This window comes from Apus apus, chromosome 1, assembly GCF_020740795.1.
Source record: "Apus apus isolate bApuApu2 chromosome 1, bApuApu2.pri.cur, whole genome shotgun sequence".
In the NCBI taxonomy this organism is placed as follows: Eukaryota; Metazoa; Chordata; class Aves; order Apodiformes; family Apodidae; genus Apus; species Apus apus.
In genome coordinates, this window is record NC_067282.1 from 119435204 (window position 1) to 119507292 (window position 72089).

Consider the following 72089-nt stretch of genomic DNA (forward strand, 5'->3'; position numbering starts at 1 on the left):
TTTCAGCTTGGTGGCACCAGGAAGCAGAGCTTAGGCCACAGCTTGAGCTGTTCTGCAAAAGCTTCTCTCTGTCCCTGTGTGATCTGTGAAGCTGCCAGCCCTTCTTAGCCATTTGGTCTGAGGCTGTCAGGCCTAATCAAGTTATGTTGGAACTGTAGAAGTAGATAGCCTCAGAGACCTGTGTGACTGTTCCTACTGGAACCCTGTAGAGTGGCACAAGCAACAGCTGTGTTGGGCTCCCAGCGTGACCACTCACTGCCTAAGAACTAGCTGGCTATTCCACACTTTCCCCAGCCGGTAGTTTAAAGACAGCATATGGAGACAAACATAATGCTGAGGTCAGGGAGATGCCAGGCTTTTTATTTGTGTTGCTCACAGAATGTCTTTTAATGTTCCTGCTCCCATCTTCATCCCAAGTGCACTGGTAAAATAAATGCAAAATAACCTTTAGCTCTTCAATATGGGTAGCACAGATTTCAGTAGTGTTATTCAGTAACTACTGTTGAGTTGAATTTGTTTTAGAAATTCTGTTGTATAACTAATCCTGAAGTCATGGTAGCCCATTGGCATAATTGTTTATATTGCTTCCAAGGGGTTTAGTAATACTGCCAAGTCGAAGTGCATGATCAGAGCATTTTTTATACATTCTTTACTTTTGTGTTTAAAAAGCAAGACAGCAAAGAAGCAAAGCCTGCATCTTCTCTGGTTTGTGCCATGAAGAATGTGTTTTCTATACCAGAAGAATGCTGTAAAGAGTTGCTGGATGTCAGCAAGCAGGTCTGTTCAGCAACAGTCTCTGCAAAGCCTCAGGATCCACCATGTCATTTCATTTGGATTAAACAAGAGAAGTAATTAGGCTCCCTCTGCAGAGCTGAAGAAGGCTCTGCATACACCACCAGAGTGCACAGAGAAGCCTCTGCCACCATGAGCAAAGGGTGATGGAGCATCAGCTGGTATCTGAACTCCAAAAGCAGAAGACTCAGAAGAGGATCTGGTGACTTAGCCTTTGGAGGGAACAGAAATCAAGAATCTTGGTATGCAGACTGCTCTGGGTTTCTGAAGAAAGAGTCAGACATCTTTTTGTTACTGCTATGCTCTGTACATATGGTACAAATGGTCTGTACAGTCTTTGTGAACAGAAGTATCTGGCTTGTATCTCAATTTCTGCCCCTTGCAGATGGTAACCTGCAAGGTAGAGTTTCAGTTTTTATATGATTGTGATGCAGGAGGCTTTGTGGCTGCTAACTCAGGATTGTTCCCTGTGCAGAGTGTATGCCCCTGGTTTGTGCACCAGTGACATTATAAAGCCTGAAATGTAAGGAAGAACTTTAATTAGTCTGCTGATCTTACTTCCTACTCTGGCCTTTTTTTTTTTTTTTTTTTTTTTTTTTTTTTAAATTAATCTGGATCATTGTTGCCCTTTGAAAATAAATTGCTGTGAGTGAGCTTTTGAAATAAATTCCTCGAGAATTAAAAAATGCATTGATGAGAGGCAAAGCTTGTACAGTGGAAGTGAGACTGTTATATTTTCATAACCTATTCAAGCCCTGTCTTTCAATTGGAATGGCCTGTTTTCTTTCATGAGATGTTGTACTACAGACCAGATTTTAGATAGTATTTTCCTATAACATTTATAGATATCAGTCCCCCTGTGGAAAAGAAAGAATAAAAAAAAAGATAAAGCAATCTGAATCTCTCTCCTCCTAGGCACAAGGCAAAATGGCACAGAAAGGCAAATTTTTATGGCTTTTTAATCTTGAAAGAATGATTACATACATTTGTTTAGTATGACATTTCTTTCCCCTCAATTGGATAGGAAGAGATTGATAATTGCCGATGCGGATGAGGGGAAAATACCTACTGAAAACTGGCAGTTTGGGAACTGCTACCAGGCTTGCAAAGTGGCAGCAATGTCTGAAAAGTGAACCTGAGGAGCTGAGTAACTACACATGCTGTTAGGTCTTCCCAAGCTCTGAGGTTGCAACAGCTCTGCTGTTATTACCATTTGAACCAGTTCAGGTATGACTATTTATCAAGCTGCCATCACAACCCTCAGATGATAACACTGACATGCCTACAGATGAAAGCAGCTCTGGTATTGGGAGTGAAAAGGCTTTGGCACCCAGCAACAAGAGAATTCACTGTTTGATATGTCCCTGCTGATACTGCGAGTACTTTGGCACATGCACAGGGACCTCTCATGGAGCAGGGAAGAGTGGAACTCGATGGAGCAGTATAAGAGGAACAGAACCATGTTTTTCATCTCTCCCATTTTCTTTTAACTTCAGTGAAAACTCCATTATTAATAAACTAAGTCACATAGTGTCTCAAATCTACACAGGTCTGCAATTTTCACCCTCTAAAGTGCCTAGCTAATTAACCAAGAATACAATGAGTTTTGCATCAACATCTTTGAAAGCCTTAGCTTGACACTGGTACATGATTTAACAGCCAGTAATAAATGTTGTTCCTTTTACCTGCATCTCATGCAGTACTTGAAGGAGTAAATATAGTGTGTCTTAAACATGATCAACCTTTGGGCTGTCTTTATTACTGAATAAACATGTGAAGTATCAGTTAGTCTTAAAGACCATGGATATGGAGAATATATCTATATTGGGAAGCTGAGGAGCAGTTCAGAACATTCACATCTGAGAGAAAGGCTCAGATGCTCTCCACCTCCATAGAACAGCAAGCCCTCAGGTTGCACTATTTCCCCACTGCAGATACGCACACAGGTGTACAGCCCAAATGGGACCTCCAATATGTATCAAAACTGAGGTGTGTGGCCCAGAATAGACCTACAACATGTTTGGAATGGGTGCATGATCTCAGTTACTGTGGGACAAAGTTCTAAACTGTGTCTTACCACATCCTAAGTGGCCAGTGTAGACACAGCCAGAGCTGAATCATCACAGGCGAGCCGAGCACAGTAACCAAAGTGGGATGTTAAAATGAACTTCAGTGGAAGACACTTCTATGAAGTTTTCTTTCATTTGGGTTGGGCTAAAAACCACTCAGACAATTAGTTGTTGCAGCTCAGCTTATATGGGAGACCTTCTGCAACCTGCCAAAGCTTGGAAATAAGAAAAGCTGAAGGGTGTAGCTAAAAGTATTGAAGACTGTGGTAAGCATGTATGTTTCTGAACTATGTCAGGTCTCACTTCTCTTATGCAATGTGGTCCTTGGTTATGTGACGCTTCTGTTGAGGGGTGTCTAGCAAGGTAGTCTAGCCAACTAACTGAAGGTAGCTGGATGCAGGAAATGCTGAATGGTAAAGGGAGTGATGTGATCTGGCCTGGCCATGGTGGCATGGTAGTTTCTAGGAGCTATCACAGATAGTAACAGTTTAGGTAAAAATCAAGGCTGGGTATAAAAAGGTGAATCATGCCACAGACATTCCTATTATCAGGGCTTAGGCTTGGCCATGCTGGTAAAAAGCTTGTCTTTCTTATATCATGTCTTCATTAACACTGAGAATTGTTTCCTGTAAACATCCCCTGAAATGTGGTAAACATTTTGATGATAAAATTCAGTGGCTGTTGCCATAGACCTAAAATACTTCATTTTGCTTTTCAAAGTGGATTAAATAGTTTCCACAGCCATACGACTGTGTCCACAGCAGCTTTTGGTAATGACTTCTTCCCCAAAGCAGGGCTCCAACTGGCTCTAAGTTAGCACTCAGGTAAAGCAAGAATGGTTAGGCAGACTATCCTTGTAATCAAAGTCATAGAGCATATGGAAATCAGCTGCTTCATGCTCAGGTTGGTTGAACCGAAATATTCAACATGAGAGTCCTCTGGAACAAGAAAGTCAGGATGCCAGTGATGAGACACCCTGTGAATCATGGCTGTTCACAACATACTGAGGGGCAGGCCAGCACAGTCCTACTGCTCTGCTGTTTCTGTGCTGCATTACTTGATGGAGATCTCCAAATAATTCCTCATTTATTAAAATGGAACCATGACACTAATTCAAGGCAAGTTTTTTTCACTGCCTGTCACTGCAACATCTCCTAGGGACTCCATTCAAATTAGGGGTGGTGGAAGGAAAAGTAGCAGCAGCAATTTTGAAGCTAGTGGTTAATGACTGTTTTCTTCCTGCAGTCAAACACTGTGCTAAAAGTTCTTGAAGTAATGCTGACATACAAAAAATAAAAGGTTACAAGTACATTATGTGGCAGATACACACAAGGATGATTCTATTTGGTTTGATATAAAAGCAATTTACAGACTGTTTTACTAAAAGAAAATTGTGTTAGAAATTAGAACAGAGACTCGATGCAAAAGACTAAGTTTTCCCAACTGCTATTTTTTCATCAAAAAAACCTGTACAAAGTGTATTCCATTCTTCATTAATCCTGCATGCAAAAAAGAAACATATGCTTGTATGTGGATTTTTTTATATTCAGGAATATGTTGACTAAAGAAAATTGATTATTGATTTAGAATTATTGAAGCATGAGCACTGATATTAAAGAGTTAGCATCTTTAATTTGAATAATAATTTGATTTTACAATATAACTAATATGTTTCTAAATATCAATAAAGAAGAAAAGAACTAAAAACATTAAGTTAATATTTGACTAAGGAGTTCTTTGGAAACTTTCAGGTCCTCTGGAAGCTGTTGTTTTACAGCTTCTGTTTAAAAAGTTTATACTCAAGAGTATTCACAACTCAAGGTTTTGAATAAGTTTAGGGGAGGAACACTAAACAGAAATAAGCAATTATAACAAGTAAATTCCAACTAGCATAGATGTTGCGAGCATTCATCCAAAAGATACATATCTCTTTAGGAACTGCAGAAGTGCTTATCTAAACAGTCTTGAATGCTTCTCACAGAACAGTAGCAACAAAAATAACACCAGCATGTGTTTCTAAATGAGCAAGCGTATCTTTTGAAGGACTGGAATTTAGGAGTTTTTTGGGTTTGTTGTTGTTGGTTTTTTGTTGGTTTGTTTTAAAAATTTTGGTTTTGTTTTTTTCATTAGTGATAATCATGCCCTAGAAGCAAACCAGAGCAAAAGTCACTTACCTCTTACATGGACTAGAAGAGAGCCAAGGCACAAAAGAAGGATACTTCTGAATTTCCCCATCATCTTCTATGCAACGCCTTAATTGCACTGGTTGCTTTTTTCCAGGCAGTAGATGTTACAACTGCAGTGCCAAGGTTTGAGGGAGATACTTGAGTCAGTGGCTCTGCCCAACGAGTTCCCTCACCATCACACTCAAGCACTGAGGAAGAGAGAGAAGTCCCAAAAAACCTCGTGTAGTACAAGACAAGTAACAAAAGCAGAGGCTCTCACCAGGGCAGAGCCAAGGGCAGCACCCTAGGTGCCACCCACCCTCTAAGAAATCTATTTATCACCCAGGCAGGGAGCTTGGAGATCCGGGGAACTGGCGGCAGCACCCAATGAAAATGGAGCCAGTGAGCCCAAACCCGCCTTCCTCCCTGAGGGAAAGCTAACCTGTTTGACATCCTCACCTTCAAAGCAGGGCGTGGTGCTGTGGAAGCTCAAGGGCTTGTGAGAGGAGACCTGCCTGCTCTGACAGGCACTTGGAAAAAATCTCTCAGGTATTTTTCTGTCCTCAAAGCACTGCTTCCCTGCTCAGTTTTTGGCTGAGCAGTAACTGCTAGTAAAGGCAATCCTGACAGAGTCCTAGCTGCTAACTCAAGCCACCGAGCGAAAGAAGTGGAGGCCAAGAATCTGCTTTGCAGAGTCTCGGGAGATTTGGCAAAACCCCCCCTAATTATATAAACATAAAATCTGATGTCTGACTACTGAACTGAAGCTTGCTCAGCTCCCCAGAAGATGCTTATCTTCACAAGGTAAACATTGTCTGTCATGCTTTTTTCCACTCATCTAGGTATGTTTTAAAATATAAATATCCATGCATATCCTGCATGGAGAGAGATTTCAGGTAGTGCCAAGTGTGAGAACACAAATCTTTGGAAAATGAACAAAAATCATGCATCCATCCATCCATAGACATACCTTAAAACAACTGATGTGGTTTATATCCAGTTTTGCTGTAGCCTCTCTCGCCTGTTGAACCAGACTGCTGCTGTCACACTGCTGCCTGGCACCAGCAAGGAGCTGCCTTTGGCTGGGGGGTGACCTGCAGGAGCTCTTGTCAGCACTGTTTTGGCTAGGACAGCAAATACTCTGCTGCCATCAGGGGCCCATCCATAGGCTTGTGCTGTTGCTGGGTGATCCAGTCTAATATGGGGCACAGGCTGGCTCCAAATACTTTTCTGTTGAGTTACCTGGAACATAGGATACAGTGTGTGCACTGAATTCCTGTTTTATGCTAACTAGAAGCAAGCTGATGTAACAATATAAACTGGACTGATAAAACCTGTTGATATTGGATCATCAAGAAGTTTGATGTTCAAGCAGGTCAGCTTCCCACCCCCCCCATCCCCAGTTCCAAATTTGAACCAGTAGAATGGTTTCTAGTGGCCTGGTTTGCTGTATAACACAGCTTAACTATTTTTATCTAGTAGTAGAAGCTCTAAAGCTCAATTTATGTATCATCAGTCTCCTTGTCACGGCCAACTGCTCAGTCTCGGAAGAGTTAAGGACATTCAGGTTTTAGAGGCAACTTTGTCAGCCTGTGAAAGCAAGAAATACATCATGACACAAGCAATCTTGTAAATCTACTGTTTTTTTCTAGAATGACGAAAGCAGGCACCCAGGTGCTAATCATCATATCGGTGATTAATTTGCCTCAAGGGAACAAGAAAGTTAGCAAGGCTATGTACTAGAACCATGAAATCCAAACAGCTCACAAACATTCTTTTGCTTTACTTCAAAACAGTTGTTCTTGTTGTTGAAGTTGTTCTTGTAAGTGAAGTCTTCCCAAAATATTTATTTTACCTACCTGATTATACTAGTTCATTGGGATACTGAAGATTCTTAAATTAAGTTTGAAGACAGTTTGTCCCTTTGTCTAGTTCCTCTGAAGCCAGCTACTGGCTCTGTCTAGCTAAATAAAAACAGTAAGAAGACACAGGGAGGTCAAACTGAAGGATTGGACCTAGCACAGGAGTAATGATGCCTGGAATACTTATCCCACTTCTGTCCTTGGGACATTGCAGGAACTTCCTAAATTCAGTTCCCTCTGTTGAAGACTTTCAAGTGATTGCCCAAGATATCGAAGAAAAAATATTATATATTAGAACCAAATACAAGGCCTTACACTTTACCATAAATTGCAGTTTTATTACTTCGAGAATTCCATTATTAATATTTTTCAAAATTCTACCAAATATTCACCTGACAAGGTGGATAACTTGCCTAATTTTTTTACTTCTTTTTTCAAGAAAAAAACCCTATATTTAAGAAATAGCAAGTGGGTAGAGAAATGGAGCCAGTGTGTCTGTCTGTTCTCTACACCATATACTTTTAGCCCATCAGATTGCTTTTAGATGCAAGCTAAAAGAGGAGGATGGTCACAGCTCATCACAGTTGCAGCCCATCCTTCCTATGGGCAGAGCTTAGACATTGCAATCTTTGGTGCGGGTGACCTACTGCATGAGTCTAGGGGAGAAGAAAGAACTAAATTATACTCTACTAGGATAACCCACTAATACCATACAGTATTCACCTTTTGTCATGAAACTGGAAGTATTTTAATCAAAATATTGAAACATCTGGTAATATTAGATATTAAATACAAGTCACATACACAAGTGAATCATTGATACAATTTCTTGGCAATGGAAGAAGACAATTACTACACGGTAGTTTAAATGTCACTGATTGATCACAACCAGATGGAGGAACATGCATTTTAGTATTTTATCCCTGTAGTTCTTAAAGTACTTTATATGTAGGGGTTTAAAAAAAAATATGTGGTTTTGCTCCATTCAAGTCCTTTGCTTATTCCTAAAAATCTCTTAACTTTGTTTCGAATATGCCTTTTATATGTGTGTAAAAGAGCAGAAAAAATTTAGTATCTTCAGTTGAGATTTGTTTCATCATCTTGTCAAGAGAAAAACACAGGGAATAGTAGTTTAAATAGTGGTCTAAGATAAATAGCAAGGCAAATACCAAAATGCACAATTGGAATAAAAATTCAGCCCAAGGTACACTGAACACTGAGTGCACTACCAAGAGTTTTCCTTAGCATTCAAAATTTGGCACAGATATTGAAATGAGCATGAATAGGAGCTACAGTAAGGAGCTGCCTAATTTTATGCTCAAGAAATACCTGCTTTTATTTCCATAGTCCACTGAATTCACTTGGATAAGTTTAGATAAGCATCTGAAATGGACATCACATTTGAAAGTGATCAAAACATTTTTGAAGCAGTCATTTTCACTGACAGGATTAATGAAACTGCCACCTCAGCTTCCTTGAAGAAGCTAAAGTGACACGATATTCTATAAGAAGATCCTGCTTTGCTTTCATCCTCCTATTACTGAAGGTAACTTGTCTTCCTTAAAGGAAGCAGGTAAGAGAAAAAAAAAAAAAAGAGAAGTGATGAGGGTGTGCCACAGGTACAGGATAAAGCTCTTCTTTGCTTTCCATTAAACTAAGTTATCTCACCAGGAGTGAACTTCCCAGTTAGGGCCTGGAAAGGACAGTTATTTTTCAGTTTACTGCACAGTCTCACCAAAACCTGTCTGGAAATTAGAATGTTAATTCCCAAATTGGGACCTGAAAGTCACTGACCAGCCCACAGACTATGATGCGCAGAAGCTGATCAGTGGGAGATAACCATAAAAACACTTATGTAGGACGATAATTGTAACCTGATCATGTTTCTCGACCTAATGAATCTAAAAACTAATGAATCGGTATATTTACTCAATGCAAGAGCGGCTGAGCGAGGAAGGCACAAGCCCAGAGAAGAGCAAGAAAACTGGTGAAGGGTTTGGAGGGCATGTCATATGAGGAGAGGCTGAGGGAACTGCAATTGTTTAGTCTGAAGAAAAGGCTCAGGGGAGATCTTATTGCTCTCAACAAGTACCTGAAGGGAGGCTGTAGAGAGGCTGGTGTTGGTCTCTTCTTCCAAGTAACTAGCGATAAGACTAGAGGAAAGGAGTTTAAGTTGTGCCAGGGGAGGTTTAAGTTGGATATTAAGAAAAATTTCATTACTGAAAAAGTGGTGAGACATTGGCATGGGCTGCTGAGGGAGGTGGAGTTGCCATCCTCAAAGTCTTCAAGAAGCGTTTAGATGTGGCATTTCAGGATATAGTTCAGTGGTTGTGGTAGTTTGATTATGGTTGGAGTCTACGATCTTGAAGGTCTCTTCCAACCTTAATGATTCTATAAGATCAAAGTCCCAGTGGTAGAGAGGCAAGTAGCAACTTAGTAATTAAGACCCTGATAAGTGAAAAATAAGCAAACTGCTACATTTTATCCACAGAGAAGCAAGAGAAACCCATAAATTGGCTATTTCTTGCTTACTACAAAAGAACAGCCTGAAATTTCAAGCCTTCTCTTAACCTTTTTTTCCTAGGTGGCAGCAGCCAGTCTTTATTCTTTCTCAACACAAACACTATAAAGTTTGCCCATACTAGGCCTTCTATTGCTGTGCATATTTTCAGTAGGTTCTGTGTTACCAACTCCAGATGCTCTTCTTTAAAATCCATGCCTGTCCTTCATAGAGATAGATGTCTTCTCTGCCCTACACACCAGTAAGAAACTTGTGAAAGCAGCTCACAGCTTTATTGCTACTAACCAACTTCTTTCTAAATTATTTATAAGGTCTGTAAGAAATAAATCTGAATTGCTGATTGAGTAAGAAGAGACTCACCTTGAAGACTGGTTCTCTGGTATAGCACTAAAATTTTTGTGCTTCTAGAGCTACTAAGAAGAAAAATAGATAAACAATTTCTTTTTTTTTAAATTTTATTTTTAGAAAAATCACAATGTTGATAGGAGATTTTAGTAAGTAATTTTTAGGTTTGCAAAAGCTGAAGTCAAGAACCCGGTTTGCTCAAAGCTCATTTGAACTTCCTCTGCCATTCTATCTGTAACAAACACTGGTTTATTTCTGTTTTCGCTACACTTGGCATTGTTATGAGATACCTGTTTATTCATGCAGGTAAGCAGTACATTTCATTTTTTTTGTCTATACATAGGTCAAAAGTTTATATAAAAATCAATTTTCCACCCTCAAACACACAAAGGTTTTAGCACTTCCATACTAAAAGCAGAAGTGGGGCAAAAAGAGGTTTACAAATTCATTCCATAACAAGCTAAGAAACATGTACAATAAATTCTTAAATGAATTATCCTTGGCATACATTCATATCTGAATGCACAGATATATTTACATGTTTAATATCCAAATTCATAATGACTTTTCAGATGTTTAATGAAATATCATCTTTCTGTTGAGCTTGCCAGGCTGCTGAAGCACATTAGGAAGGCACATTATAAAACTGCATGAAAATTTGAAACAATTAGAATGAAAGCCAGCAGAACTGGTCAGACTATTCCTTCCAGAAAGAACTAGTTACTATTTCAGACTTAGTCCTTTAATTGTTATGAGTTGCATAGTTTTCCACGTTTCTACAGATCCTTGAAACCCTCCTGTGGCTTTCAAGAGCCACAGCAAAGCTCGTAAGTGCTTTCTGTTGAGGATGCAATCATAGGTCCTCATCCCAATGGCAATCCTTCACAAGTCCAAAAGCATTCTTCATACATATGCTGTTTATACTGTTCAATGGATGCTTATGGAATGAAGCTGGGCTGTTCTGGTCAGCTGGATTGTTCTGGTGCTATTATGTATTTTTGAACTGTAGCACTGCTTCTGTCTTTAAGTGCATATTATTAGCCTTCTGAATTTAAAGTAAGACATTATAATAAGTTTTTGGTTATGGAAGCCTGAAGATGTTAATCCCCACTCCCCAGTGCTTCACCCACATCTGTTCAGACAACTGCCAAACAACAGTCTCCCCAGATGTACAAAATCCGATTATGGTTCCAATTTGCAAATCCAACTTTTCCACATCTGACCAGCTCAATGCTTGCTAAGCAGGAAGAGCCAGAAAGGATGAAGGGTCTGTGTGCACTAGCTTGGGTGTTCTGAATCTGTACCAGACAGATGCAATGAAAAAAAACACAGTAACAAAACTGATTTTTTTGTCTCTTGGATGCTCAAAACAAGCATCTCTTCCCTGGTGGGTGACCCAGGAGGCTACACAGATTGTAGGAACAGCACCCACACCCAGATCCATTACCCACACGCTGTGAGCCACTTGCTTTCAGGTGCCCACAGCATATACCAAGTTGTTTGGCTGGTACACTCACTGCATACAGGATATTAAAAAAATGTTTGCACTGCCTGAAAGCAATGGTGTGACAAAACATTAATTGCTTATTTTTTTTAGAGAGGTAAGGAAAAGTTAAACATACTGAATGCACTCGAGACACACCCATTTGTCAAAGGAGTACAGAAAAGAATGTAAAGGCACAACATACTTCTACACTCCTGTCATTAAGGCCATATACTGGTGTGCAACAATGCTTCACAGGACTAACCATACAGAAGTACTCAGTTCTACGTCACACCCCCAGAAGTGTTTCAAACAAGAACTGTTTTCTCATGTAACTTAAGACTCCTCTTTTTTTTTTAATGCTTTTGTTGTTTCCTTTTATGTTGTTTTTTTTTTTCCAGGCAGAATGCAGGCGCTCTATCCAGTTTCAATAGTCTGTTCTTCATCATGTTTTCTTTAATTTAGTTCTCCAGAAGTGTGCGCTGAACTAAAAAGTGAGAAACAACACCAGATTAGTACACTAAGTTAGTATACACTGCAAGTTGCACATTACTATGTAACAGTATATGTGGACAACAGACTTCTTCAGTCGGCCTTTGAAACTGGGATGAATCCAGGTAAGCAGAGGCTTGATTCTGTGTTGACAGCACCCTGCATACCAAGGGATATTACATCCTAGATTTCTCACCCAGATAACCACATCCTACTACATCCGTGTAGCCATCTGCACTTGCAGTACAATCCAACACATAGTTCCAGACTTACAGATTTGCAGATGGAAAACCAGAATGGAATACGGGCCTGTGTAGCTGGTGGGAAAAGTGCTTTATTGAAAGAAAGTGCCAGCCTAGGTTATCTGCATTCCAGGAAATAAAAAATAAGCCTACATAACTTTTTAAAAACATGAACCTGTTCTGCCCTGCCATCTGACCTGATTTAATGCAAGACTGCTTCTAACTAGAAGCCATGTAGCTACATCAACACTGTATTACCAAAAGCAAAGCTAATGTCTGCTGACTCCCAGAACTTAGATCATGAGTAGCAGCACCATGTTGATCATGGTTGCACAGCTTCTTGGCTCAAGACATGCTCATGCTTGCCTGCAAAATGCAACAGAGGTATGATATCTGGGATATAACACAGCATCAATATGGAGGCAAAAGTAAGCATTTACAATAACATCCCAGGTTTGACTTTATCAGTTAAAAATAAAGTATGCATCACCTGATGCATTTCACACCTGAATCTTGGCCAAATTTTTAGCATATCTTGATTCCACTTATATGTTAATTATCTCTGGGAGAGGTCTTTGAACAATACTGCTTGCTTCACTAATATGTAACTGAACTGAGGATACCTGCCTATCTCCAGTCCTGATTTCAATAGCCAGTCACAAGAAAATCTTTGAGAATTTTATATATTTAACAGTTTAAAGGAAACATCTTTATCAAGAAAATTATGAGTCAGATGGAAGTTTTTAGCAAACTGATAAACACTTGAAAGAAACGATACATTTTTAAATTAAATTATTTTTAAAAACACAGAACTAGTGCTGCAGGTTTTAGACTAAACTCACAGAAGAATATATTGCAAATTTATACTGCTTTGAGATTTTATTATTCAGTGTTTCAGACACTCAACAAACTTCAGCAGGAGGGTGTACTGCTTCTTCCTTTGTTGGCTAGTTACAAGGGCTAAAAGGCCAGGTTTTCACCTATGTGGTTTCCTCCAGATCTATCTATGCCTTTCCTGGAAATAATCACCTGTTCCATTAGCCAAATACCGTAGACAACCATACCTGGAAGGGTGAGGTTGTTAGGGTTTTTGTTGCTTTCAAAGAGATCCTTTTGCAGCTTTTGCCACTGTAGAAACACTTGTTATTTGATGATTCTTTCATACAAGAATCATTCTCTGCTCACAACAGAGAACGCTTTAGTTAAAACAACATGCTAGTAAGTTTAGTCTTCCTTGCCTCCAGTGTAGTTTCATCTCTGCCCAAACACTATTAACATTTTTAATATTCTTGCAGAGTTCTGTATGTGTTTACAATCAAATATCTGTATTGTATCTGATTCAAATCAGACACAATATACACCAATAAAACACCTGTCAGCTAACTGCTGTTACGTATCACACTAACGGAGCAGGCTTGTGGTTTGTAACTGTCTTTAAAAATACTTTTGCAGAGAAAATTCAGTTATTTACTTTCTCCAAGCTCCTACGCTTCAAGGACCCCCCAAAGCAATAAATCAGTTTGTTCAAAGAACAAAAAAATAGAGAAGAGTGGCTATATTATTCGCCATTGATTCAGTTCTTAGTAACTTGTCATGTTAGTTACAAACATTTTCTTGAAACAAAACAAGACAGTGCAAGTAATTTTCTCTACTATGTTAGATGTCAATAAAGTGCATTTAATAGCATCCCCAGCAAAAAGTTCATCTTCCATCTAGATTCTTCTCTTACCAGGTGGCTCAGACTGTGCTCCCCGATGGCTGTCCATATTCACATTCTCCTCATCTGCTGGGAAATAAATATGTTTAGCATTCCAATTCTCCTATCTTCAAAGTTATTAACAGAGAATTTGAGAGAAAAAACAGCACTGAAGAAATTGGGCTACTGATTGTAGTTGAGTGTTGTGTTGCCTGCATGTTAATTTTAACTTGCATAAAGTATGTCACTCAGTTTCCAGACTTCCCAAATTACAAAACAGCAGTGCCTGGCTGGATTACTGCTCTATCATCTCCCTTCACCAACCAGTATTTCACCCTTAGTACACCCCAAGTTCTCTGAATCAAGATGTATCTTATTTAGGTGGAAAGGAAGTAGAGAGCAAGCAAGAGATGGCTGCAGAAGAAAGAATAATTTGGGGATGAACATCTGAGTGGTCATCAGAAACATATTATGTAGGCAAGCATCTTTTGAAGACACAACGGCAAGATTTAGAAAACTGGAAATGACGAAGTGTTTTCCAGCACGGAAACATTGTCTAATCCCCAACCTCCACTCAGTTTTCCTTGCAGAAATGTTTTCTTGCAGTCTTTCTTGCTTACTCTTTAGCAGGAAGAGCTCTTATTTTAAGAAGTGCCAAGTCTTAGGTCTGTCTGCTTCTGAAGGTCTAGATTTTGAGCAAGGCACTCTTCAGACACACTTAGCTGACTAGTAAGAGAGGTTACTCCCTGAGAACACAAATTCACTCTGCTATTAAAACTGCCTTATGCATAAAGTCTATTTCTAACCCCATATAAATACAAAAAAGAGTGTCTTTAGACAGTAGAAAATAAAACGGATTTCTAATTCTTACCGCTTTGTTTGAAACAGAGTTTCTTCTTCTGGTAAGCAATGAAACTAGATACTGCTCCAATTACAGTAGCCGCGACAGCACTTACAATTCCAGCTATTGCTCCCTGAGAAGCTGAAAAAAAAAAAAAAGAAGTTTGTACACATTTTTCAGAATCAAAAGCAATGTCAAACTTCTGTTGTCTCAAAGGGAAACCCTGTGAACACTTCTAAAGAACAATAAACTGGAATTATCACATGAAACTTTAGTAATGAAGTCTTTCTGCCTTTGTGAATAATGAAAAGTGAATCTTCTAATTTTATAATAATTGCTTTCTTAGCAACACCTATTGTTAAACAACTTAAACATGTCTGTTGTAAGTTCCACTAATAAAAAAGCTACCCTCGCAAAGCCAAATCTAAGTTACATACACACAATCACTGCACCAGCATCTCTGAGACTTTAACACTTTTGAATCATTTGCAATACAGAGATTTTAAAGAATTATGAAAGCAGAGCTTCAAAGTAAGAATTCTAGATTCCACAGAAGTTTTTAAGCTCAATCCACTACCAGCACTGACCATTCTAGCAGAATATTAGCAATACAGAAAAACCCAGAAAACAAGCTTTGGACATGCAGACACCAAATTTATGTACTTACAGTCAGCGACCTCAACATTATCTGGACTTGAGCCCTTTCGTTCTGTAAAAATGAACGAAAGTTTAATATTTTACCTGTCTAAAGAACAGTCATGGCATAATTAACAAACTGTTTGTCAAGTAATCATGCAGACTTACAAGCCATCTATTATATCCACATAGTGCCAAGCTCTCTGGCACTCCAACTTTCTGTTTTCAAAGCACAGCTCATGGAGATGCCAACTTCAGCCTTGAGTGCTCAGCAGTTTTACAAAAGGAGTGCAGCACTCCTGTGAAACGTGGTCTAATCAACTTGCCCACCACCACAGAATACGCAAGGGAGACGAAAAGCATGTAATTTCAGGGTAGCATTCAACTGTACTTCTATGAAACCTACTCTCTTTTAGTAAAATCCCAGCCTCATTTACTAAATATTTTTGCAATTCTCTTAGCAAACAGGATGGAAGTTCTGTAAATACTGTCCTTATTTGGTACTATGCAACCTGCATCACTGAAGCAGGAACCTGTGCAGATGAAAACATCACACGCGTCTCAACAGATGCTTCTTGACCCTGCTAATTTTCAAGTTACTGCCCCAAAGGAATCCTGGAAGGTGAAAGCTTCCCAAAAATTTAGCATCAGTAATCTCTGTCTGGGATAACTCTCTGAAGAAGCCAGTAACCAGCTGCGTATCTCAACATCACATCAAGATACTTAACCTAACTCTGACCTGGAAACAGTGAAATTGCAGTAATGCACGCAGGGACAACCTACCTCATCCTAAAGATGGCCATTACTGTACCTTAGTCCCACTGACCACCTCTGTACTGAGCTGCATCATAACAATTAGACATGGCAGAGTACTCAAAACAGATTTGTTTCTTATACTGCTCAGAGTGGATACAACCTGCATCACTTGGAAGTCTAAGGATCAATTCATCCTATGGCACTGATGAAATCTTTGAGAACTCAAGGTGAGCTCTCTTCTAGCACACCCCTGGCCTTCCTAACAACAAGAACTAAGAGAAACTGACAGTATGTCACAGAAGATCTGAAAGCAACACCTGGGTGGCTTTAAGAACTATACTAGTAGTGAATTTTGAAAAATAAGTACCACATCAGTTTCTCAGTTTTAAACCTTATCTTTCTTAGCATAAAGTTAAAATCTTTGAAGTTTCCTAGACCAGTTTTACTTCTTAATTATCAGAAGTTTTTGGCAGAGACAGAACACATTGCTTTTGAACTGGAAGATACGATCTTCGGTTTCAGATACCAGAATCAAAGGTGTCACAAGTTGGATTATGTTAACCAGCTTGCGAGCAAGCTTTTATCAAAAGCTCAGGTAACCCATAGGATCAATATGAAGCACAACCTACTGTCTTACCATTGCTGCCACTACCATCGGCACCTCCTTTTCGTGAACTGCCATCGTATAGATCTGAATCATCCAAGTTGCCTATAAAAAAAAAATATTAAACTGAGTACTGTCTTACATGTCCTAAGTTCAGTGAAAAGACAACTCAAGGCACCTAACGATATGGAAGTCTTATCTAGACGGTTCAGCTGAGTTGGTGGTGGCTTTAGGCTCCGCGTCATAGTCAAAATATGTTCATGTTTTAAAAGCCCTCCCTACCTCAAGTCCCTTCAGCTCAGCACCACACAGTTAGATCGCAGCACTGCTACCTCTGGACTTCCTGAACAATTGAGAGAAGCCAGTGTCCAAGGGCAGATAGTACTGCACAAGTTACAGCCTAAGGAAGCAAGAACCCATGTAAGCTACTTAAGTGCAACAGCCCAACTCTCACTATCCTCTTAAAGCAGAGAAAGGACTTGGGCAGGAAAAGCCTGTTTCTTTTCAAGGCTGAAGCTGCAAATATTTCTTAAGAAATGGGTTTCTAAGTCACAACCAACCTTTTGAACCTGTACAACACAGTAGCTGGAGGGAGAGAGTTCAACATACCACAGCACAATGGCTGCAGTATTTGCCTGACAGTGGGAAGATCCAAATGGAATTTCCTTCTCTGATTTACTTCAGGATATTGAACCAGTCCCTCTCCATTTCCACTGGACCCTACCTCATGGGGCCAGAGTTCTCTTTCTTCCCTCTGCTGCCAAACAAATCTTCAGTTTACACAAAGCCAATCTGTTTCAAGCAGCAAAACTAAAAGCATTGCATCAGGGGATGTTTAAGTTGGGTGGCAAAAGCGCTGTACTGAGGAATGCAAGGCCTGAATTTAAATATTTGCTGCAAATCAGGCAGAAGGAACAAGAACCAGAACTTGTGTTTCAGGTAAGGACTCTACCACCATATTTCTGGAAAATGACATTATCACAGCTGCAACCTTCTGAAACTGTTTTGTTCTGAGTTAGGCAGAGAGAGAAGACCCCTAAAGCCCAACAGGCAGGGAAGAACATGTATTTTAAGCCTAACTTTCAAACACAAAAGAATTTAATTTCTTAACTGGGGCCTTTAAAAGAAAAACTAAAAAAAACCCAACCAAACAAAACACAACACAGCCCTTTAACTTTGATCTTTACCTTTACATGCTTTAAGAATACAGTTCACAGGCAGTTCCTACTGATTCTTAGCAGGACTAGCAGGGATTCAGTTTGTAAAGATGAGAGGACTCAATCCAATACACAGGTGCTCCATCATAGCAGCCAAGAACAGCACTGTCCCAAGCACACCCACTGTCCCATCCACCCTCCTCCCCACACAATCATGCTTTTAAGTGAAAGTGGCCCAACAGGTTTTTTTAATGGAATTTCAAGACTGCTGCAAAGCTTACTTGCAAGAATTTTTTCTCAATCCTCAGTGTTTATTCAGTGCAACATCTGACATACATAGTAGCCTATTAACCAGGTGTAATTATTGTAAGTTTAAGTGAGACAGTAAAACCATGTAATGATTCAGGACTTCATATGAAAAGTCTTACCAGTGTCTTTAACGGGCAAATCTGGCTTGGGGTTATCTATACACAAAGAGAGATAAATAAGAAAAAAAAAAAAAAGATGAAGAGATCAAAAGCAGACTAAAATTCAGTAACTTTTAATGGGATTCAGAAAGATTAACAAATACTTCTTTTACTGTTCAGAACTTCCTGTTAGATCAGTCTTACCAGGAACTTTGGGTTTTGTAGGTGAACCTGGCTTAGGGTCATCTGTAGACAAATAAGAATAAAGTGGTCAAAGTTAGTAGTGTGAAGAGACCAAAAGCAGAGCACACAGTGACCATGAAATACCATCTTCCCCATGTCACTTTCCTTTCTTTAGCTACTACTGTATTTGTTTGGTTATTTTAGGTTAAACAGTGTACTTCAATGCAATTAACAATGTTTCTGCTACATTAGCCTGTATGTCAGACCCTTGCAGATCCTTCAGTTAGAAGGCATATAGAAGAACTGTGTTATGCAGCATTTTATTTTGCTCATCTGATTTCAAACACTGAACTTCTTTAAATTTTTCTAGCCGGTACACATTACCTGGCTGTTTCCTCTTCTAAAACTACCAGCTTTTAACCAATAATCAAGGTTGGTACCTCACTTAAAAGAACACAAAACAAAACAGCAAAAAACCCCAAGATACACACAACAGAACTAGAAATATGGTCCCCATGATAAAATTAATTTAGCTTGCCACAAAACATGAGAACAAGAGATCTTAGTAATTATCTCTGTACTTTTTGGTCACAGTCTTTTGCTACACGTATCAAATTAACACACCAGCAGTGGTTTTCTAAAACTGTGGTTTCACCAACAACTGAACCAATCCAGCAGCCCATTTCTTCTCTATGCTGCTTCTCCTTGACATTGCATGGCCTGGCCTCCTCTCTGCTCTTGAACACAAGTCAGATCAGCCTTCCTTAGGCTCTCTGCATATTGCAAGCAAAGAACCAGACACCTCCAAAGCACAGTTCTAAGCCCCCTGCCATCCTGTAAAGGACCCTCCCTCTTCACTTACCTGAATTATCTGACTAATTCAGCCAGCTGAATTCAATTAGCCAACTCTGATTTCAGAAATGGCAGCAGTTGGAAACAGACTGCATTAGGAGAGACCAAGCTTTCTATGATAAACTGTACCATGACTCTACAAAAGCTCTACAGGACTAAATCTAACAGAACAGCCAACACTGCTGCTGCCCTACAACTGTACTTTCTGCATCAGGAAAGCCATCTATACTGCAACATGTCTAGTGATGGTACTCCAACAGCTGCTGTGCATTATCTGCCTAACTGGATGCACCTTTTACTGGCTGAGTGAAAACAAGACTGCAATTTTTACTGCTGCCCATGCTGGAGAGCTGAAGCACGTTAGCAAGAGTACCTTCCCTCATATTATTTCAAAAAGATTAATGGTTCCTTGTACTACTAAAATGAATCTCTGGAATGAAAGAGTACTTCAGATGTAAAAACTACTTCTGTCAGTAACAGTTCATAGAATTAGTGCCACCTAGTGAAGACACAGCAATGAAACAAGTAGGACTTGGCTAAGAAATGAGTGAAATACAAACAGGTTTTGTGATCCAGATCCTTCAAAATTAAGGTAAATAAACATAACTAGAATTAAATTATTTTTATCTGCAGTCTATTACCTTAATCAATTCAATGCCCTTATTTCATTTGGGTATTAAAGGATGGATAGACATTGCACCGAGTACCACTGAGCTTTATCTAGGAAAATATGCTTACCAGGATGAAGAGCATCTTCCAAGTTGAACTCATCTACAAAGTAAGAAGGGAAGTTTTAAATGTAATGCAAAAATTGAACTAATTTTATCCTGTTTTTTACACAAAATGCATCTTACAATGTTACAATAAAAAATATAATGGCATGCTGATTTGACACTGGCCCACAGAAGAGCACCACAGAGTTACCAGACATTATCTTCCGTGCTGCTTTTGGCAATCATGGAGCATGCCAAGGGCCAGCTGAAGGTGAGCAAGCTCAAAAAATGCAGGTTGAAAGCCAAAAGAAGGGATTCTGACAGTGTCTTTAAGCTTGTGAAATCACAAAGTAAATTTGTCAAAACATTAGCAGAAGACTCCAAAATGCAGAAATCCTTTTGCTATTTGGGAGCTGCTTTCTTCTGTAGAAATATCACAACTCTGTGTGCCATTAAATTGAAAATATCAGGCTCTCAAGTAAGTATGTGCAATTACACTGGACTTCACAGTAAAAGGCATTACAAGCCAATTAAACCTCACCGTCATCTGATGGTGGTGGCTTCTTAGATGGAAGAGGCTTCTTTGTAGCTTCTGTCAGGAATGGTTAAAAAAAAAAAGAGAAAAGTTTAAATACTATTTAATATGCCATTCAGAAGATACACAACAGACAAATGGAAGCCTATGTCTATACAATGAAAAGCACAAGATCAAGTTTATACAGCAAGACATATTCCCCTTAAGAAGAATCCGAGTGTGCTCAAAGACAAATTTCAGTTCTATGAGGTCGATATCTTGACATACCCATAGCTGAATTGTTCCACTGAGGTTTAAACAAACCATATGTGGGGAAGGTGTCATGCTTGGTCATGCAGTGATACTCAGTAACAAACAAGTCAAAAGAGCAGCAATTATTTCCTCCACCTACCTCCCAATGCATCTTCTAAGTTGAAGTCAGAAAAATCACCTATAGAAGATTAAAGCAACAGTAAGAACACTGCTTTTTCTTACTCAAAAAACAACACTTATTACAGTCATAAATATGTCTTTGATCTATCCTGAGGTATGTTTTCTGCTTCCTGTGTCAGACCAGAAGAGTACTTTGAGTCAGATACTCTTTTCTGTTTCTTCAGACCACCGTCCACACATGCCTTCAGGAAAAAAAGGGACAGCACTAAAGAATCTCTCTATAGAAAGGATCCAGAGGGTGGGTACATATATTTCTACATTCATTATAATGCACTTAATCCTTTATTCTTGCCACTGCTATTGCATACTTTCTCAGTGCAACCCACAGCATATTCTTTCCCAGCTTTCTTTGCACTGAACCACAAAATGAGCAGGAGCAAAGGTCCACTTCACAAGAATTTACAGGACTCAGACTGAAGAAGAACCTTGGAGCACAAAGGCTGGTATGAAAGTTTTATGATTGGCTAATGGATTTAATACCTTGGCATTATAAGTTAATTTTCATGGCTTTATAGGACTTAATTTATCCCCTAACAAATGTCAACAGTATCGTGGTTATTAGCAAAGATGACCTTGAGCAGTCTCCTCAACTTCCTAAAAGACAGCTAAATGCAGCTGTCACTACTATGGGTTCTCTACTCCAGGTAGATTAAATTTCATTTTCAGCTCTCAGAAAAAGAACATTCTCTCTTGCTGTATTAGGTCAGTTGCTAGAGCTACTGCTGCTTACCCAGACAACTGCAAAAACACTAACTCAATATATTCATGACACAAACTGGTTTCACAGTATGAATATAGTAGCATGATCTCAACAGCAGAGGCTTATAGAATAAATGAACAGCTATAACAACTGCTTGGAATATTTCTTACAGCTGATTCCTCCTACCTTCACTGAAGCATGGAAAAAGAAAGAGGCATGGAAGTACACACCAGCTATTCAAGAAAAAGACATTCACATATTCTGCTACAGCCCCAAAGAGGCTGGAAGACTTTTTCTACATACTGAGTATCAGTCCAACCAGAGCAGAACTTAACCCCAGCCACAGCTACCTCAATTCAGAAGATACATGTATAAAGCATTGATGTGTCTGTCTTTTCCTCTAAGCATATAGCTACAGAAGATGGATCGGAGCTGGCTACTACAAAGTCTGAAAAGAGGAATAAAGAACAAACATCAGAAATCAAACTAACAAACAGAACGTTCTTCTGCTTACATGCATTAATAATGCCATTTATTTTTTTTTTCCAGAGAAGAGACTCAGATAAAATTTTACTTTTTTAATCTGGAAGCAAGAAATGAAAACTGAAACTAAAAAAAATCAATGGCAAGCTCATGGTTTCCTGAAAACAACCTTCAAGTTAGCCTTCACTCTGGCCAACTGAACTGCTACAGCAGAAAATGAAATCTGAAGTCTAAGCACAGCAATTCCCATACTGTAACATTTGAATGGAGTACCACCTCGTTCACAGCCAAGTATAGACGTAGCACTGCCTAGTCCATGACAGGCCCCTTCAAGGAAACAGAGGCAATTCATGGCTTTATTGAGGTGCTCAAGAAAAGTGCATTTTGAATCTCCTGGATAAAGTTGTTAGGTATAGATCTTAGAAAGCAAGAAGGTATTTTACTTGGTGCTTTTCACTTCAGGTGGAGATCATAAACTCTTTTAGATGCTTAGCTCATGGAAAACTGTTTCACAGAATGCAAAAAAAAAAAAATTGCAGGTTGCTTATCTGAAACCTACATCATCTTGTGATACAAAAACCTCAGTAAAATGAGTAGTTGCTCAGACCAAATCTCAGTTACCTCTGAAGTTACTCCTTTGTGTAAAATGCAACAAGAAACCTCCATATTAACAGGCAAGAAAGGTAAAAAAACTTAAGAGTTAATTTAAACAGGTATGTGCATAGTTCTTCCTCAAACTTGAGTTCTGGTTTGCTTCTTTTGTCAAGCCATACATCTCAGGCTAGAGTCCTCCACAGAAGAATGATTAAGACAGGACCTGCTTAAATATTGGCAAGTCTAGCTCCAAGAAGGTAGGCAGAAGGATCTGTTGAAGATGCATGATACTCAAAACACTATCAAAGAAGCAACCAGAGGATGGACCACCACCATCTGTTAACACTATCTGACTTGAGGTTAATGAACTATCACTAAGTTAATAAATTTTCAGTTGTCTTTCAAGAGCACTTTTTCTTTTTAGAAAGAGTGGCAGAGGGAAAAACAAGGTCATATATTCAACATTATGTTTTGGTGCAGCTGAAGTTTTACCTGGAGCAGAAAACAAGCTATTTGAACAGTTTCAAGCTGCCACCATGCAACTTAATCCAAGAACTCTGAATGGTTCCACCTGCAGCGCTTTCCGCTCAAGAGAAGGAAACCAGTGTAAAACAGTGTGCATTCAGTAACACTGCTGTTTTAAGGGATTGTTTTCACACATGATCTTCATGGAGAAATAATCCAGTATAAGACTGCCAATCTCACATAAGACATGCTTGGAGAGAGCAATAAACAATGTTGAGTTAGTGAAAGAAAAAAAAATACATCATTCTGTATTGACTGGAATTATTCAGTATTCTGCAATGACAATTCTGCTTTCCAAGCATGCAGCAAGGCATTGGGTGCTTCAAACACATTGCTTTATTTCAATAATGGTAGCAGAAAATGTCATAACCTTCCTTATGAAACTCATTATAATAATATGCACTCTGAAGTCCTGTTCAACATCTGCATCAGTGACCTGGACGAGGGGACAGAGTGTATCCTCAGCAAGTTTGCTGATAATACCAAACTGGGAGGATTGGCTGATTCACCTGAAGGCTGTGCAGCCATTCAGTGAGATTTGGACAGGCTCGAGAGGTGGGCAAAGAGGAACCTAATGAGGTTCAACAAGAATGAGTGTAGAGTCCTGCACCTGAGGAGGAATAACAACACGCACCAGTACAAATTAGGAGCTGACCAGCTAGAAGGCAGCCCCGTGCAGAAGGACCTTGGAGTCCTGGTGGACAACAAGTTATCCATGGGGCAGCAATGTGCCCTTGTGGCCAAGAAGGCAAATGGTATCCTGGGATGCATTATGAAGAGTGTGTCCAGCAGATCATGGGAGGTTCTCCTCCCCCTCTACTCTGTTCTCATTACACCACATTTGGATTATTGTGTCCAGTTTTGGGCTCCCCAGTTCAAGGGAGACAGGGATTTACGTGAGAGAATCCAATGGAGAGCTACAAGGATGATTAAAGGACTGGAACACCTGCCTTATGAGGAAAGACTGAGAGACCTGGGACTGTTTAGTCTAGAGAAAACTGAGAGGGGATCTTATTAATATCTATAGGTATCTGAAGGGTGGGTGTCAAGAAGGAAGGGCCAATCTATTTTCAGTCATGCCCTGTGAAATGACAAGGGAAAATGGATGCAAAATAGAACACAGGAAGCTTGTCCTGGTTTGAGCCAGGGTGAAGTGGATTTTCTCTTCGCTGATTATTTTTTTTCTTTCAGTGAAATTTTTTTAGCAGTGCCAGTGGCCTGGTAACAACCAAGGACACTTCTGAGGCTCATGTCTGCAGTTTCCCCCTCCCATGGGGGAGCAGATTAGACTGAAGGTAGGATCAGCAAATCAGAATATTTCCTTCTCATAATATTTCCTCTATTTGGCTTTTGGTATAGGTTAAGACATCATGGAAGTCAAGCCTTTGGTTTCCTTTTTCTCCCTCTTTTTCTGCTTACTGTCGCTTCTATCGCCCTCTTTTTTGGCTCTTTTTTTTTTTTTTTTTTTCATTTTTCCTCACAGCCAACATCCAAGGACACCACCTGTGTGCCCAGACACTCCCCCCTTCAGCTGGGAGTTTGTGAGAGTTGCTGGGGGAGGAAGGAGGGGATTAGGTGCTGCAAATCCCCTTATAAACATATATATATATATATATATATATTTTCCCTTATCACTAATAATTCAAATTGATTTGTTTTACTTTTCAACCCAGAAAGCTTCTATCTCATTTTTTTTCTCCCTCTTTCCCTGCCTTGGGGGAGGGGGATTGAGAGCATTATTGTTATTGGTTTGACTGCCAACCCAGAGCCAAACTGTGATGAAGTTCCACCTCAAGATAAGCAGAAACTTTTTTACTGTAAGGGTTACAGAGCACTGGAACAGGCTGCCCAGAGAGGTTGTGAAGTCTCCTGCTCTGGAGACTTTCAAGACCCACTTTGGATGCAGTTCTGTGTGACCTGCCCTAGATTCTGTGGTGGTCCTGCTGTGGCAGGTGGGCTGGACTCGTCGGTCCTGCATCTCAGTCAGGGCAATTCCAAGCACCAATACAGGCTTGAGAGCAGCCCTAAAGAAAAGGATTTGGGTTCCTGGTGGACAAGAAACGCAACATGAGCCAGCAGCGTACACTTGCAGCCCAGAAAGCCAACTGTATCCTGGGCTGCATCAAGAGAAGTGTGGCCAGCAGGTCAAGGGAGGTGATTCTTCCCCTCTACTCCACTCTTGTGAGACCTCATCTGGAGTACTGCATCCAGTTCTGGAGCCATTATTGCAAGAAAGATATGGACATGCTGGAACATGTCCAAAGAAGGGCCACAAAGATGATCACAGGGCTGGAGCACCTCTCCTGTGAAGACAGACTGAGAGAGTTGGGGTGATTCAGTCTGGAAAAGAGAAAGCTCTGAGGAGATCTTATTGTGGCCTTCCAGTGTCTTAAGGGGGCCTACAAGAAAGCTGGTGAGGAATGTTTTAGGATGTTGGGTAGTGACAAGACTAGGGGGAATGGATCAAAATTAGTGGTGGGTAGATTCAGATGAGACGTTAGGAAGAAGTTATTCACCACGAGGGTGGTGAGATGCTGGAAGAGTTTGCCCAGAGAGGTGGTGGAAGCCCCATCCCTGGAAGTTTTCAAGGCCAGGTTGGATGGGGCTCTGAGCAACCTGATCTAGCAGGAGGTGTTCCTGCCCAAGGCAGCAGGGTTGGAACTAGATGATCTTTAAGGTCCTTTCCAACCCTAACAATTCTATTATTCTATGATCTCCAGAGGTCTCTTCCAACCCCTAACAATTAAAAAAAAATAATTAAAAAAAATAGTGCTGGCAGTCTCCTTTCCCAAAGAGTGCTTGTTTCTCCACTGTTTGTGATAAGCCTTCATATGTCTTTAAAGCACTTGCTTTCACAACTTCTGCTTGTTCAGCTTTTAGTCTGGGTGGGTCCAACTGAACTAGAAGTTCAATTGCTTAGCCTGAAAGTAGATGCTCAGAACAAGGGATTCAGCTGGTTCCAGGGAACAAACAATCAGAAAACAGAGATAAAGCTACAGAACTAGAATAAAGGTAGTCGAAGGATCCAAGAACAAGTCAGCAAGAATACCCTGCAATCCCTACAGATTTAAGGAGCAGCCAGAGTAACCAAATTCATGAGCATTTTCTTAGCCTAAGGAAATATATTTGCAAATAAAGCAGATATCATATTGTGTATAAAGCACAATATAGAATGTATTTCTAGCTCCTATGCATGCAAGCAGATTGAAGAATGCTTCAAAAGTGTCTATACTGTATTCCTTCCATGTCCATAGCTCAAATACCAGGACCTCAAGAGACAGCTCTTCAGCTGGTTGTCCACAGTAACCAGCATAGTTTGAGTCAGAGGGGGAAAAACAGCATGTAAAACAAAAGAGCAATAAGCTTTTGAAAAGCTGATAAGCTAGAGAGTATTCAAGAGAGCCAAGGAACTATGTAAACAGGAGTCCCCTGCAAAGATTCATCACTGCCCTCAGATACTACTTACTGCTATGGTATTAGATTAGTCATATTTACATTCCACTGCAGAAGCCGACGCAAGCTTTGGAAACTTCCTTCATTAGTCACGTGTATGGTGACACACCAAGAAGGGAGACTTGCAATGAATCACCACAAACATAACTTTCTGACTTGAGCAACAGGCTGCCTGAATTCTGTTTTCCTAAAAATGTTGGTGCCCTCCTCCTTCCTTCCTTCCTTCCTTCCTTCCTTCCTTCTCTCTCTCACCAGTGTCTTGTGCACCAGCGGGTGCCACAGCGCCTGCATGCTGCAGCTGGTCTTCCAGTTGTAGGCCTATGGACCACATGACAGTGGTCCCTGTCCCACAGCTGAATGTTACCTGCTGCTCTGTCAGTGGCCAACTAACTTACAAACATAGAGTATCTTGAGTTGGAAGGGACCCATAGAATTCATCATATCCAACACCCTGCTCCTCACAGGACTACCTAAAACTAAACCTTATGACTAAGAACATCGTCCAGACACTCCTTGAACTCTGACAGGCTTGGTGCCATAACCACTCCCAGGTCTCCTTCAGCAGGGCTGCTTTCCAGCCTCCCGGCCCTCATTTACACATATAGTCAGGATTACCCCATCCCAGGTGCAGGATCCTGCACTTGCTCTTTCTTAATTTCATTCAGGTGGTGATTGACCAACTTTGGTCTGTCCTGCAGCCCTAGCCCCTCATTTTTGTGAAATCTGCAAAAATCTTGAGCTCAAGGAGACCTCTCATCTCTGTAGAGTTTATGAGGTTTAGCAGCCCTCTTGGGGGATGAGAATGCTGGTAGACACGTGGGCATAAACTCTTGGGCAACCAGGCAAAAAGCAGCTTCTCCAATTTCCAGCAGATAAAACTGCTGGATTTTATACTCCCATATCTTGTACTTCTTCTCCTTGGTGGACTAAAAACAGGAGGAGCAGCAATATTTAACACCTAACCATAACAGAAGCTACAGAAAATACAGGAAGGCCAACACATTGAAACTTATTCATTAAATACTTTAAATAACAGAGCAAAGCCATCACATCTCTTACAACTGTTTTTTAAGTTTACAAGTACTTTATTCCAATCCAGGTTTTGCCCCACCAGCTTTAGTTTCCAACAATAAAAGGCTTCTACTACAGAGTTAACATCCTGACAGTTATTTTCCAATGCGTCCAAGAGGAGCAATTTAATCACAAATAGCCTGGCAGAAAGGTGACTTGGTTTTCCATACCCTGCTGTAAGAACTGCCTTTTTGAAGTTTTAAATGGAGACCCTAGAACATGAAAATCACTCGCTGTGGGTGGAGGAACAAACTTAAAACTGTATTCGTTTCAGCCAGGGCAGAGGTTTGCAGGCAAAATTCCTCTGCGTCAGGCAACGCAGATGGGATGTTTACTCCTCCTGCCAAGCAGCAGTTTATAATTAGCCCTGCCTGGAGTCTCATGAAAGTATGTCCCACACAGTTTGTTTCAAATCCTGTTCATTCTATAAGCATCCACCTATCGATGATGCTTTTCAAGTTTAGTTTCTCTGCAGGGAAAGAGAAAACAAAAAGATCTGCATAAAGTTCCGTTCAGAAGAATAAAGTCCCTTCCTATCTAAAATAAATATAGCACAAACACAAATAACAACTGTACATCAGCCAAAAAACAAATAGTTTTTTTACATCTGGGAAGTGTCTGCTTTCTGCACATCTGGGCATGCACTAATATATCAGACAGGAATAAAGTCACTTAAGCCTCTGCTGCAACCAATAAAAATATTTATTTCCTCTACAAAAAGATACATGACTACCCTAATAACTGTAATATTTATTTTTTACAGTGATCCAGAAGTTACTTCCCTGAAAAGTACTTTATTTGCACCAATCTTGAAAATACAGTACAGAAAAAGTTGAGCAATTATGTGGCCTACGATTTTTTGACTGCTAGAAATGAGTTTTTAGACTAATTTATGATACCTTTTCATATTTTAATAATTAAGTATTCCTTCCACCCAAAAAAAGCAATCCAGTATTTTAAATGAATAAGCAAAAAAGCCAGCAAGGTCACATTTTTACTCTAAACTAGCTATTTAAATGACTGTAGTCACATTTTTTAACAGAACATGATAAAACAAGCCATTTATTGGAGAAGAAAAACCCTTATTTTGAAGCACAGTTTGGGGAATTCTGCTTGTCCAAAAGTTTCTCAGGCACTGGGCAAATTTTGTTGACCCTTTGAGTAGCAGAAAGTAAGAAAATACAATGGGGCCCTAAACATTAGGTCAAACCAGAGTTTTCTGGGGAGGATTTGATGTAGGAATAAGAGGGCAGAATGAATAGCTCTAAATCAGCAGAAACCATACAGAAGAACTGAGTCAGCCACAAAGCCAGAGAATTAACAGGATGGCAACAGTCCTGCCAAATGCTGAGTTCCTTACCCAGAAATAAGAAGGGGTAAAAGAGAACTATACAATAGTTATAAAAGGTCTAAGAACTCCTGTGAGTCCCTTCAATCAAGCAGTGAAGATGAAAGCAAATACTTGGCATCTTAATCACAACCTGTCCAGTGCCAACCTGTATACCACAGTCTGGCTGTTTTCTTTCAGTTTGCAATTCTGCACATCCATAACTGATGTGACCACTTTTCCTCCAAGTGGTCTAAATGGTTTGCACACTTGGTGATTCTCTTCCTAGTTACAAACCTCACTGGCAAACCAAGATCAAAATGCAAATCAAATGGCAAATCAACAGGTCCCATATCTCCTCCTCAAGCTTAAAAGAACTTCCAAAGCACTGTCAAAAACAGCAGCTTGGAAAGAGCTTAAGTATTTTCCATTTTGGGGAGAAAGTTGTTTATTGCAGAGAGTACCTCCCCTACATATTAAAAATACTCAAACCCCAGCTGACCACACTCCTGGACAACCTGCAGTGGTTGATGCTGGTGGAGCGGGGTGTGGGTCTGGAAGGTCTCCCGAGGCATCCTCCAGCCTCAGCACCTTATGGTTCTGTGACCAGGACCAGTTCTAGTCACAGGACTAAACTTGTGCTACAAAACTCATACAGCTGCAGATAAATCACTCTGTCCTTCTGCAATTCCTTCTACAGATGCAAACAGAAATGCATTGCTCTGTCTCTGTTTGCAAGTGGAAACCCAAGCTAAATTAACAAAGGCTGTTGGAAGAACATTTGGGTGATAGAACTTGCATCTTTAATCAAGACCACAGATCAACGTACTTGCATCAAGAAATTACAAGTTTAGGGGCATTTGGATAGGAAGTGGGAAGAGATGAAAAGGGTTTTGCAGAAAGAGTGGGGTTTTTTTCCTGAATCAAAGAGGATGGAAAAATTTTGGAAAATGGGGTGTTTTAGTAAAGGTGCTGAATCCAGATGGCAACAAAGATATTGGAGATACTTATTAGATGATCTTTAAGGTCCCTTCCAACTCAACCCACTGTATGATTCTATGATTTTCACTCATTTCTTCTTAGCTGTAACTTCAGGAAGGCCTGACTATGCTTGCAAATGCCATATGCTTTGCTTATTGCTATTTCACCTAAGTACTTGAACTCACCAAAAATAAAGGCATTACTAAAATTAGTGAGTGTTTTAATAAAGTATTTTCTAAAAAGAAAATGCTGAGTTTCCTCTCATGTAAATTCAGGGACTAAGGCATAATGCAACCAGCAGACAGAAGCACAGTCTCCTCTCCATTCAAGTGGAGTGTACCTCTGAAAAAGGCTGCAGGTAATTGATTAACTATTGCCTAACCTCATGTTATTTATAGCCCGTGTGTTGGTGCTCGTACCTGCAAGTGCTAGACATGCTGCAATTTTCAACCTCCTAGGTAACTTCTCTTCAGTTCTTGGTACTTTTCTTTCTAGTAGCCCTAACCAACAAAGGTATCACTCTGTGTATTAGGCATGAAGTTACTTTATGTCAGCAATGCCTGGCCCCAGCTGTGCAGTGACACCCCACACCCAGGGCTACTGCTGCCAGTGCCTTTTCTTGCTTCAATACAGCTCCTATGGAAGCCCCCCCTTTCCATCAGCCCAGTTCTTCAGTCTCTGGGGCAGGCAAGGAGCACCCTCTGCTCCTCATCCCAAGTCTCATGTGCTAGCACAATCACCATTCCCCCAATGAGGCTCATGGAACAGGCACAGCAGGCTGAAGAGACCCTTGCTCTCCATCACTCCCTCTTCAGAAACCTGTGCCAGGATTGGACCAGGAGCTCTGAAGCAGTCTTAGGAAACCCTGTTCTCAAATCCCACCAAGAACAAGAAGGCAGTGTGCATCTACTTTGCTTTCAGCCACTTTTGAAATACTGCCTTCATAAGAAATGTCAGTAAGCGTCTAAGAAACCAAATCCTTTAAGTACACATTGCTCACAATTTATAGCTTCGAAGTTTAAGCTGCTTGAGAGACAGGACTTGAGGCTTTCACAAAGCTGACAAGCCTTGCAGCTACTACTCACATAGCCTAAATTTCCATTACCAGGTGCATTTACCACAAAGCTTACGTTTACTCTTGTTATGAAAGTTCTCATCCCCAATTATTATAGCAATTAGTCCTCATAGCATCAAAGTGTATTAAGTTTATTCATATATATTAGCTCACATTATACACTGGGATGTAATCAGTTAGTGGAATTCTATTGGAGACTTTGGGTTTGTTCATGTCAAAGCAAAAGAAACCAAAGGACAGCTCAGCCCAGTAAAATAGAATTTTATTTCTTGGAAGCTTAGAGCTGTCCATGAAGGATAAAAGATATCCTTGGACAGCCAAGATAACACCTGCAACCTAGCCCCTCTAACAAGTCTCTGAAACCCTCCCAGCATTGGCTGGTATCAGAGATAATTAACTATAGCAAGACTGACTCTGCACAGACAAGCAGCAAGAATACTGCAGAAATATAGTTACTTTGCAAAGTTTTACTATGATTAGTCATGAGTAGCATGGGTGTTAGTCATTAGTTTGAAGAGTATAAGAACCCTGTCTAAAACCACATTCAACATCCCCCAATTTGGCTGGGACACCTCAAGCACATGAATATTTACCCTTGCAATTCTGTGTTTTGGTCCTAGCCTCTCAGTAGCAGACATCTAGCCTTAGCAGTTCTTGGCAAGAACTCTTCTGCATTTGACCAATACCCATAATACCGCTTGCTTGGTAGCACATCCTTCAGAACAGTGGGTATATCACAAGCAGTCAAAATTCTGCTTAGAAAATTATGGAGCAATATACACACTGATAGCACCAAGATGGACACAAGACAATATGGTGGGGCTGGGAAGGGGCATGCAGTTGAGGCCCCTTGAACACTCAGTCTTCTCATATTCATGAACAGATTCCTGAATGTTAAGACGCACTGGGATAACAACCCAAATCACAGCCAGCAGCAAAAGTTAAAAGCTAAATACACTGAAAAGACTACAACATTGGTTAATCAAAATATTAGTCTCTAATTTAAGAAAACTGCTTTACCCAAGCAGGTTTCAAGCTCTTTATTGTTGTACAGCTTCATAAATTCATTGGTTCTCTTGAAAGTAACTACAACTGGCACCAAGAAATCTAATGCTATTTTATACCCAGAAGTTTATATATACTCCTATTCAGACAGTAACATTCTAAACTCTCTTTGCACTGAAAACCTCTATATGCACCTGCACAGTTCAGTATCTCCTCGCCCCCCAGTCTTTTGTCGAGAAAGGGAGATGTGTTTTCAGGGCAATCGTATGATCTCTTGAGCCTTGACTTCAAGACTTTTTCTGTTCACCCCCATATTTGGTAAAACACTTTACAGAGTGATAAGCATGTAAGATGATACACTGGAAACTTCCCTCCTTACCAAATGGTCAGAAATCACCAGCACTTTGTTTTGTCTGCATCTTCATCTGCTCATACTCTGCACCTCTAATAGGGTCTTGGATTGGGGCAGGAAGGGATGGAAGAGCATTCCCAGACTTAGCTCAGAGGAAAGGGAAGTACAGCAACAAGGCACAGCTGCAGAAAGATTAGGGAGGTCTGAACTAGATAAAAGAGGGTAGAATTTTAGCACATGGAAGAAGGAACAATTAAGAAACCATGATTTGTGATCTGGCAGTCAGTGAAGTAGAAGCTCAGAAACTGAACAGTTAGAGTGGTAAATAGTCCTCACTCTGAACAAGGAAAAAGAATCCAAGTTATAACTAACGATGAACAAGCAAATGGAACTTGGCTTTCCATTTAGAAATTACTTCTTTAAAGTAAAATTTAGTTGAAATATACACTTGCAATGTGCATATAACTAAGTGAAGAATACTCTTATTTTTACAGTAGTACACCAAAATGATGGGTCATAGTAAGCAGGACTGTTTTATGTCTGCTGGTACTTGTAAGCTGACAGTTTCAATTCATGGCCTATTTCTTTTACCTTCCTCACCATAAGACTCACCACTTCAAATAATTTGTATACCAATAGCAAAATTCAAACAAAATCCGTAATCTAGTCAGAAACATTACCTGACCAGTAAAATTTACTTTGCTTTTCTACTCTTTTTCATTGTGGCTTGTTCAGATTTATCATTCTGCATAGTTAAAAATAGCTACTACAGCTTTTGCTAAAAGAAAGAAGAGGAAGACTTTAGGTTTTACAATGACAGCTTCCTGTGTGGGAGGCAGGGATAGAGGAAACCCAACCCAGTAGTGTGGTTTGCAATGATTCAGCTAATATTTTAATCCACTGCTCTGAGACTAAATCAGTTCTGGCACTAGTAAACTAATTTTCTAACAAAACCTATTGTTCTGCTCAAACTTCAACTGCTGACACGTTTCAGTGGCACCACTGGCCCTTCTCTTTCTGCAAGTATTTACTATGAAGGGATTAACTGAGACAGAGTTGCTATAAAAGACAATTCAGTAAGCCAGGATTTTGCAGCTCACCACACCAGCAATGGTTTGGAAACATGCACAGTAGCTTCAGCCACAGGACGTATCATATGACAGTAGCCTGCTTCTCTGGGCAACGGGGAACTACAGGAGAAGGTTAATTTTTTCTTCTTCAACTTACTCGGTATCATGTACACAAAATTACTAAGTAAAAAAATATTTCTGAAAGACAGCAATGCATACAGAGATACTGCATGCGCCCAGGCCAATGTGGATGGCTTTAGTTGCCCAAACCAGACAGTTAAAAAAATAATTAGTTAGAAAACAAGTAAACAGCAGTCACAGGCAGAAAAGTGGCCTAGGTGTTGTCAGATCCGGGTTTATTTTTTCTCATTTTAAAACAGGTTGTTGTTCGTTCTACTTCCCATTCTTCACCATTACTACTTGATGAACAAGATAAATCTTCCCTTTTATACCAAGGCTATGTGCTTAGCAGTTACAATGTGATCATGTGCTCAGCAAAACATACAGTGAAACTGTAAGCATTTCTAGTTCCAGTGCATCTTGTGAAAGTACTTCTTTTCAGCTACATTAAGACAAAAAATGTTATTGAGAATTCTCCATGTCCACCCTGCAAAATAGCTTCACCATCTCCACTCTGATTCTGTATCACCTTCTAACAAATTATAAAATCCAGTGTTATCACTTGCTCACAGCCACAACACATGCCAGTCTTCAGCCTGAACTACAAATTTACACCATCTGTAGAACAACACACAAAAGCAACAGGAGTGGATGGAAAAATTGTCCTCAGGACAGGTAAGAATTACAACCTAAGGGGAGCTGTGCCTGGATATAGTGGAGACAGTGACAAAGATGCAAAGGCAACATCCAAGGGAAAGGAGTAGAAGAAGCAGTGGGCAGGGAAGAGGACGAAGGAGACAGAGAAGTTTGGATGCAGCTAAGTTGTTAGCTCACTACAGCCACAGGCTTCAGAATCACAGCTCCTACCTGATGCTTTGAGGAAAAAACATCTACATCCCTGCTTAATTGGCACAGTAAAGAGCTGGCCTTTACAGGAGGCCACAATAGCAAAAAGGAAAGCTGGAAGCTTTTGTGGGAAGAGAAAGGGGGAGGGATGTCATTAATCAGATTGCAAACTTGCTGGCTAAGACAAGCAGGGACAGCTCTGATCCGAAGTAGTAATGTCTGTATAACCCATTTGCAATGTTTGGGGAGGGAGAGGGCAGGGAATAGCTGGTGAAGTAACTACTGGATTTGCAGTTCAATTGCAAGATGCCTGGCATCTAAGATGTACTGAGAAACACTGGTGTCAAAGAGGGAAAATACAGACAGATATGGATAGCTGGAGAACAGGGAAGAAACAGCAGATGGAAAGATAAAGATAGAAGTATAGAAAATTATAGTCTTCCCCAAGCCCCTCCCCCAAACCTTGTCCCAAAACTTCATGTTCCTAAATTTAACAAGGATTTGTGTGCTTCCAGAGCTGTTTTGACCCAACAATAGCATCAGCTATAATGAAAACTGTATCCTACACCCAAGACATCTGCCTCACTTATTTTTAATTCACCACATCATGCTACTACTACTATCACAATTAGCCCCATTCCTCTTCACACACGTTCAGTATTTTCCTCCAAATCACAAGGAAGAAATAAGTGGTGGTAAAGTAAGTCTAAGCACTTCAGTTTTTTCCAGATAGAGAAGGCTTATAGTGTAGTATTTTCATGGCATTGATAAAACCAGTAATACTACCAATACTGCAAAGTATAACCAGATTTGCAGAATTGATTGCCCTAGAAATACCAATTAAACACTTCATTTTTCCTTCAGAATATTGGACTTCTTCACAAACAGAAAAGAAGCAAGCAGTATTTCCCATGGTTCAGCAAAAAGGCATAGAAAGACAGTTTTATAATTAAAATCTGATTTTTACCAATGAAATCAATGAGTGTTTAATCAAAAAGAACTACTTCACTGAAAGATTAATTTGTATACAGAGTCATAACATCTACCTGATGAGAGAGAACAACTGCTATCTTGAAAACAAAGTTTGATTTTACTGTGATTAAAACTCTTTGGCTCAAAGTGAAATGAGCTTTATGGATACTTTACACACATCAAGAAACAAATACCACTTCTGGTGAAAAATTGTGAAGAAACAACAGATCAAATGGAAGTTTTACAGGACTCAAGCTATGAGAAAAGTAGAATGTAATTAACACCTGTAGCTGATTAACAGTTGCCCCAGTCAAGAGGTCTTCTTTTACAAGTACAGTTAAAAATGCCATTTACAGGATGTTTGTAGTATGTGGGCTCTTCACAGGTGACCAAAATCTTCAGAAAGGAAAAAAACTGTATTTGTTATACAGCCAACGATAATGATGTCATGTGAGACCTGACTTAAAATATGTTTTCTTTTAAAATAACCTTTTCGCCAAAATGTGTTGGAATGATTCCTGCATTTGACCTGTTAATTATGTGTTTTAAAGAAACTGTTCTATATTTAGAAAAAAACTATCATAAATAAGCCTTATGCTATGAAGAACTAAGTTATTGGACTGTCACAGGAATTTGCTGTGCAACTATTTGGAATTCTTTGTAGAAAATCTTCCGGACGCTATTCTTCTGGGTTCCCCAGTCACATTAAATGGAGCAACTAAGCCAGTTTAAAAGGAGTTTATGATTATCACTGCAATAATTTTTATTTTCAACAGGTGAACAACATGCTTTCCTGCAGCAAGCAGGGAAATATTTCCCAGACTCAAATTTTCAGGTGTAGATAAAAGGCAAGACTATTTTTTTTAATGAAAAAGCAAACTAAAACTAGTTTTTATGGTATCAAGCCACCTTCCAAGTGCAAGCTTTTGCAGTACTCATCCCAAGTCTGTAGAAAAGCTGACTCAATGCTATTTCTGCCAGTGTGTACTTTTGCAAGGCACACAGACCTCCTGTGGCAGCTGATAAGACACAGACAGAGAGACAAAGGGCAAGACAGGCAGGCTGGAACACTGTTTCTCTTTATTGGGAATAACTTGCAGGATCTAGTTAGCACAGGCTGGTAACAGGGTGGGACTTCTGTTAACTAAGGAGTGACCTACTGTGTACCATGCTGGAGGGAGCATGTTGTAGGATTAACAACAACACCACAGGGATAATACTGACATTCCAGCAGTACAGCAAATCTTGGGGAAAAATGCCTAGAAAGAATAGTAATTCTGCATGTTCCTGTGGTAGATGCTGGAACTTACAGATGCTCCAGAACAGAAAAGGAGAGAGGCTGTGACCAAGTTGAAAGGAAGGCCCTTCAGCAATGCAGCATCGCCAGCTGGGGGCTTGTGAGCACAGGGCAGAGTCAGAGCTCAGTTCAACCACCGCCTTCTCCTGCCCCAAGCTTCCAGCCTACATACTGTTCTGACAACCCAGACTCTGTACTCTGAGGATGTGCTGCTCACCTGGCAGCAGCTGTAGATAACCAAATTTATTGGGCTGTCTGGGTAAGGTGGCCAGGCTCTACTTGGCCCCATCTACATCATGCCTTAATGGAGACAGCTGTTCAATGCACCTTATTATCCTCGTGTAGCCGTGATGAATGAGTAGTGGGGAAGAGACACATGGCTACCTCTAGTGGAAGAGAGACAAGACTCCAGGGAGCTCCTATCCGATGCTACCATCCCTACTTGCCCCTGCCTTCCTCGGACTCAACTTTCTTGATCACTGTAGATAGACAGACAGGAAGGCATTAGGCTTTTGGTATAGGCAGTGTGCTTTGTACACAAGAGGGAACCAGCTAGAGGACTCACTGACCTCAGCAATGTTGTATGTACTCAGACCCACTTGTTCTTACCTTAGGAGCCCAAATATTTGCCAGAAGAGGCATTGAACTGATTAAGGGGCCACTAGTGAGATTTAAAAAGTAATTAGCAACTGATTCTCTGGCAAAATAAGGGGAGGGGGGCTCTCAAACATATTTACCTTACAATAGTTCTGTTCAGCCTGTCCAGAAGCATACTGGAGAATGGCAGCTAACAAGAGACATCAGAGCTTTAAATTGCATAGCTGCTGCATCAGCTGCTGTAGTTCCAGGCATGCTGCAGTTCTTACATGAGCCAGAAGCCAAAAAAAAAATACACCTGGTATGTTACAACTTATGTTTGAAACGCTTTCTTTTCAGTCCCCCTGGCTGAAGAAGCGAGATCTTGATGACAGAAGAAGTCAGGAGTGAGGAAGACTTTACCTTGATTGAAGAAGATTGAATTAAAGATCAATTAAGGAAACTGGACATCTACAAATCCATGGGCCCCAATAGGATGCACCCATGTATACTGAGAGAGCTGGCAGAAGTCATTGCTAGATCGCTCTCCATCATCTTTGAAAAGTCCTGGAAAACGGGAGAGGTGCCTGAGGAGGAAAGCCAATGTCACTCCAGTCTTCAAAAAGGGCAAGAAACAGGACGCAGGTAACTACAGACTGGTCAGCCTCACCTCTGTGCATGGAAAAATGATGGAGCAGCTTATTCTGGAGGTCATCTCTAAGCACATGGAAGAAATTAAGGCTATCAGGAGTAGCCAGTATGGACTCACCAAGGGGAAATCATGTTTAACAAATCTGATAGCCTTCTATGATGGTGGGACAGAATGGATAGATGCAGAGACAACAGTGGATGTTGTCTTCCTAAACTACAGCACGGCTTTTGACAGTGTCTCATAACATCCTTGCGGGTAAACTCAGGATGTGTGAGTCAGAAGAGTGGATAGTGAGATGGATCAAGTACTGGCTAAACAATAAAACCCAGAGGGTTGTGATCAACAATGCAGAGTCCAGTCAGAGACCTGTGACTAGTGGTGTTCCCCAGGGGTTAATTACTGGGCCCAGTTTTATTCAACATCTTCATCAGTGATCTAGATGAGGGAATAGAGTGTATCCTCAGCAAGTTTGCTGATGATACAAAGCTGGGATGATTGCCAGATTCACCTTAAGGCTGTGCAGACATTCAGAGAGATCTAGACAGTCTTCAAAGGTCTCTTCCAACCCCTGTGATTCTATGATCCCAATTGCCTTCACCTAGAATGGTGTGCAATATGCCCGGAACTGGCTGTTGCAAGGGGTGGAAACACCGCCCTACCGTCGGGGATGGCATCATGTGCAAAACTTTAAAGCAGTATCTCAAGTGAATTTCTCCACTGCACGGATGATGTATCACTTAGAGGAAAAACTCTTGAAGCATTACTAAGTAATGGGCAAGAGGTAATCTTTATCTTTTGCAGTTACGACTCATTACTCCATGACCAGCAAACCAACAACACAAAGAAGCCTGAACTCCTCTGGCTATAAAATACCCCAGCATATGATGAGTCATATGCTGAAAATAACCAATGGAGTTTGTTTACTGATGGATCCTGTAAAACCAGAGGAGAAAACAGGACTACAAGCAGCTTGCAGCCCCTCCAGAAGTGAGGCTGCCACCTGCAAAGGGATGCATTTGCCATCAGTTCACAGAAGTAATAGCATTCAGAACAGCTTTGGAACATGCTCAGCATCATCTGTGGCCCTGAGCGTACACAGACTCCCGAGTGATCATTAACGCAGAGCAGAAATGGCTCAAAGACTGGAATCGTGATAGCTGGCAGCATTGAGCTACAGAAGAATGGAAAGTAATACAACAGCTACTCAGGGAAACATCCACTTGAACACATGGTGTTAATGCACATACCTGAAATTCAAAGGCAATCTGAGAAACATAATAACCAGGCTGACCAGTTGGCTCAACCTGCCAGCACAGATTTAGGGTGTGAGCAAAAAGAAAAGCTATTTTTAGCCAGGTACATCCACAAAACTGATGCTTGTGTATTAGGGCAGAGAATGCAGCTTAGATTTGTCGCAGGAAGCAATAGTGCAAGCAACCAGGTAGTGCTAGATCTGTGGAATGATACAATACACATGAAAAGTATGAATGATGGACCAGCATGTATGATGGGAGAAAGGGAAGTTTGGAGAAGCCTGGCACGTAGATCAGCTCCTTTCTCCCCAGCAACACCAGCAGTAGCTGTGTCCTCCCAGTGGCAAAGGTAGCAATGGGCTGCTTAGAAGCTTTACTTGGAAAGAAAATGTCAGCAGCACTCTAGATGGAACAAAATTATTTGTTGGCATGATAGAATGCAGCCTTGGCGAGACTTAGATAGCAGTAGTCATTTCAAAATGACAGCTGTTCAAGAATAAGGGGAAGACTGTGGAGCAAAGTGGATGTATCATATCCCCTCTAATCTCCAGGCATCTGAAAAGGTAGAATGGTACAATGGCTTACTCAAAACTGCGCTCAAGGGAAAGGGAATCTCACCTCTAAGAAGTTGAGGGGGAGCTACTTAGCATAAAAGTAGGAACCTGTCATAGCAGCATTGCAGAAAAACATACTCAACTGGATGATAAAGTACCAGCCAGCCCTGAGGACAGCAGAATTGAGACACAAGTTCATTTCTATCCTCCTGCAGCAACTGAAATCCCTAAGGAAGAAGTCCTTATCACTTGAGGACAAGCAATTACCTACTAGGTGACCTTTAGAAAAGTGACAATTAAATTAAGTGTGCTATTGCATATGACAATCTTATTTTCATTCATAAATTATGCCATGTGTTTTGAAAACACAAGACATTTGTCCAAGCAGTTCCCAAGTGATTGAATGTTGCTCAAGAGCATACAGGACATGAAATCCACAGGGTTTCAGGCCCAGAGAGCTGTAGGGTGCCCTGTCTGAAAGGCCCATGAACTGCCCTGTGCCACTTACAGTCATGTCATGTTGGCACCAACACTGACAATATGCACCGAATCTTCAACTGATCAGAGGAGCACAGTCTTTCTGCTTGAACACATATAAGAAAAAGCATCAGCAAGCAGGCACAAGAGACACATCATAGAACTGTAGAATCATAGAATGCTTGAAAGGGACCTTAAAGATCATCTAGTTCCAATCCTCCTGTGTGGGCAGGGACAAATGAGAAGACAATCTGAGAGCCTTGCATAGGGTGAGACTACACAGGGCACATGTTGCTGGAGATGTGCTCTGAGCAGGAGAGGTTCCATGCCAACAGGGTATATCCCTGAGGGACTGTAGCTATGAGCCATCTGTATCAGGGCAAAGACACCACAGAGGAACTGCAGCTGTGGGCCACTCACAGTAGGGCCATCAATACCAGGGCAGGGACAGCCCTGAGGGACCATAAGCAACTCTCACCGGGGCAGAGCCACTGAGAAGCAAAGAAGAGCAGAGGAAAATCAGCAGGAAACAAGGAGAAGCAGCAGAATAAAACCAATAGGTATACAACCTTCCTGCTTTGCCTGTCATCTCAGCAAAGACATAGGGGGTGGACAGAGCATGACCTGCAGCAAAAAACATGGAAGCCGAGATGAGGTGCATAGGGATGTTTGGCTTAAGTTGAAAGTAGGGAAGGGGGAGAACCTTGGGAGCTTGATTTTCCTTCTCTCAGTTCCCAAAGCCATGATTAGAAGTTTGTGTTAACTGACAGTAAGCTAATTTAAGTAAAAATTCCTTGAATTGAGACTGTTTTCCTCATAACCTCTCAAAACAATTTTACTAGACCCTGAAGAGCAGGTTCCCATATCAAGGCACGGAAAAACAGTTTGCCTAAAAGAAAGTGACTTGCCCCTGGCAAGATGGTCCTAACTGATTCAGATTACTATTATTAATGCATTTCACTGACATAGCTGTCACCTGATGAAATACAAGTGGACTGCAGTGAGAGGTTCAAGACAGCAAGAATTAAAGCAAAGTCCTTTCTCAGGCAAAGGCAATCCCATCACATGCACCAGAGTAACATTAGGAAAATATTGAAATTGGTCTTGACTGCATGGCAGTAGGCTGAGTCACACTTAACTCTTGCCAAGTAAAATCACTGTAACTACGGAAAGCTTAAGGATTGTTGCAGTGGTGTCATTTTGATATAGCAGTACAGTGGCCATTTTATATAAGTATCAACACACAAAAAACCTTCCTACCCCTTTCAAATTGGAGGAAACAAAGAGGGAGAAACACGTGCTGCGCTTTTCAAGTTCATGCTGCCATGTATGCACACTAGCACTGCTACTAAAATTGTTCAACTGAAAGTTGTGTGATTACTTTTAGGGTTTTTTTAAAATCAGATTTAAAAGGTAAACAACTTCAGAGCCCACAAAGCAGTGACCAGATTCTGGGAGTCCCTGTGCCACCTCCCTGCCCCAGCTGAAATGTCCATCTACTACTAGATTAGAGACAGACACATTTCACTGTCTTTCAACCAACCAGTTGAAAATGCTTTCAACATTGACTTGGTTCAACAAAAAGTCAGGGACACAAGTGTTTCCTTCCCTTTGCTCTTAGCCCTGTAATTACAGCAGTCTTATGAATAAGAGATCTTCACTTGAAATTCACCTTAGGCTACTGATCTTACAACACAGATACACCTGAGCTTCCAGCATGTATTTTGCTCATTTCCCCATGTTCACTAGCATTCCACATAGCAACTGAGTTTCAAACAACAAGCTCTACCCAATTCTTGCGAAGTATATTTAAATCATATATTGCCGAGTCCAAACTCGAGATCCTCAGTAAGCAGACAGCTTTTTATGCCGTGATCTTTTTTTCTGCAGGAGACACAGGAAGCTCTTGAGCCTTGTGTCTGCATAAAGCAGCTTTCTGCCAGTCAACATGTATGGAGTTTTGTTTAGTTCTCCTTCTGCTGTGCTCTTAATATAAATTGTACAGAAGATCTGCCTAATACTTTTTTGTTGTTGTTGTATTTTGAAAACCAGATGTCTAAAATTATACGCTGCCCTAAGCTGATGGTTTTACAGATGTAAAATGGATGAGCCAGTCACACACCTCACATCCAGGCCAAGCAGGAAGCCTCCCCTCTCTCCTCCTGTGCCACCACCTCATTTCCACTCTCCGATGCTTGGCACTGCCACTCCCTTGCCCTGGCTCTGATGCCCACCAGACATGCTGCAGAGCACACTCAGTGCACCAGATTAGTCACTTGCTGACTTATCAAGCTGAATCATCTCAGTACAGGCCCTGATGGGCACCAGGCCAAACACAGGGGAGAGAAATGGAAAGACCCCATTCCTCAGCAGGGACAAGGTGTTAGATTCCCTATAGAAACTGACTATATAAAAACTCACATTCGACCTTCCTCTGGATCTTTCCCAAATGATATATAAATTAAAGTTTTGTCTGACTTGCAGAGATCAAATTTGTCAAATTAGACAACACTTTTATACCAGTTTAGTGTTAAAACTGCAAACTCTTTTTCTAATCAAGCTCAAATAACAAAGTTCACCCTTGCTTAATAAAACCTTCAAATCCTCATATGTTGAATATTGTTTTAACACTCACAGCCTTCATGTGCCTATTATGGATGATCCCCTAAGAAGTTTTCAGTCTGAAGGAACAGACTGGTCCACTTCAATTTCAAGTCCCAATGAAACCAGTCATCCCAAAACTGTCACACAACAGATGAACTGCTCATAAGGTAAGATCCTAAACTTTCTATAGCAGCTCTGCAAATTAAAACTGTAGATAGCCTACCAACAGTGAAATTAAAATGCTCAGAAGTATGCAATCAAGATTTGCCTTTATTTAAGATTACACCACCACAAAGCTGAAGTTCCCCTGAAGGGCCCCACCCTTCCTAGGCTGACATTCTCAACACTTCTGGAATTCTTACACATTTTGTTTAAGGAAAAAGCATCCCAGCTTATTACAATCTATCTGCTTGGTTCATATTATTGGCATTAACCAGTATACAGATAAAATAACCATTTTTTAAAGAGTAATCTATTAAAAATGTAGCATTGTTTTCCTCAGAATTCAAAACATGCAGTTTTTATGCGCTTTCCCACTGGCGAAGCATAAGCCAGACAGACTCTCTTCACCCCCAAACTTCTTGGCATAAAGTTTAGAAAGACTATTCTTTGTGCGACTCCAAATACTCCCACATCTTAAGAGCATCACACCAAAGATCCTGCTGTCCATGACCGTGAAGACTACTTGCAGAGGTAGAGGAGCAAGTTTTCCACAAAAGTAGCAAGACGGTATTTCAATTTCAGCAACCTGAATCATCTGTCAGTTTTAAAAGCAGTTACTGTAAAATTGTACTGTTTTTTTCAAGAGCTCAGCTTTGCTAACCTAGCAGTAAAGACCACAATAGGGCTACAGCAGAAGAACCGAATTTGAACAGGCTGGATGGCAAATGACAGCTTGCACTGAGAATTCCAGTTTAGGTGCCTTCCACCTGAAAAAAAAAATTGGCTTTTGGAACCTAGTTACTTTTTCTCCCCCACCCAAACTGTTTCCTTATATCAAATACCAACATGCTACCACACCGTTTTTATCAGGGTTCAAGAAAATCGTTCCTGATACGCACAGAAGCCATGAGAAGCTTCTCAGAAAAGACACTGGTGTGTTTTACCCTGCACTTCGGCCATATTTTATTATTTTTTTTTTAAGAGACTGTGGTGTGACGGCTGAGTTTCTGATACCCTGGAACTGCCGTAACTCTGCTTTCTTTCCTAAAAAGGAAGCTAAACTCCAGCAGAGCTCCCCACCGCCCCGAAACTCCCTCCAAGCCTCCTTCAGGGACCCCCCCCGCACCCAAGAGCCTAACTGGGGCGAGTACCACGTATTCACCGAAGAGATTAAAAACAAGGTTTCCAGTGCGGGAGGCGGGCAGAAAAGTCAGAAATACTTTGGCAGTTAGTTAAAAAGAGAAAACAACCCCAAAAAAAGGGGGCTAGAGGGAAAAAGCGCCGTTTCCCAGCCCCGGAGGGGACAGCCGGTGCCCCGGGGACCCGCCCCGACTCCCTCCCGCTCTCCTCCCGTCCCTCGGCCGCTCCGCCGACCCCCGCGGTCCCTCCCGAAGCCCGGCGGGGCAGCGAGGGTCCGCGGCAGGACCGCTCCCCTCCTCACCTCTGGCCGGGACCAGGAGGGCGAGCAGCACCGCCCAGCGAAGGAGCCTCCAGCGCCGCATTGCCGCCCGTCCCGCAGCACAGCACAGCGCAGCGCAGCGCAGCACAGCACAGCACAGCACAGCACAGCACAGCACAGCACAGCACAGCGCAGCGCCCGCGCCTCGCCAGCCGCTCCCGGCCCGCCGCGCCCGGGACCCGCCGCAGCTCCGCCCGCCCCGCCGGAGGGTGGCACCGCGCCGGCCTCCGCCGCTGGGTGGGACCCGTGGGACACACCCAGCTCGCTGCTCAGCCGGGTGGGCGAGGGAGGGCGGGAGCTGCTGGGGGTGACAGGGGCGGCCCCTCCGGCCGGGACGGCGCTGGAGCGGAGAGGGGTGATGTAGGTTATTAACCGAGATCAGGGAGACGGGGTGGGGGGGGGATGGGGAAAGCGCGTAAAAAAAGAACAAGGAGGCACGCAGAGTTAAAAAGAACTTGCAAGAACTAAGAGGAAGAGCTAAGGCGGCGAGAACTGGCGACAAGCACGCCGGCTGGCAGTCAGCAGCCCGCAGGAGAGCAGGGCTGCGGGGCGGGCGGGAGGCGTGAAGCGAGTCCTCCCGCAGCTTGCCTGGCAGGGCGAGCGGGGATAGCCCGCAGCGGAGCGCCCGACGGACTGCGCTCACCTTCCTAACGTCCCATTAGCATATCGATGTACTATTAGCATGCAAGAACGCCCGCCCATAGGCTGGAGGAACGAAAAGCCCCCTCCCCTGGGGGCATAGGTGGCGACATTTTTAGGCGTTGTCACTTTAAATGGAAGGGAAGAACTAGTTAACCGCTCATGTCTACGATGGTAGAGTATCATTAGAGCTGAAGTAATTGTACGTGTTTCTGTGCATCGAAGTAGCCCCTGTCCTTCGGGGAGTTTGCTTTGTGGAGTACCGTCTGGCTCCCGTTTACTGCAAAGAACTGGGAATTAAAGCAAATCTCGCGACTCTCTCTCTCTGTGTGTGTGTGTGTGCTTATCGCACAGCGGGTGACAGACCCGACTGTGGGGACAGCGGCGCCGCGACGGGAAGCGGCGCCTCCCGGGGCTGGGGGGGGGGGGCCGGGAGCCCCGCGGCCACCGTGACGGCGGGGCTGCCCCGCAGGGCCCGCGGCCCAGCGCCCGGGCCGGGAGCGGGATCTCCCGTCCCTCCGGGCGCCGGCGAGCTGCGGAAGGGGCAGGGCTTCGGGGCACGGCCGCAGAAGACGGACGGGCGTGCGTCCCTCCCGTCCCTACGCTCGGCGGGCTTGTCTTTTCCTCTGGAAAACTCGCTCCACAACGCCGGGACACCTAAAGTGGGAAGCTGGGCGTGGAGATTTTACAAGGTCATGTAGCCATAGGATGAAGGGGAGCGGTTTCAAGCTGAAAGAGGGTAGATTTAAATTGGATCTTAGAATTAAATTCTTCCCTGTGTTAGAAATGAATGGTAGTGTTGATTTTGCATTCTAGTGTTAGAAATGTAGTGTTTGGTTTGGTTCACATATATATATTCTAGTGTTAGGAACATATAGTTTGTTTGACCACATTTATATTAGGACCACATATAGGAATATATAGTTTGTTTGAGATATATATTTTAGTGTTAGGAATATAATTGTTTGTTTGAGAGATATCTACACATTCCAGTGACACCTGGAGTGGTTTATGGGCCAAGAAACTGAGGCACTTAATTGGGCTCCATCTGGGGGATCTGAACATGGAGAAGGATTTATGGCCCAAGATAAGGCCAAACAAAGCTACTTCTATGTTGCTCCTCAGGGCAGGATGACACCAGTAGATTGTTAATTGGGAAGACAGCCAAGGGGGCAAGAAAGGTCAAAAATTTACCTTAAAAGGTAAAAAGTAAACTGCTAGAATGGAATGTGTAAACAGGGGCGGGAAACTTATAGGATAATTTGAAGCGTCGGATAGGCTGTAAACCCTGGAGTACCCAGCCAGTAGGGAAACAGGGGAGGGAATTTTGCGTCGGGAATAGGGAATATAAACCGTTATTCACCTTGCTATAGGTGGGTGCCTACTTGCTTAGGTCACCCATTCTTGCAAGGATGTAAATAAACTGTGCTTCGCTGAAGGATCTGTGTGGGCCTGCTCATTGGCACGACAAACGTTTCTCACACCTGTGAGGGTGGTGAGACGCTGGCACAGGCTGCCCAGGGGAGCTGTGGCTGCCCCATCCCTGGAAGTGCTGAAGCCCAGGCTGGATGGGGCTCGGAGCAACCTGGTCTGGTGGGAGGTGTGCCTGCCCATGGCAGGAGGGGTGAAAATAGGTGATCTCTAAGGTCTATTGCAAACCAAACCCTTCTATGTGCCTATAATCTTGCCTTTAAGAAGCTTGCTTTTTCTCCAGTGGGACAGGAAATGGGTAAAACAGCTTTGAGTCTTGTGTTCGCTAGTGATGCCACACCGGGCCCTCAGCTGACAGGTCCAAGTGTAAACTCACTAAGATACTTGAGTTTTCTTGCCTAATTTGCTGGTGCGGGAAGACGGGTGTTAAAGATTCTGTTTTCTTACAGGCCCTTTTCAAATGTTGATTTAATCTCCTGTGTGGGTCGCTTTCGGTTGAGGGCCAGTCAGTCCCCGGGTGCTATGGTAGCAGCCAGAAGGGCTGTTGGTGCACGTCAGGCTGGGAACCATGCTGAGTTCTGTTCAGAGGCACATCTGAAAAAAAAAAATAAATGTCCCAAATCCCGTGTTTCCACTTGCCTAGCATGTGCTGATTATTGACTAGATAAACTCAGCGTGTGAGTTAGAAGTGTCATATTTTAACCCCAGCTGGCAGCTCAGCTCCGCCCAGCCACTCATTCACTCCTCTGCAGTAAGTTGGGGGAGATAATCAGAAGGATAGAAGTGACAAAACTCATGGGATGAGCCAAAGACAGTTCAATAGGTAAAGCAAAAGCCACATTAGCAAGCAAAACAGAACAAGGAATTCATTCACTGCTTCCAATCTGCAGGCAGGTGTTTAGCCATCTATAGAAAAGCTGGGCTCCGTCACACGTGATGGTTACTTGGGAAGACAAATGCCATGACTTGAATGTCTCCCTCCTTGTTCCTCCAGTTTAAATACTGATTATGACATCACATTGTATGGAATATCCCTTTGGTCTGTTGGTGGTCAGCTGTCTTGGCTATGCTCCTTCCCAGCTTCTTGTGCACCCACATTACTAGCAAAGCATCGGAAGCTGAAAAGTCCTTAATTTCTTAGCAACAATAAAAAAAAGTCAATGTATTATCAACATTCTTCTCATACCAAATCCCATATGAAACGCAAGACATAGCACTATTCTAGCTACAAAGAAGAAAATTAGCTCTATCTCCGCTGAAACCAGGATAAGAAGGTAACTGGAGATGTGGGGCTGACTTGGGTTCATTTGCTGTAGGACTAAACCTTCCTCAGAGAGGTCTTTGCCTCTTCTCTAGCATTTGTAGGACCTTGCTAGCTGGAAAAATAGAAGAATCTGTGAATCCCTGTCACCACTTCATAAATTGTTGGTAATGTTTTTTCCTCCTTGGCAGTGCCTAGTCACGTAATTTTTAGATCTAACCTAAGGCAATGAAGAGTTCAATTGTAGTTATATACTTAAGCACGCTTAAAATTATGCTACGTTTTAAATTAAGGATAATGTTTGCCTTCAAAATATCTCAGTTTTGAGGAGTAATACTGAGAAGTCCATTGAGAGTAGCAGGCAAGAGGGCCTGAACAGCAAGAGGTGTTTTTCCATTCATTAATGTTTATGGAGTTGTGCTGGTTTTGGCTGGGATAGGGTTAATTTTCTTCACAGTAGCTGGTATGGGGCTATGTTTTGGATTTGTGACCAAAACTGAGTTGATAATGCAGAGATGCTTATAGCACTGCTGAACAGTGCTTGCTCAGCCTCAAGGCCTTTTCTGCCTCTCACCCCACCCAACCAGTGAGGAGGCTGGGGGTGCACAGGGTGCTGGGAGGGGATACAGCTGAGACAGCTGACTCCAGCTGACCAAGGGGATATATCCCATGCCATATGATGTCATGCACGGTGCATAAAGCTGCGGGAAGGGGGGACATTTGGAGTGATGGCATATGTCCTCCCAAGTCACTGTTGCACATGATTGAGCCCAGCTTTTCTGGGGGTAGCTGAACACCTGCCTGCCCAAAGGAAGTAGTGAAGTGCTTGTGTGCACCTTTTTTTGCTTTGCCTATTAAACTGTTTTTATCTCAACCCAGGTGTTTTCTCACTTTTACCTTTCCAATTCTCTCCCCCATCCCACCATGGGGGAGTGAGTGAGTAGCTGTGTGCCACTTAGTTGACACCTGAGGTTAAAGCACAACAGGAGTCAACATTACATTGTTGTTAGCAGTTTCCATTTTTCTGAACTCCAAGCCTAGAAGGTAAGATTGAATATATGTACATGCATTGTGTAATCCAGCAGTGCAGATCCTGTCATTCATGCTATATGCACAACACAGGAAGTTGTTGACGTTACTCAAAGGATGTCTTTTAACAGAGTGTTTGTTTATAGCTATTGCTACACATAATCTAAGAAGTTGCTCTCTTGACAAAAAGAACAAGCATTGGTACACCTCAGAGTACCGCTCACTTCTCTATTTAATCACATCATACCAAAACTTTTTTTATTTTTTCTATTTTTGCAGGATTGCAAAACTAACAGAGAAAGCCTAGTTATCTCCCTGGCATTACCATATCAGATCAGAGCCCTGTAGCTTCCTGTTTCCAAAATTAGCCTTTGTCAAAGTTACTGTCTTGAGATGAGGTAATAGTAACCTCCTACCAGAGCAGCTGCAAAATAACTGCACTGTGCACCGGAGCTGGTTGTTTCCAGCTGGTTCAGTCCTTGAGGCAGTGCTACAGTTTGCTGGCACTAGCCACCTCACGGCTAATCAATGCTCCAGATTTGTGAGTATTAGGCAATTGTTTTCCATTTCACTACCTTTTTGATCTGAAAATTTCAGTGACTCTTGTGAAAACGTGATTAATTATTTGTGGTTACCAGCTCTTTTATGTGTGGAGCTTTGATTAGAAAAAAAAAAACCCAGGCTTTATTGTTTCACACCTGAAGCCAACTCATCTGTAAAACTAAAAATAATTTAGTACTAGGGCTGGTTATCTGATTATGTGAGTGCTATGCAAAATCGGATAAACACTTCTTCCAATAGCACCTATCTTTGCCCTGCTGAATCTGCAGCAGTTGTCCTAGCAGGTGTTTCAGTCTGTGTGTGTCTTGCCCATAGTGTAGTGTCTACCAGGAAGCCTTTGCAAACAGTTTGGGCATTTGCCTGATCTGAAGATACCTCAGAAGGAGAGAAGGTTACCTTATGACTTATTTCTAAAAACCAGGATCTTTATAAGACATGCATATTAATGGTTTGGCTGGAACTAAAACATAACATGCAGCAGCACAATGAACGCTGGAAGTTGTAAAGCCAGATGAAGCTGCTCAAACTTGAATAAACTCAGTGATGTGAGCAGCTGAAGAGCTGCCTTTGCAGCTGTCTGCGAGCTATGAAGATAAAGGCTCCTTTCTTCTCAATTTCCTCCAATTCTTATTCCAAGTTAAGACACTTGTAGCTCTTCTCATACCTCAGCATAACTTTTTTGCCCCTTTTAACTATGAACTCTCAATCTTTCCAGAAACAGCATAGCTCTCCAGATGTTCAAAGAAGACAAATAGATTTTTATTTGCTAAAAGCAAAGTCTTCATGGAGCAGTTAAAGCCTTATGGCTCTGTCCCCTGATGATGCCTTTTAGAAGACAAGGGCCACAGCCACTGCCAGTGGATGGTGAAGCAGATGAGAAAAAACAGCACTAGGGAAAAAAAGAAAGGAGGTGGATGGCATTAGCAACAGTAAAAAGCTATTCTTTGATGCACACCAAGCATTCGGTTGCTGTTACAGTGTTGGTGTGAGTACAAAAACAAGCCTGGAAATTATGTTGTCTTTTTAGCATGTACGATTCACCAGGTTTTTTGGCAGTACTCTGGTATGGCTCTCTTTATTTCAGATGCAATGTTTCTGATGCCAAGAACATTCATATGTAAGGAGTATATTTGGGTGTGTTGATGTTTAGGTTGTAGACTCACTGAACAGCATGTATTGAAAGGCTATTTGCCAGAAGCATCTGATTTTTTATTTATTTCTTTAATTTTAACTGAAAATCAAACTGAGGGGTAGGGTTTCAGTACTACTTTCTGCCATAGCATTTACTGAAGCATGGTTTCTAATCTTCATGTTTCTTCTTGCTCTGAGGATATAAAGGTTCCCATTTATTGTCAAATGAAAGTAAAGCACGTGAAACCTTATTTTTTCCCAATGTTTTCATACTTGAGCTGTGAGAAGGAGAAGGGGTGAGTTCTACCAGCAAAGCTTTCTGTAAGTAAGCATAATATTTTAGCAGCAAGTTGAAGTTTTAGGGCCACAAGAAAACTGATATGGTATAATCAGGCAATCCAATTGCAATTTTTTTTTTTTTTTTTTTTTTAAAGATGAAGAGTGAAGCATGCATTACAAACACAGTTAACATGCATTTCAACTTTGGTTAAAGTCTATAAAAAATGCATCAAGTTTGGTTGGTTGGTTTTTTTGAGCCAGAGTCCAAAGAGGCTCCAGAATCTGCTGCATGACGTCCACTGGCTCCCCTTTCATGCTGTTTTCTGATGCTCTCTGCTTTGCAGAACTGAATATACATGGAGACAGTGCAGCCTAAGGGTTTCTTCCTAAGGAAACAAATTAGATTCTTCTACAGCCAGCTTGTTCAATAACACAAAGCATTTCAGAAAGGAGTTTCTGCAAGAAATGCGTAGATCCTGAACAACCTCTTCAAAGGCAAATTACCTGGTCTTACCCTCAGCTTTTCCTTCTGTAAATGCCCTTTCTCTGTTGGCATCACTTGTTCCCTTCCAGTAGCAGCAATGATTGAGTATGCCTACATGATTTAAAGCACTAGCGTGGATAGTAGGGCAGGCACCACGGTCTGTCACAACTGAGAGGTCATCTCCTTCAAAGCTCATCCCATTTCTACTACTACAGATGTTTCTCTTACTGTAACTATCAGATGGGTATTCTTTCCTTTTCAGATTCCCTCCAAATAGCTTTATAATTTTTGGCTTTTTAACAACAAATATCTTGTTATATAATTTGTTGGTTTTCATCTTCCAGTAACATCTATGCATACTTTTACTATACTTCATATAGACTACCCAAAGACCTTTCTATGCCCAAAGTCTATTGTGGCTTTTCATAACAGTTCATAAAGAGAAATATTATTTTATAGATTATTCTTTTCTGCATAATAATCTACATTTGAAGATGTATTAGGCAGAAAGTAATTTTAAAAGTATCTGTAGATTATATGACATGGATGCCATTCAAAGTTTAGTTCCATAATAGAATGTGCAGCTTACTTATGAATTAACTTATTTATCTTATAAGATACTTTTTAAAATCAGAAACAGAGGGATATTTTATTTCATGCATAACCCCTTTCAAGGAAATAAAACCTGCAGCAGCAATCCTTAACATGTTCTCCAGTGGTTATATGAAGCCTCAGCTGTGCTTATGCAAACATCAGTAGAATACAGGAAGGCTCTCAACCAGATCTTAATATCTACAATTGTATATACTCACTGCTAATTATTTTCTGAGTATCTTCAACCAATACATAGCTCTTGAGGAACTAACTTGCCTATAGTTTTCTGAGCAACCTCTTCTTTACTATTTTCCTTCCCTTAGGAGTTTTCTTATTTAATACATGGGCCTGCGACCCTTTTTCGCTTAAAGACAATTCCTTTTTCTTCTGGAAGAACTCACATCAGTAGAATTGGAACAAGTAGCTTTTTCTTAGGATCAAGTGTTAAATAGAAAGCTGCCCATCATCTAGGGCATTGAATTACTTTCATAAAATAGATGTTTTGATAGTTCTGCTGAAAAATCCAGTGATGTCAAAGTAAGCAGGATACAGAGGTCTTCTTTGTTAGAATTAATTTTGTGGTATTTTTAGACCAAACATACCAAACGTGGGGTTTTTTAATATTATTTTTTTATTGATTCCTCTTCCATTAGACTTTTTTTTCCACAGATACCACAGTGTGTTAAAATTTCTATTATTTATTATTAATTATTTATATTAACTTTTATCAATTAAGGATTTATTTTCTTTAATTTCTGTTTCAGTAGACCAGTATCTTCACTGAATTCTAGTAAGCTGGGTTTTTTTTGCTGTCTAGAGAGATGTTTATAACAGTTCATCTTCATGATAGTATGGGCTAAAAGTATCTGGTCTAGTATAAAAAAAAACCAATCTGACTGTATCAGTATGTTTTACAGACCTCTACATAGGCTTATAAATTACAGTGAAAAGCTTTTTTCAAAGCTAAAGCCTTGTAAGGTATGATATGGTGTAGATGTATCAATTAAAGTGAAGTAGGTTTTCTGCTGATAGGAACTTTTGATTCCTCTAGTAATATTTAGATTTTATGCTAACTGTATAAATCCTTCTTTGTAATTTAGCTGCTGAGATTTAGACTTCAGTGTTCAGTACATATCTTTTGAAATCTGTTTCTTTTATATCCCCATTTTACCATGGAACTTTGTTTTGAATATTTTCAGTCACTTCTACTTTAATGTAAATATTTGGCTTACTGAAAAGAAGACCTGGAATATCTTTCCTTTGCTTCTGGTAAAGTCACGTTTTCATTAATGAAATGTTTATTCCTTTTGAAAAAAACCTGTGATGTCCAATTCTTTTTTCTTTTTCTTCCAAGAGCAAAAGAACTCAATTTTAAGATGATTACTTAGTGCTAGTTTTGTGTGTTCTTTTTCATGACGTTAAATTTTGTTTGTCTCTGCTTTTCAGAGAGGAAGGAAGGAGAAAACTGACTAAGCATTTCTTAACCAGGTGAGTTCCACATTCACTGTATATTATTTGGTTGACCTGCATCCTTCTGAGTCTAAATGAATGCATTTTTGGCGCTCCTGAAATGTATTAGAGGTGTTTCATTCTATCAAACAGGAATATATGAGTATATGTTTTACTTGTTCAGGTACTGTTGCCATTTACCATATTATCTCAACATACTCTAGTTCATATCTTACTTTTTTGCTGTTTGCATCTACTCCTTGAGGAAAAATACCTGTCTTTCATGAACTGTTATGTTCAAAAGGAGTAAACCAAAGACAGAATGCCTTCATTTTCAGCCACAGCATGGTATTTGTGATGCTACCTTTTACTGACATTGTCTAGACAGTAAAAAAAGGCAGAAGGTTCCTCTGTTCTTGAAAATCTTCCTTTCAAGATCAAGTTTGCACGTCTCATTGTTTCGGAATCAATTTTCCAAAAATCATCTCTCCCATAAAAATGGGAAGAGGCAGTTGTACATGTCATTGCATGTGTTCCTTTATCTTGCTTTGGGAATGCAGCCCTGGGTACCTAGGTCTTTCTAGGGCTTGCTTTCCCGGGTGCCCTCTGATTCATTCATCTGAAGCCCTCCGTGGGGCCACAAGGCCACCTGCACCAGAGATGTGAGTTGGACCTGTTACCTTGAGGGGCAGCTAGTGTAACACTGAACTGCATTAAATTTAAGATGACCAAGATTTAGGAATTTCAGTTGTTACCCAATGAGTTAACCCCAGGTTATATGCTTGACTGAGGGTTCAGGTTAGAAACAACTGCTTTAGACTGCAGAAGAAAGCTGAAGTTTAATGAGAGCTAATTATTCTTCCATATAGTGTTGTCTTCTAACTCTCCACCTCTGTTACATAGCTTAAGTTATGTGACTGCTCAGTTTCATAAACACTGTGAGGGTGTAGCTGGATTCTTGAAAGAGGACAGCAGATCTGACAAACATGGCAAGAATTTAGCAGCCATTTGTGAAGGCATTTTGTTCATAATGATTTCTTGTGTATGCATACTAGATGCATCGCATCAGGGCAAAATCTTTTGAGCTGCACTGATAAAACAAAAACATGTCTGCATTTCTCATGTAGATTTCCATATAAGAATCTTCCATTAAGATGCTACAGCAGATACTGTTGGCAGCTTCAGCCATCTACAGTCTAAGATAAGCATAAGCTATTTTAGTCGTGTGTTGCAGAATAAAAGCAGCAGCTGCTCCAGTGTGTTAAGAAGTGTACTGTTTTTGCACTTGGCATTAAAGTTTTTAAATTAACTCCTCAGGCCCAGGAGTAGTTTGAAAGACAGTGGCCTCCATCTTTGCATAGCCTGGCTATGGACTCAGAGACCCAAAAAAACACAAGTCATGAAGTCATGTGTGTGCATGGGAAGGCACTGGGTTTTATGTCTGTGCACCTGGATGGGTAGATACTGTCTGTTCTTGAAAAGACAGAGCTATACAAATGAACCCAAAATCACACCAGCAGAAAACTTCTAATGCTTTAAATATGGGAATACCCAATATCAATCTCCTTTCACACAAAGAAGAACTAAAAGTTTTGCTTGTCATGCTTGGTCTCAGGAACAAACAAATCCAAATAGGCGAATGTCCCCTTATTGGCTGGGTGCTTAAAAAGGCAGGTAGGAAACCATTGTTCTTACTGTCCTTTGAAAACTTCAAAATTCTTGAAATAATAATTTCCAGCATTTGAGTGGATTTCCTGCTTTAGGGTATTTCTTGCAATTTATCTTGTCATCCGCTTAGGGGCAAATGACAAGATATTTTTGCTTGGCTCAATGATGCCAGTTTTTAAGGCTTCGTCCTCAGCTCATAGAGCTTTTTTTGGATTGTGACACAGAAATCCACAGCTCTCCTCATGCACTTTGTTGGTGAACAAAGTTATTTCCCAAGTTTGGTTCCCAAAAGATGACTATTTGCATCTTTTCCCTTGCAGCTGTCTGTACAGCTGTGGCAGAGAGAAGGGTCTAATGGTGGGGAAGCTGAGATCCTGGCCTGAGTTGAGAAAAACAAAAAGTTGAGGAGTTACTGATATTAATGTTGTGGTCCAGTTGAGAAGACACCAAAAGCAGTTTAAATTACTCCCTGGTTCCATTTTGAGTGAGTGATAATATATCTCACAAATTAATCAGTTGATTCATACTTGGACTTCCTTTTTTTGAAGCTGGTGATTTAAAGTCAGTTGAAAGGCAGGAGTAACATGGGGGTAGAGAGGTGGTGTCCACACTATAGAGGGAAATTGCTTTTCCTCCAATTCTCTATAAATTATTTGCTTCCTTTCTGCTTCTGCCTTCCTACCTTCACAGAGAAGAAGAAGAAAAAAAAAAAGGAAATACAACAGAAAGAAATCTAATAAGCCTAAATAAATTCAAGTTCTGTTTTATTATTTCCGTAAAGGACATCTTCTGAATAAAAATGTACTTATTTATATGTGATTTTGTTGTTAATTCCAGGATCTGGGGGAGCCAATCTACACTGTAATTCTAAGAAAATCCACAAGATTGCATTCTTCCAATGTTTTTGTGTTATTATCTAAAGGAAAAAAAAGAGAAGTGCAGCATACTAAAGTAAACTTATAGTGTTCTAGATTGTCTAATTTTTTTGCTTCATTACAAAATTAAGGGGAAAAAAAATTACAAGGAGAAATGGTATGTCTGTGAAATACAAGCCACACAGCTGGAACACCTCCTTTTCCTGTCGGTGTAGTTTAGGAAAAGTCATCAAGTCAAACAATGAGCATTTTCCATTTAAGCACATAAAAGCAGAGTTCATAAAACAAGCATAACTGTATCTGCCTTGGGAATACTGTGAATAAGTTCTCTATAGAATTTAGGAAACATGGAAAGCAAACGTCACTTGAGAAAAATAGATCGTGCATTTGTCATTTCCCCATCCTTATTTCTGACTCATTTATTTTTACACTGCTCTTTTCCTAAGTGCCCAGAGTGGTGTCAGAAAGCTTAAACAAATCTGCCTGCCTTTTTTTAGCAGGGGTGGAGTGGGGAATTGGAGAGAGGTCTCACTGGTCATGATAGAGCCAGATTTTCACATGTGGAGCTTGGTACTACCAGGTTCAAAATCTCAAAGCTATTGCTGCTTGCCTTTCCTATCATTCGCCTTCTTTTCCCATATGCTGGTCCATTTTGCTGCCTTTTCTACTTCTTGTGCATCCAGGTAATTAGAAAAGCTGTTTAAGCTTGCCTTTGCTGTCTGTTGAGAGCTCTAGCTAGGAGCCAACAAAGGCATTCGCTGTGCCCTTAGTGTCAAGCACCCCCAGGTATGTGTAGTACTGTGGAGTCAGAGAGGAGACCACACTGAGATAAGATTCATGTGGAGGCCATTCCCTCACACCCTTGCCGTATAAAATCTGAAAAATCTGAAGCTGTATGCTTGCCAAGATTTAAAAGAAGATAAAACTACATAGGGATATCGGATGTGGAGGAGGGTTCAAAAAGCACAAATGTGTGTACTGATGAGGTTTTGCACTGCTAATAACTATGCTGTATCACATTTCTTGTTCAAAACCAGGCCATACCCTAATGATTAAGATGGTTTGTTATGCTTCAGTCTGAACTTTGTGGTGTGCAGTGACAGACTTCGGTATTTTAAAACCAGCTAAGAAAGTGGAACAAACCATGTTGCTCATATCACATATCAGAAGAGAGAGGTAAAGTTTATGGATCTGTACAGGGCATTTCTACTATAATTATACTATAGACTGTCCCCAGTTCCATTTGACATCTGCTGATACGTATGGTGGGGAATTTTTTTTAATGTGCAAAATGCTACAGATACTTGCCATTTCTTTCCTCATGCTCATGCAGAAGAACTAATTGTGTGTACACTTCTGTGCTTTGAGTGACAAATATACATTTGCCACCTCAGTCCTGTCCCTCCAGATGCATCCTGCTAACATGGTTTCCTACAGGACACTACCATATAGTGGGACAGTAGGAGCAGCTGTGACCTATGGTTTAGATGAACTTCAGCAGAAAAGTAGAGAAAGGTGTATTTAGCCTCTCTCTGTTAATGTTTTGTGCAGGAGTGTGACTATGGGGAATGAGCTGCCCTTTTATAATTAAAGTAGCCAAGTCCTACAAAGTGTCATTGCCTTTATATTAGAGTACAGAACACACAACATTATTTCTAGTTTGTGTAAAGGTTCAAAGAGAACTTTCCACTTTTTGAGCAAAAGTAGTGAATATGTAATGATACAGACAAGGACCTCAGTAGTTTGAGATTTCTGCTTCTGATTTGTGATCTTGAAAATATCACTCTTTTTCTCTTGTTTCTTTCCTTAGGTCTACAAGAAGGCTGACACCCTTGAAACAATCAAAATTCAGCTCTAACTTTTTTAACAAGCTAGAGTGTTTCAGGTGTGATCCTTGGTTGCATACAGCACTGTTGCAGTGGATGACTTGAGCAAACCACAGGTGGCATCAAAGTGGCATAATTTCTATCTTCCTGGATGCAGAACTAGGAAGACTATGTTTCAGCCTTTGCAGTGGAAGTTAGCACAGCTGAAAAACTGACCAAAACTTTATTGCAACATCCTCTCAGAGGCTGTGTAGTTAGAAGGGGCATGCAGCACAGTGAACCTCAGCTGTGTCTCAAGTTATATGCTGGTGCTGTGGGGATTGGGAAGCCCCAAACTGTCACCACCAGAAAAAACAGGTGTTTACAACATATTGTTTCTCTGACATAGCAACAACAACAATCCATTGATTTCCTGACGTTCAACTTTCTACAAAAGAGACCTCAAGTTTCCTCCCCTGTCTACCAGCCACTCTCTACAACACCTTCCTAGAACCACTTCCTCTTCTGTGCTGCTGAAGACAGCACTGAGGAGAAACAGGTAGAAGAAATTCTTACTTACTGTCTTGCTTCATATCCACAGGATTTTTCTCTGCTGCATTAACTGTACTCACCAGCCTTAGTGTTCACATCCTAATGCTGGCTAATGAGAAGGAACATTGAGCTTTGTTTATCTAATTTTCTTATGTTAATGAATTTTCTGCTTCAGAGGTTGTTCTGGGCAGGAGAGGATGCATGAGGAGTGTGAAGCACTGGACAAACCTGCATCAGACCTGACAAGTTCTGTTCTGGCCCAATGCTATTGCAGTGAACTTTTTAAACTCAACACAATGGGATTAGATAAATCAGCTGAGCACACCAGTTCTACTGTTTCATTGTCTTCACTTGGCAACAGCTAAATGTCTTGTTTGTGCTGTTTGTGCATGTCTCTTCATCTTTATTTACAAATAACAATTTACATAACTTCTTTTAACTTTTATATAACTCTTGAAGATGCATGACTTGCAGTATTTATTTGCTTAGAAAATTAAAAACTTTGTAACCTTTTGCCATTTAGCATATTCCTAGCTCTTGTGAGTTTTCAGGTACGTTTAATTACCAGAGTAAATCACAGTATACCATAAATTTTCTTCTCCCCAGATATCAGCATTTCTTCAGTGAGGCACTTGTATAATGATATAAAGAATTTTTCAAGAATATAACAAGTGAAACTTACATACACAACTAATATGTTTGCGAAGTCTCTTATTCAGCTCATACCACTTAAGACTAGAAGTTTAAGTTCAAGTGTTCTAGCTTATCACGTGGGATAGTAAAAATCAGCACTTGATCACTCTGTCAAATTCTCAAGCAGCTGGCTTGTAGACCCTTGATTTACTCAGCAACATGAATTTTGTGTGGAATTTTGTGAAGAGCTCAGAAAAATTCCTTAACAGGGAATGGAGGAGTGGAAGAAAATAATGACTTACACATCCCTCCAAGATTGGTGTTTCAGAAGCTGAAGTAGGACTTTTTTTTGCAAGGAGATGCAGATGCATTTTTCTGTGGCTATGTGTGCATTACTGATTGCATCTTTGAGTCTGATTTCAAGGAAAATTAAGAATTTATTTTGTGTTGCCATCCTCATACACTATTTGGGGAATGCCTTAGAAATGCCTGCTCTTGCTGGAGAAGTCAAGAGAAGTAGCAATGGACTGAAATCTGATCTTCCAACTGTGGTAGAGAAGTTGCCATTGCTTTTCCATAGAAAGGTGCTTTCTGCTAGCAAAAACCCAGCATAACTGATTTTCCAACCGTGACCACTGCATTGCAGATCCAACAAGCAAACATTAGATGCTAGATTTAGTTAATTTCTTTTTTAAAATACAACTATCTAGCCTGTACATTAAAAAACAAGCAACCAAAGGCCTGCTCAGTTATTTCCCATTCTTGGCACAAGACTGATAAAAGAGGAGCAGAATCTGCAGCAGGCATGGTACGTGAGCTGGGAAGTTATAACATAGACTGTCTATAGACACTACCCAAACACTACTCTGTAGTTCACATTAAGGGATTTCCTGCTTGAGATTTTCAGCTGATTTCAGCTGTAGTGAAATGTGGTAAAGGAAAACAGTCTCTTGGGTAGGGCACGTGCGCTGTGCCAGAGAGAATGTACATGCAGGGTGAAACTTTATACAAAGCACATTCTCCACCCTCAGATAAAGGAAACTGTCAGCAAAGCGCACGGAACAAAGATGTCTATGACTCATGATACTGATTAATGAGGTTTTACTAGCATGCCTAGTTTGAGTTGAGCATAAAGGATAAAAGATGCCTCAGACCATCCCTGGTGAATTCAGCAAATGCTGGATTCAGATGTGGCTATGCTTGCTGGACATATTTGGAAGCTGTTTTCTGTTGGAATTTATCATTTCTGTTGTTTTTCTTCATAAAATCTTTTTCAGTGTAGCCAATAGCTGTGGGCCAAAAAGAAGGCATGCACACACACAAAAGCCGTGGGTTGTATTTTAATAGGGATCCCTACTGCTTATCATTGCTGTTTTATGTAATTGTCTGGAAAAGGTCAGCATAGTTTGTGCTGCAAGCAACTGAAGCTGAGAATTTTTATATTTTTTTCTGTTTTTTTTTTTTTCCACTGGATTTGTAAACTTTGATTAAATGCGGAATGAAAAAGGAACTGTGGGAAAAAATGAGGCAATTCCAGCCTCCTGCCATTGTACCTTTGTTCTTAAATTGGTGTGAATCTTAGTAACAAAGCTGGTCCCAAATAATGGTTACAAAATGTTTGGCTTACAGACCAAAAATGTTCAGATCGTTTGCTCTAAGGTTAGGCACATAGAGCCTGGTTGATTTGCTTCTGTATTTCTTTCATAAGTTCTGTGCTAGAATCTCTGTAATTTTTATTTGCTCTCTCTAGCAGATATGCAAAAAGTTATCTTTCTTTTGATTATACTTTTCTAATCACTTCTATAGGCTTAGCATAGAATTTAAAGTATTTTCTATGCTTTTAATGTGGAGTTGTTGCAAGTAGCTGGCTGGTTGCTTTAATACATCTCAGAGGAGGATAGGGTTGAGGGTTGCCCAGAGAGGTTGTGGAGTCTCCTTCTCTGGAGACATTCAAAACCCACCTGGACATGTTCCTGTGTGATGTGCTCTGGGTGATCCTCCTCTGGCAGGGGGTTGGACTGGGTGATCTTTCAAGGTCCCTTCCAGCCCCTAAGATTCTGTGATTCTGTGAAGGTTTCCTGCTATTGGCTGATTGATATTGGCCTCTGCTGTAAAGAGGAAGATCAGGAAGAAAAACTCAATGCCAGCTTCTGTTTGCATTAAAGTGCACACTGAAAGAAGGCTTTGAAAGAGATTTGGGCATGGCACTTGGACTTTGAGGGACTGGGGAAGGAAGCCAGGCCTCATGTTGGACTGAGAAGGAATGCTGACAGCTCGCCTGCTAAGCCAAGGCAAGCTTCTGTTGTCTTTAGAAATGGGGACCTAGAAAGGACCAGTAGCTACATTATGGAGATGTGATCTGAGAAAATCTGGAGCAATGGCAACAGGATTGAAACTGAAACCAGTCCAGAAGAAGGCAGTGGCAGAGGGTACCACGCTTAAGCAGAGATGTACAGAGATATATATGTACAACAGAGACATCGCTGAATTGTTTTGAAAACTTGCACTTCCTAAAAAGCAATGTAAGCAACTCCTTAAATCCATTTTATTTGCAGAAGTTTCTTCTGAAACAGATGCAAAAAATGTTTATCAACAGTATTCCAAGCTTTGTTTCTGCCAGGGGAGCCTTGGCAGAAACGGCCCCCCTGCCTTGGCTTCAGATGTACCACTTAGCACCATCCCACTGTTGAGTCAGGTGAAGAACTAGATGCACATATGTCCTGGAAAGTTAGGTAAGGGAGCAGGTTGCAGCATTTTTCAGGAGGTCCCATAATCATGGTGATTGGGAATCAAGACATGCTATGGTTCTGCTGTGGAGTATGTCTGTCCTTGGAGGTAAACATAATTACAGACGCTCAAAAACTGAAGGCATGGTTATTCTGTAAGGAATCCATCTACACAAGTAAGGAGAAAATAGTATCTAGGAGAGTTGCTTTGTCATTGCAGTGGCAGCCATAGAGTGCCTCTTGACACACTTGATGTTGCTTTCATAAAATATTCAAAGAAACATGTGAGTAGTGAACTGTAACCAAAGCAGGAAGCAGCACTGTCACTGAAGGGAGGTGCATGCCAGATTTAGTCATAGCAGCAGAAGCTGCAAAACAGCTGTCCCATCAGAATTAATCTAGAAGTGAAGCATTTGTTTCAGTAGGACTTACTTTTTTCTTTCTTTTTTTTTTCTTCTTTGGGGGTTTGGGGTGTGTTATTTCCTTTTCATAGCCTTGTTTTGCCTCAAATTGCATACAATAAAATAGGTTAATTATTCACATTTGAATTAGGTTTCATAATGAGTGTGGCTTCCTGAGAACAGGACACCTGTGTATACATTAGTGTCACTTAAAGAATAATGAGTCTATACATAGAGCAGGTAATTGTACGTTCCCTTTACCTCCCCTGCAGCTTGTCTTTATGATTACCAGGAATTGCATGTATGTGGCTACAGGTGCAAAGGCCAGATAAAAATCGTGTGAAGAGGAATGTCCTTCAGCAGGTGTTAGTCAGGACTGTTGCAGATAACATAGATCTGTAGAGATACACACCTGACAGAGGTACAGCTTCTGGAACAGAAGCCAGAACATCCATAAAAGCACAGAAAGCTAAAAAATTCAGCATTGGTAGGACAGTGGCATCCAGAGTTTGTCCTAGCAGGAAAGTTTTCTTGGGAAAGAAAGGAAAAAAGAAGGTCCTCGAGTGAGGGGGGCAATTATGGGAAGAAAATTGGCTCCTGTGGTCCTTCAGTGCCAGGGAGGGTCATGAGGTGAAGTGCAAAAGAGCAAGTGCTATTGGTGATGTCTTTGTGTTGCCTTCTGAGCTTGTCTGCTTGTTCTAAGTAAGTTTGTGTCCCAGTGGAAAAAAACAGAAGAAAATACAGGCACGGGATTTAATTCTTTGTGTATAAGGGAACAAGGCTGGATTCTCATAAGAAATAGGAAGGATCTGAAATTAGTCATGACACAAAGTGGCTTTTGTGTGATATAACTCGCTCATCTGTGATTGCTCAGACAGCACTTTCAGCTGTCCCAAAACTGCCTGCTGGGGACCAAATGCTGGCTTTTGTCAAAAGATCAAATGCTAAATAAGAAAAAACAACATGTCAGAAAAATTACCCTTTGGAAGTAAGAGTATGTCAAGATAAAATATCAGAAAAAAGACAGCCAGTCTAAGTCAAACTGGAAGTAATGCAAGGGTGTGTGGTGAGTATTAGTCATGGGTGTTTTCTGTTCTCCTGCTACACACCCTGGCAGATTCCAGCTGTGTGCTTCAGCCAGATGCAGCTGTGCAGGGCAGGGCACTGTGCAGTGCAGAGCCCCCAGCTGCATCTGTGGAGGGATCTGAACTTTCTGGACAAACAACGACTGAGCTTTCTTTCCCTTCCTCCAGAGATCTTCACTCAGCGATGGAGCAACTTCAGGAACATGTTATCCCGACAGCATGGACCACTAACTTCTCACAGGATTTCTGTGTGCTCTGGATTTGATAGAAGACTTCAGAGCAAAGCCTCAAAACCTCAGCCACAAGTGAATATTCCCGGAGTCCTAGCTAGTACTGACTAAATGTCTGCTGAATGGCACAATGCCAAGCGTTACTGTTTATGTTATTATTCCCTTGGGAGGAGATTTGCTCCTTTATGCAACTACGAGACTTTAATTTTGTATCAGCATAAGATTTTGAGAGGGTTTTAACCAGCAGAAACCTGGAGTACTATGCTGGTTGACTGGATTCTGACTTACCAGCAATGAGAACAGCTGCTAACTTTTTCCTGGGTTGTGATTTATTTATGCATAGAGACTAAAAGAGACCAGATAACTGGAATTCACAGACTGTCTGTTTAACACTGTACACTCAGCAAAGTCCAAATAAATAAGCTTATCCCAGAAAGCTTATCACCCAAATAACAACATCAATTCGTTGTCACCTGACAGCATGGACAAATCACAGTTTTCTTTCTGTTCCCTCCTGTCTCCCCCACCCCTCCCACCCCCCGTTACTTTAAAGTAACAGACTAATGGGTTTAGAAGAAAATCATAACCATCTGTCCAGATATGGCTTTGCCAGTGAAGGAAGGGGATCTGTTGACTAGTAGACTCCTGGTTGTATGATGCAGCCTCTCTTCTATCAAACTGAACCTGAGCTAGCTGTGTGTTTCTGGGAGGAGCATACAGCATGCTGGCAGAATACAAAAACACTGCTTTTAGTTATTAGGTTAAGTAACAGCCTAGTTTCTTAGTGTCGTTAGCAAGCCAAAAACTTGGTGCTTGAGGCAGGATTAGGCAATAGCAGCCCATTTCCACTGCAGTTGGTCAGATCCTCTTCTAGTTAAGGGAAAATCGTAATGCTTAACCCTTATTGCTGGGCCTCTAGTTTCTCCATGTATGAATAGCTTTCTGATAGGTTGATACAGTTGAGGGCAGTGAAACACAGTACTAAAAATATATTTTGAAGCTACAATGACAGACAAGCTTTTAGTAGATTTTGAGGACTAACAGCACCAACGCCAAGTTTTTCTAGTCTTCTTCTCAATATTATGTTCTTCAAATGTGATTCAAGGAAATGGAGGCCTAAGCATGGGTTTATATAAGTCGCTGTCTTTATCTGGCCCTAACCTATGAAATCCTGAAATATTTATCTGTTACAGTGGTACAAATCAGGGCAAATCTAAGTTAAACATCCTGGGACATGTTGCTTTTTTCTCCTCATGTCAGTGTAATTCAGGAAAAAGCTAAATGAATAGTTGCACCAAATGAGAAGTTAAAAAATGCATGGCAAAGAAGCATGCCTGTCTGTCATCAGTGTGCTATGGCTCTCACAGATCTCTGGAGATCATCCCATTTCCTTCCTGCCTTGAAAACGAGCTTTTCACAATTAGAATGTAGCCACGTTCGTTCAGACTTAATTTCTGTGCAGGAAATTAATTCCAGAGAAAATAGCAGATGCCAGTTGCTAACTAGTTAAGAAAGAAAACAGAGAACTAAGGTATACTTAATGTCTTACCTGCTGTCTTTTTCTGCACGTTGCTTTACTTCTGCTTCCAAAAGCATTCGGGAGTTCTAAGCTAGCATGATATTTGCATGATGTTTGTGGCTCCTCATAGTCTGTGTCTTCACTACCTGGATGTAGGATGGATTGGAAGCACATTTCAAGGCTTTATAGTGAAACTTCCCATAAAACAGCCATGGAAATAATAAGTAGAAAGGATAGAGAAGGGATATGTCAGTAGGTTAGGAGCTTTTAGCTTGGAGGGGAAGTCAGGGGACGTGTTCCTCTCTGGCGTGCCTCTGTGGTTTGTGTGAAGCAGTCGTGAGGTATGGCTGTTGGGAATAGTGCTTGTTCCTTTTCATGCAACTGGCCTGTATTGCAATAGAAATCTGTGTATTCAGATGGTCCACAGACAATAAATATAACAAAATCTATTGTAGAAGTGGAGGGAACAGCTAACTTACAGTGCTTCTAAAGTTGCATTTGCATGGAAAAAGAAATGTTTGTAAAAAGGAACTGCCAGTTACTATTAATAATAAGTAATTAATATTAAATGTTAATTAATAATTATTCTTGGTTATGTTTAATTATTCTCAGTTAACAGAAAGCAAAGTTCACTTTGTACAGGGATATAAACACTGAAGAAATGTGCTAGTGTATCTGAGATAAACATTTGGCTTTTAGCCATATGTTAAGAATTATAGTGTGTTCCAGGATGCTAGAGAAAGCATTCCATAAATGCTTACTACAAATGCATTGTTAACATTTGATTAATGTGAATGGACAAGAGACAAACCTTGGTTGTTCTGTTTAATGTCATCCTTGTTCATTTATGCTACTATGTTTTGGCAAGGAAAAAGGAAACACAAAGAGAGTTTAAGCAGTTTTGAGGAATGAGGCCAGAACTGTTCTCTTTTGCACGAAAAGGAGAACATGTGAACACTCTCACTAGATGAGTGGCAAACTAGGTAGATGTCATTGTGTAAGACTTTCCATACAGATAGACTGAATGTGTCAAGGAAAACAACCTACCATTTGACACATGATGGTTTTCAAAAAGATTATTGTGTTCACATTGCTGGATTGCTACTGGAGGAGCCAGATGCAGTTGATGCAGTTCCAGATGTTAAATCTGAAAAGCTTTTTGGAAAGCTCACCAAATTTACAGTCACAGATGTGCTGCTGAGGTACCTGCTAAGTGGGTTTTGTATACTTTCAATGCTGAAACACTGTAATGCACAACAAAGCACTGTAATGAACAATAATTCAGGGAAATGTTAATCTTGCTGTCTCAGATACACGTACATTTGCAAATAGTCCTTAAACTAAGGAATGTTCCTTTGGCCATTAATATATTTTTATGGCCAACTTCAATGTGCATGTAGTTTATATAGCAAGAAAATAAGTAATATTTCTGCAAGCAGCTATTTTAAACAGTTTGAGTAACTTTTCAGATAAAAAGAACTGCTAGTGAAAATGCTGAAAGACCCTGACATTTGGTTTCAGGTTGTGATCTTTCCTTCTGTTTGTTATGTAGTGGAAATGGAGAATTTGAAATAGTGTCCTTGGTTTTGAATGGGAGAAGGGGTAAAATACATTAATTAAAGATGATGAGTGAGTGCAAAATGCTCCTTGCAGCTTCTTGTCTACTGATTACCCCTCCCTGCAAGCCATTAATTCCTGAGGCTTTTGATTCTGGCTGAGAAATTCTTTGTTAGTATGTCTTTGACACTCAGATGTCTTAAGAGTAGAAAACACATACCTACCAGACGAGTGTTGTGATACCCTAGGATTTCTATTAAAAGAGGGGAGAAATAAATTCAATTAATGTATTATATTGTCTCAAAATACCATCTTGGCACTTGGCATTTACTATGATACATATGTATTCTGAACTCCAAGGTGTTTTTTTAGTGGACCCAGTGTTCTCTCTTCTGTAGGATTTCTTTGCTGGGCAGTCAGCATATTGAACATATTGTAACATGTTTTAATGAAAAAGCTTTCCTTTCTACTGTCCTTCATGAGTGCATTACAATCTCAAGTGTGCTTCATAGAGGTATTTGCATTCAAAACAGTTCTCCATGCTATTATTTGTAAAAGAAATAATCTCAGTCTACCTGGCAAAGTACATGTAATCTGACCAATAAAAGGTAAGTGGGCTACTCTTAGTCCTATGGTGCTCAGAGTGGAAAGAAAATGCTGGAAAGAGCTGCCTTAAAACTAGGTCATCAGAGCTCTGAAGCCAGTGGCTTCAGCAACTTCATAAGACACCATGAAGGAGATATTTTGAAAAATGGCAAGGTATAATTATTTAGTTGCACTGTATGATTTGTCTTTTCCATAGAGTGCAATTGAAACAACTGATCTCTTACTGTGTTTCAGGTTGACAATGCTCAGGCTATAAAGGTGACCTACTCAAGACACCTCAACACGTCTTCTTGGGGAAGTGGTGAGTTAAAGCACATGCCAGTATCCTAAGAGTCGTCTGGAATACTGCCCATCTTGAAGAGAGGCATGATCACTGTGGGAGTAGGAGGTGGTAGCTTGCATATAGAAGCTTGGTGGAAATGTGACAGATCAGGGGTGCATAATGAACTGCTCTTGAGATGTTTCTGAGACTGGCACATTCATACTTCTTTCATTTGTCACTGATGGAACACAATTAATGAAATGCCATCTTCATGTTGCCTTACTTTATTGTTCTGACACAGGCATTTAAAAGAAATTCCAGTTGTGCTTTTTATTATACCCAAGTCATTATTCATATAGAGTAGATAAGAGCAAGGACCATCTGTGTGTGTGTTTGTGTGAGGCGGAGAGTGTGCATGCATGCACTCACACACATGGGAAAGTGCCTGAGAAATGATCGGCACACAGCAACAGAAAATAACAGGTGTCTTTACCGTTTATAACATGAACCCCTCTAAAATTATAGTGAAGTGTCTGACATTGCAACACAGGGTCACAAAATTGTTGAGGTTGAAAGGCAACCTGTGAAATAATGTAGTCCAATCCCCCTGCTGAAGCAACACCAGCCACAACAGGCTGCTCAGGATAAGCCTCATTCTGATAATCAAATAAGTATTGGATTGCCAACAAAATTTCTGGCAGTGGCTTGAAATTATAAATCTTTCTGACAGCATTTTGTCTTATAACCATAGAATCATAGAATTGTTTTGGTTGGAAAAGACCCTTAAGATCAGCAAGTCCAAGTGTGAATCTAACACTGCCAAGTCCACCACTAAACCATGTACCTAAGCACCACATCTACACATATTTCAAATACTCCCCAGGGTTGGTGAGTCCCTGGGCAGCCTGTTCCAGTGACTGACAACCCTTTCAGTGAAGATATTTTTCTAATACCCAATGTAAACCTTCCCTGGCACAACTTGAACCCTTTTCCTCTTGTCCTGTTACCTGTTACTTGGGAGAAGAGACCGACACCCACCTCACTACAACCTACTTTTGTAGTTGCAGAGAGCAATAAGGTCTCTCCTCAGCCTCCTTTTCTTCAGCCTAAACAACCCCAGTTCCTTCAGATGCTCCTCATGAGACTTGTGCTCTAGACCCTTCAACAGCTCTTCTGCCCTTCTCTGGACTCACTCCAGCACCTCAATGTCCTTCTTGTAGCGGGGGGCCCAAAACTGAACATAGTATTTGAGGTGTAGTCTGCCTAGTGCCAGGTGCAAAGGGGACAATCACTTCCCTGGTCATGCTGGCCACACTATTTGTGATACAAGCCAGGATGCTGTTGGCCTTCTTGGCCACGTGGGCACACTGCTGGCTCACGTTCAGCCAGCTATCAGCTGATAAATTACAATATATCTTACTGTATTCTGTACTTAGCCTTCATGGTTCCTGTGTTCAACCATTTCTCTGAAACCATGACAATGAACTGTAATTAGCAACAAGGCTGGAGAGTCTCCCTTAATCACATGATTCCAAGAGCTGAAGTTTAAAGCAAAAAAAATATACAGAGATTTTTGACTTATGCAAACAATGTGTCACATCAACTCTAGACTCCACAAAAAGTTGCACGGAGTAGAATTAACAGCCAGCCCTTGAGCAAAACAATGGTTATAAATTACCTATCCAGACTGCAAAGAGGGTGGATCTCATTACCAAGAATGTCTTCAGGCATCTCTGCTCAGAAATGAAGATCAGCAACTGTTTCAGGAAGAAGCCACAGCCAATCTCAGCGACCATCTCGACTTTTTAAGGAGGGGGTCACTCTAGTTGTTCTTAGTATGGTTTGATTTCTTCAAAAACTGTAAAGTAAATAAAAATCTTGATCAATTATTTTGAAATCTTAGTTTGTTAATGATTATTCATTGTTTCCCTCCTCTGTAAGCTTCAAATTTTTGTGCCCTTTGCATTTCCAGCACGTAACTTTCAGTGATTCATACCCATCTCCTGTTTGTCATAATTGTTATTTTTCTCTTTTGTGTATGGGTGCCACACCCTGAAGTTGCTTGCTTGCTATTTAAAATAGCATCTGTCCTTACTCATTTAAGTATTCCATAAAGATCCTTCGAACAGGATGCTTTTTGCCCCTTATGTGAGCAATGTGGCAGGCGTGATGCATCTAGGTTTTTCAAAGGATACAAAGGGGTTGGTCATGTAGAATTAAATGTACAAGTATAACACCAAGATTGACTGTTTGGGATTTTGTTTTGGTTTGATTTTTTGGTTTTGTTTGTTTTGTTTTGTTTTGTTTTCAAAGATCCCTTGCTTTTGACTGCAGGGATCAGTAGAGGTAATTCATTTAGAGGTTTGCTCCTCTTTTCTACAAGCACACCTTGGCACTTCTGAGAAGGACAACATGATTTTAAAAGTTCCCCTGATTACTATGAATTCCTTCATCTCACATCATATTGCCAACTGTCAGCAGGCATCAGTAAAGGCTCCTGAGGCCCTCACACAAGAAGAATGTGGACCTGTTGGAGCGTGTCCAGAGAAGGGCCAGGAAAATGATCAGAAGGCTGGAGCACCTCTCATATGAAGACAAGCTAAGGGAGTTGGGGTTGCTCAGCCTGAGTAAGAGAAGACTCTGGGGGGACCTTATAGTGACCTTCCAATACCTGAGAGGGGCCTGGAAGAAGGCTGGGGAAGACCTGTTCACAAGGGCATGTAATGATAGGACAAGGAGTAATGGTTTTAAGCCAGAAAAGGGTTGATTTATGTTGTACACGAGGAAGAATTTCATTACAGTGAGTGGTGGATCACTGGAACAGCTTGTCTAGAGACGTGATGGGCCCCCCATCCCTTGAGACATTCAAGGTCAGGCTTGATAGGGCTCTGAGAAATCTGTTCTAGTGTGAGATGTCCCTGCTTGGAGTTGGAGAGAGGGGAGTTGGACTAGATGACCTTTAGAGGTCAATTCCAACCCAGGACATTCTATGATTCTATGACTTTGAATAAAGCTTTTTATGCTTTATTGAATAAACCCTATCTGACTTTGTAAGATCACCGAGAGAAGGTTTTTCACTAAGACCTGGTTTACTTCTGGTAGGTTATTTCCTACTCCTATTTATTTGTAGATACAGGACATCTTCTCTTGGGATTTGTTTAAAGGAATATCTCTTCTAGAAGTTTCCTTTTTTTAAAACCCCAATTTCTTTGTGTTTTCTTCTGACTTCAGTGAAGATTTTTTCAAACAGAACCCCTCCAGATTCATGCTGCTCTAATTCATCATTTTAAAATAGAGGAAAGTGAAAGTAGAAGATCTGCACATATTTTTGCTTTGTTTGTAGCTCTTTTATAGGACTAGCACACCACTGAGAGTTCTGTTTATACTAGTACTTGTAGCCCTCCCATCTATGACTGCACCGTAGAGCTGCATAACCTCAAGAAGCCTTCTAGGCAGGAGTAAAAGCAGCAGGACACATGGGGCCAGGGTGCAGAGTCCAGATTAAATGGGCCTAATGGCCACCAGGTAATTAATATTTAAGGGTGCCCAGGATGCCTGAAAGTATTTTGGATTTGACTTTGGAATGTTTGATTTTGATTTGTAAACTTTTGTTGACATGTGTACACTCTTTTTTTCCCTGCAAATAACCACATTAAAACCAGTCTCTATAAAATCTGAACTTCAGAAGTAAAAACTGATTAGCTACTAGAAAGTGTATCTTGACCAAAAGACAGCTGTGTTAGAATTGAATAAGCAGGGGAACACTGGAAGTTATAATCAATAAATACTAGCTATCACAAAGAAAGTTTCAATTTCTATAGAAAATTTTACAACAAAATTATTAATCTGCCAAGCAGAATTAAAAGATAACCTTCCCATGTACATGAAGCTACTGAGATATTTAAAATCAAAGAGCAGGTTAATAGGAAAAAAAAAACACAAAACAAGACTTTGGACTTGCTGGCTTTAAGGAAGAGAACACACCTATGAGTTGACTGATGCCTTCATTCATATCCTTTTCCGTTGCTTATTGACAGGAAGTTGGAGTATGTGACCTAATTCCTGGAGTGGGTCTTTCACTTTTCCTGCTAAGGATACTAGGCCAATAGAAGTAAATCTTGAGGAAGGTTCCTGAAGCCTCAGAGAAAGGAGAAAGGAAGCTGAGCAAAGGTCTTTTGTTTCTTGTCCACACTGCAGGACACATCTCATCATGTCTCCTCTGGACGGTGCTCTTCCCCTTGTCTATTCAACACCACTTGATTCTTCCAACATTTCATCTTGTTGCCATCCGACTGGAAGAAACAATCAAACTGGAAGCAGGAACCTGAGAGAAAGATTCCTGAGCTGCTAGTGTCCTTGTCTCTCATCAGGTATCTTGCAGTTGGATGTCACGGGTGCACTGAATCTGTCTTGCCATTTATAGACCTAAAGACTGTAACAAATCTTGGTTATAAAACATAAAAATCTGGGCTGCAAACCACAGTCATTCAGGAACTGACCCATAAGCAGTTCAGATCTCTGCTGTAGCAGAGAGAAGACAGATGGCTATGGCACAACACCCTGCCCCAAGCTAAGCCACCCCACCTGAGAGCTGTCTGTGTACAAGCCAGTGTCTGTTAGATGAAAGTGAGAGTGCTGGGTCTCTTGGAGAAGGAGGTGCCCTCTGGTTGTGTGATGGAAGGTTAACATGTGAGACAGCTGAGCTATAGATGGAACCATGGACGGTGACTTCTGACAGAGTAGTGGGACATGGCAAGTCCATGTCATGAGAAGTGGCTTCCATTTCCTCTCCAATGCACCTCTTTTCAGAAAGCAGACAGTGGAGAGAAAGATGTAGGAGATCTTGGAGACTATTCCTTTATCTCCCACATTTCTTCAAGGGAGATCTTGAAGGATCCCTACATTTATGGTCACACTATGT

At 40.9% G+C, this 72089-nt stretch overlaps 1 protein-coding gene across 3 annotated transcripts; it reads right to left on the bottom strand.

The window, feature by feature from the left end:
* Positions 1 to 9846: 9846 nt before the first annotated feature.
* Positions 9847 to 44667, bottom strand: CD99 (CD99 molecule (Xg blood group)). 3 transcript variants are annotated; one of them, XM_051633941.1, is made up of 12 exons: positions 44499 to 44667; positions 44374 to 44463; positions 20743 to 20781; positions 20358 to 20408; positions 19842 to 19874; positions 18273 to 18314; positions 18090 to 18125; positions 16538 to 16609; positions 15176 to 15217; positions 14539 to 14649; positions 13701 to 13757; positions 9847 to 11724 (listed from the first exon to the last, which is right to left on the bottom strand). In XM_051633941.1, exons 2-12 carry the CDS (start codon positions 44432 to 44434, stop codon positions 11699 to 11701), a joined length of 570 nt encoding a protein of 189 aa, XP_051489901.1. In that variant the 5' UTR covers positions 44435 to 44463; positions 44499 to 44667; the 3' UTR covers positions 9847 to 11698. The 3 variants fall into 3 exon arrangements, with proteins under 3 accessions (XP_051489901.1, XP_051489893.1, XP_051489884.1); XM_051633933.1 differs by having other exon boundaries at positions 44374 to 44666; XM_051633924.1 differs by having other exon boundaries at positions 13701 to 13754; positions 44374 to 44650.
* Positions 44668 to 72089: the final 27422 nt, after the last annotated feature.

Excerpts from the sequence above, each read along its gene's own strand:
- CD99 (XM_051633941.1), bottom strand. The coding sequence starts at position 44,434 with ATGCGGCGCTGGAGGCTCCTTCGCTGGGCGGTGCTGCTCGCCCTCCTG. Across the intron at positions 20,782-44,373 it reads CCTCCTGGTCCCGGCCAGAG|GTGATTTTTCTGACTTCAAC; the intron begins GTGAGGAGGGGA and ends AATCTTCTATAG. Across the intron at positions 18,126-18,272 it reads TACAAAACCCAAAGTTCCTG|ATAACCCCAAGCCAGATTTG; the intron begins GTAAGACTGATC and ends CTTTGTGTATAG.